The 61,769-nt window shown below is 36.8% G+C and overlaps 1 protein-coding gene, 3 long non-coding RNA genes and 1 pseudogene across 12 annotated transcripts; 4 read left to right on the top strand and 1 right to left on the bottom strand.

The window, feature by feature from the left end:
• Nucleotides 1-73: 73 nt before the first annotated feature.
• On the top strand, nucleotides 74-523 carry LOC147484656 (uncharacterized). Its single transcript, XM_086579787.1, has one exon. The coding sequence runs from the start codon at nucleotides 74-76 to the stop codon at nucleotides 521-523; it is 450 nt and encodes a 149-aa protein (XP_086435913.1).
• Nucleotides 524-18,604: 18,081 nt separating this feature from the next.
• On the top strand, nucleotides 18,605-26,807 carry LOC147484657 (uncharacterized). Of its 3 annotated transcripts, XR_015204403.1 has the most exons (9): nucleotides 18,605-19,360; nucleotides 19,509-19,597; nucleotides 21,183-21,277; nucleotides 21,919-22,015; nucleotides 23,225-23,304; nucleotides 23,403-23,682; nucleotides 24,790-24,857; nucleotides 25,761-25,840; nucleotides 26,671-26,806. It is a non-coding gene; the product is annotated as an uncharacterized LOC147484657 (long non-coding RNA). The 3 variants fall into 3 exon arrangements; XR_015204404.1 differs by lacking the exon at nucleotides 18,605-19,360 and having other exon boundaries at nucleotides 19,401-19,597; nucleotides 21,183-21,273; nucleotides 26,671-26,807; XR_015204402.1 differs by lacking the exon at nucleotides 18,605-19,360 and having other exon boundaries at nucleotides 19,403-19,597; nucleotides 26,671-26,804.
• Nucleotides 22,056-23,088, top strand: LOC147484658 (uncharacterized). The gene is made up of 2 exons (XR_015204405.1): nucleotides 22,056-22,536; nucleotides 22,889-23,088. It is a non-coding gene; the product is annotated as an uncharacterized LOC147484658 (long non-coding RNA).
• A 2,471-nt stretch (nucleotides 26,808-29,278) lies between the features above and the next one.
• Nucleotides 29,279-38,818, bottom strand: LOC147484659 (uncharacterized; annotated as a pseudogene). The gene is made up of 9 exons (XR_015203943.1): nucleotides 38,789-38,818; nucleotides 38,530-38,657; nucleotides 36,124-36,248; nucleotides 34,288-34,398; nucleotides 32,621-32,729; nucleotides 32,302-32,420; nucleotides 30,307-30,460; nucleotides 30,042-30,186; nucleotides 29,279-29,936 (listed from the first exon to the last, which is right to left on the bottom strand). The product of XR_015203943.1 is annotated as an uncharacterized LOC147484659 (transcript).
• A 12,535-nt stretch (nucleotides 38,819-51,353) lies between these two features.
• On the top strand, nucleotides 51,354-59,351 carry LOC147484660 (uncharacterized). 6 transcript variants are annotated; one of them, XR_015204397.1, is made up of 10 exons: nucleotides 51,354-51,649; nucleotides 51,798-51,886; nucleotides 53,473-53,567; nucleotides 54,208-54,304; nucleotides 54,769-54,824; nucleotides 55,176-55,596; nucleotides 55,695-55,974; nucleotides 57,092-57,159; nucleotides 58,065-58,144; nucleotides 58,976-59,351. It is a non-coding gene; the product is annotated as an uncharacterized LOC147484660 (long non-coding RNA). The 6 variants fall into 6 exon arrangements; XR_015204401.1 differs by having other exon boundaries at nucleotides 51,605-51,649; nucleotides 55,493-55,596; XR_015204400.1 differs by having other exon boundaries at nucleotides 51,605-51,649; nucleotides 55,517-55,596.
• Nucleotides 59,352-61,769: the final 2,418 nt, after the last annotated feature.

The following is a 61,769-nucleotide window of genomic DNA, read 5'->3' on the forward strand; positions in this document are numbered from 1 at the left end:
ATCCTTGAATCTCAAATCCAAAAAAATTTCCAAAACCTAAACCCTAAACCTAAATTTTTTTTTTTTTTCTGCAATGGCTGGATCTGACAACAATTCTTCAAACGTCATTTATCACCACTACACCCCACAAGACAACTCAGCGTTCCCAAAATCTATTTTATTAGATGAGTTTAACTATACCATATGGGCTCCTCTCATGCGGATGCGTATTGGAGAAAGGGGAAAGATTGGTTTTTTGACTGGCGCAAAGGTTGAACCGGATATGAATTCGACCGAATATGAAATTTGGGCAACAGATAATGAAAAGGTGAAAAGTTGGCTTATTGATTCTATGGAGATTTCTCTTATGAATCGATATATTCGTCTTCCTACTGCAAAAGACATTTGGGAGGCTCTGGAGAAGACTTTCTATGATGACTCTGATGAATCTCGAATTTTTGAATTGAATACGAAGTGCTTTGAAGTGAAGCAGAATGGGAGACCTATTCCTTCCTATTGCAATGAATTGGTGGCCATGTTCTAAGAGATTGATCAAAGGGTGACCTCCCAGAATAACAATGTTGCAGCTGTAGTCTAGGACACGTCAACAATGTCCAGATTGCGGGTTCATATGTTTTTGCGTGGACTCGATTCAGAGTATGATCAGGTGCAAGGACCCTAAATTTTCCTTGGAGCAAAACTATGCTTACATTCGCAAGGTGCAATCAGAGAAAAAGGCTATGGGGCGTGGTGTATCAACTGAATCCTCTGTCTTGGCTGTTCATAGCAAAACAATTACTCCACCCGGTTTCTCTAGTTCTTCACGCCACCCTAAAGGTAAATCCAATCCTTATGCAGATAAAAAGTGCAGTGTTTGTGGAGAAGTAGGTCATAGCAAGGAGAGATGTTATGAAGTGATTGGCTATCCTGATTGGCAGGACTTCGCAAAGAGGCCACGAAAGAATATAAGCAAGGCTGCCATTGCTAATGTTGTGCATGGACATCCAGACCATGCTTCGGCTAATGTAACTCAATTAGGTATGAATGGTAAGGTTATTTCGAATAGTACATGGATAATTGATTCGGGTGCATCTGACCATATGAAAAATGACCCTAGCCTTGTGGAAAGTCTTAGAGCTTCATCTCAAACCATTGTTTCTACTGCAGATGGCACTCCAACTCCGGTTAGCGGAGAAGGTTCTATTGTGTTATCTAAAACCCTCACTCTTGATTCTGTCTTAGTTGTTCCATCCCTTGCTTATAACCTATTGTCTGTTTGTCAAATCATTCTAGCACTTACATGTACTATGACGTTCTATCCATCCTTCTGTGTTTTTCAGGACATTCTGACTCGACAAGTCCTTGGTTATGGTGTTAGAAGGGGGAAACTGTACTATCTGAATTTGATAGAAACTGGATAGAAACAGAAGAATTCTCTGGGGCAAGCTAATCAGGTCAATAGGGTCGAGAATGCAAAAGAAGTTGTGTGGTTATGGCACCGTAGGTTAGGTCATCTTTCGTTTAGTTATCTTAAAAGGTTGCAACCTCAGTTATTTTTAGTTGTTAGTGATTCTGAGTTTTATTGTGACATTTGTGAACTAGCCAAGAGCCACCGTATTTCATATTCACCAAGTATTAATAGATGTCATGTTCCTGTTATGAAAATTCACTCTGATGTTTGAGGTCCTGCTAAAGTGTTTTCATTTTCTGGAGTTCGCTATTATGTGACGACTTTTATTGATGATTGCACTCACATGACTTGGGTGTCATTACTGAAAAACAAAAGTGACGTATATGAGATGTTTACTGGGTTTTACAAAATGGTGGCGACACAGTATCAACAATCTATCAGGGTTTTTCAGTCTGATAATGGTGGCAAATTTGTGAATGGCCTCATGTCTGAATTTTGCCAGTCAATTGGAATTCGTCATCAAACCTCCAATTCTGGTACCCCCCCAACAAAATGGTTTAGCATAACGGAAGAACAGGTAGTTGTTGGAAATTGTTTGTGCTTCCTTGTTTGGCATGAATGTACATCGATCCTATTGGGGTGAAGCAATGAAATCAGCAGCCTATGTTATAAACCGTACTCCCTTACGGGTAATTGAGTTCTAGAATCCTTATCAGAAACTCCATACACTTTTGTCCATCACATCCATGCCTAACTTGGAGCCTCAGGTGTTTGGATGTACAGTTTATGTCCATATCCCACAACCAGAATGAAGTAAACTTGATCCTTGTGCGAAGAAGTGTATTTTTGTGGGTTATGCCGAGTTTCAAAAAGGGTATAGGTGTTATGATCCAATTACTGACAAGATGCATATATCTCTTGATGTCTCATTCCATGAATCCGACCCGTATTACTTTCGGAGTTTTTCGATCTTCCGCCCGGGGAGAGTGCCGGTGAAGGGAATCCTGATGTCTTTGGGGAATTGGAACATTTGGAGGAACGATTTGAAGTTCCTGAAGCAAAAATTGATCTTGTAGCAGTAGAGACAGAAGCACATGATCCGGATGTATTTGAAACTGTAGTACAAGACATTTCCCCTTCTACATCAATAACTGAAGATCTCGATCAGAATGATCTGCCTCAGGTACCTCCTATAACCGTTAATGAATCTGTTGGGTTAGAAAGTCTTGAACCTAGACAATCACAAAGAACTAGTAAGGGAGTTCCTAAGAAAAAATATGAACCAGACATCAAAGCCAATGCCAAATATCCTATAGCTAACTCTATGTCTAACCATAGCCTTTCTGAGTCACATGCACTTGTCATAAATCAATTATCTACTGTATCTATTCCTAGTAACGTGCAGGATGCTTTGAAAGATCCAAAATGGAAGAAAGCAATGAATGAAGAATTGGAAGCCCTTCAAAAGAATGTAACATGGGAGGTAGTTGATATGCCTGTTGGAATGAAGATTGTTGGGTGTTTACTATGAAGCTTAATGCAGATGGAACTATTAATAGATATAAGGCGATATTGGTTGCCAAGGGATACACACAGCGTTATGGAATTGATTATGAGGATACTTTCGCACCTGTGGCGAAAATCAATACGATCTGAATTTTAATTTCGCTTGCAGCAAATAAAGATTGGCCCTTGCACCAGCTTGATGTGAAGAATGCATTCCTAAATGGGAATTTTGAGGAAGAAGTATACATGGATATGCCTCCAGGTGTGAAGAACCATCCCAAAGATGTTGGGAAGGTGTGTAAACTGAAGAAGACTTTGTATGGCCTGAAACAGTCTCCAAGAGCTTGGTTTGGAAGACTTACACAGTCAATGAGAGTTTTTGAGTACAAACAGAGCAATTCTGACCATACTTTGTTTATCAAACACAAGGATGGTAAGATTATAGCTCTAATTGTGTATGTTGATGACATGATCGCTACAGTGGATGATCCGAAGGAAATAAATGAATTGCATAAGTATTTGTCGGAAGAATTTGAAATGAAGGATCTAGGACAATTGAAGAATTTTCTAGGTATTGAAGTTGCAAGGTCTAAAAAGGGGATTTCACTCTCATAGAGAAAGTATGTCCTAGATTTGCTTGCTGAAACAGGAATGTTGGATTGCAAACCTATGGAGACACCCATTGAGATGAATCATGGACTCACCATTCATCCTGATCAAGTTTCTACTGATAAAAGAAGGCATCAGTGTCTTGTATGAGTGTGGTTAGTCAGTTTATGCATTGTCCTAGTGAAGAACATATGGATGCAGTCTATCGTATCTTGAAGTATTTGAAGAAGGCACCTGGCAAAGGTTTACTGTTTGGAAAGTACGATGTGTTGGATATTGTAGGATACACAGATGCAGATTGGGCTGGTGATAAAACTGATAGATGTTCTACATCAGGATATTTCACTTTTGTCGGTGGAAATCTTATAACTTGGCGTAGTAAGAAGCAGAAAGTTGTTGCCAGATCGAGTGCATAAGCTGAATTTCGAGGTCTGGCATAGAGAGTATGTGAATTGTTGTAGATCCGTACTGTCTTGATGGAATTGGGCTTCAAGCTTCAAAAGCCTATGGATTTACATTGTGATAATCAAGCTGCCATTCAAATTGCACATAACCCAGTTCAGCATGATCAAACAAAGTATGTGGAGGTTGATCGTCATTTTATTAAAGAAAATCTTGACAGGAAGGTTATTCGTTTTTCGTTCGTAACCTCAGAGGAGCAATCAGCTGATGTTCTTACTAAAGGTGTATCTCACAAGGTGTTTGACAGCTCAGTTGAAAAGTTGGGCATGATTGACATCTATGCATCAACTTGAGGGGGAGTGTAGAAAGTTGTATATTGCTTTTTATGTATAGAGTGCGACCTGCGCTCAGATAAGGCATGTATAGAGCGCGACCTGCGCCTCAGGCATGACCGAGTTCCAGTAGCTAGAGCGTGACCCGCGCTCGTCTGCAGTACAAACAGAGCACGACCCGCGCCTCATGTTCCTCAAGTCACCGACTGTTTTGTTTCTTACTTTGTAACCTCTATATAAACAATTGTAACCTCTTTAGAATTCAATCAAGTAAATATAGAATTGAATCCTCTGGTTTAACATTAGATCGAAACATTGGCTTTCCCCACACTATATTCATTACAACAATGCTATAATTTATCAACGGAGAGGTTCGTATTATGATACATGGAATGTGCACAAATTGGAGTCCCATTGAATGGTTACAAGTATCCCATATGTGCGAGCAAAAAATGAAAGGTTTTCCTCAGCTCTTAAGTACCATTTGACTCTTCACATGATTAAAATTAAATCACAATTAGAACAGTAAGGTCTGCACCTGGTGTTATCACCAGTCATGCCAGTACTTAATGCAGTATATCTTTCGGCCAGAGATGCTTCCACGCAGAGATTTCTTCCTTCTTGTGAAGTTTCCTGATTCCACCATTTTTAGCCTTCGCACAAACAATGGTTTCATATTGGTTGAGTATTCCCTTATACACACTACCAAAGCAACAGCCTCAAACAATGATGAGACTACAACGGAGACCAAGATAAAGTCCTGCACAACAGAAATGATAGACATGATAACTTTGAAACCACTTATACCAATTAATATTTCAACAGTAGAAAAAACTTGCAAGGGACCATTATTTGCATAAAGGCTCTATGAATTTATTTTGAATATATAAAGATGTGACTTTACCAATCAAATTAAACCATCATTGGAGTCAGTTACGTTCTCCGTGAACCCCAGTACCAAGAAATATGTCTCTGATAGCATGCAATTTTTTACTGACATCTCTAATATCCATTCTCTCTGACGGTGAATCAACAGAACATGCAACCACAATTCTGACAACTGCAGTCATGCACTCTAGCAGTTTTGTTCTTCTATGACTACCAATTCTCATGCAATTAGTATATCCTAAAGTGTCATCTCCTTCAGATAGAAATATTGGATCTACAATCTTTACAAGTTGATTTTGCAAACCGCTACTAGCATAGTTATGGAGGCTTAAACCGTCTTTAAACATCTCATCGGTTGGTCTCCTTCCTGTGGACATTTCCAACACCATAATTCCATAACTGTACACATCACCTTCTGTGCATGCATCAGCTCCCATACCATATTTTGCATTATATGAAGGAAGTGGTGAGAGAGGAAGTTTTATGTTTACTTGATGCGGGTATCATATACCCTATCTCTGATAGTGATTGGGTTAGTCCTATCCACGTTGTTCCCAAAAAGTCCGGCATTCAAGTTGTACAAAATGAAAATGGTGAGTGCATCTCCACTCGCATTCCTTTGAAATGGAAAATTTGCATTGACTATCGCAAACTTAATGCCGAACCCGTAAAGATCACTTCCCTCTCCCATTCATTGACCAGATGCTAGAACGTTTAACCGGTCATGCTTACTACTGTTTTCTTGATGGCTATTCCGGATACTTCTAAATTGTCATTGATCCCGCCGATCAAGAAAAGACAACTTTCACGTGTCCCTTTGGAACCTTTGCATCTGACGACGAATGCCTTTTGGTCTTTGTAATGCCCGGGCACTTTTATTTGCATGCTTCACATTTTTAGTGATATGGTGGAACGTTATATGGAAGTCTTCATGGGCGACTTTTCCATTTACGGAAATTCCTTTGGCGACTATTTATCCAACCTTTCTAAAGTATTAGCGTTCGCGAAGAAAAAATCTGCTACTCAATTGGGAGAAGTGTCATTTCATGGTTACCAAGGGACTTGTTCTAGGTCATATTATTGTTTGAAAGGCGGGATAGAGGTCGATAAAGCTAAAATTGTTAAAATAGCTTCGCTACCTTTCCCACGCACGGTTTTGTGATATCCGTGCCTTTTTAGGCCACTGGGTTGGGTTTTCGGGGAGATTCATTCAGATTTTTCTAAGGTTGCTCGACCTTAACCAATCTCCCCGCTTAAGGATGCGATTCGACTTCAATTTCAATTGCAAACAAGCTTTTGATACTCTAAAACCGCTCGACTACGCTCCTATCATTCAACCCCCCATTTGGTCTCAACCATTCGAATCGATGTGTGACCTTAGCGACTTTGCTATTGGTGCCGTGCTAGGCCAACGACGTGACGACAAACCCATTGTCATTTACTACGCTTAGTAAAACTCTTTAACGACTCAACGTAATTATACCACAACTGAGAAAGAGTTCCTAGCTATTATCTATGCTTTGGATAAGTTTAGCCCCTACCTAGTTGGAACATCGACCATCCATCGTATATCTTGACCATTTGCAATTCGGTACTTACTCGCGAAAAAGGACGAAAACAACGATTGTTCATTTGGATACTTCTCTTACAAGAATTCACCACGGAAATCAAAGACAAGAAAGGAACCGAAAATGTGTCGAGCCGACCATTTATCAAAGGCTGGTTGGTGACATCGATAGTGATTCGAAGCTATCGGTGATTCCTTCCGGGACGAATACTTGTACTCTATTTTCTCATCCCCATGGTAATGCGGATATCGTTAACTACCTAGATTCTTGAGGAAAGTCCCTCCTTTTGGTCGCCCCGATCATAAAAGTTCTTATCCATCTGTAAAATATTATTTACGGGATGAACCCTACCTCTTTAAGTATTGTTCCGACCAACTCATTCATCATTTGCATTCCCGACCGGGAACACACCGACGTATTATCCTTTTGCCATGAACAATCTTTGGAGGTCATTTCAAGAGAAAGAAAACTGCGGCCAAGGTGTTACAATGTGGTTTTACTGGCCTACCCTTTTCGCGATGATGCACGAACATTGCATAGCTTGCATTCGTTGTCAGCACCTAGGTCGAATTACCAAACGAAATATGATGCCCCTAAATCCTATCATGATTGTGGAAATTTTTGATGTTTGGGGAATTGATTTTATGGGGCCCTTCCCTATTTCTCAAGGTTTGCTATACATTTTAGTCGCTGTAGACTATGTGTCCAAATGGATTGAGGCACTCGCATGTCGCTCAAATGACCATAAGATTGTCGTGAGATTTGTAAAAGAAAACATTTTCTCTCGTTTTGGTGTTCCCAAAGCTATCATCAGTGATGGGGGTACACATTTTTGTAACAAAATTTTTGGGTTTTTAATGAAGAAATATGGAGTTACTCACAAGGTTGCTACTCCATACCACCCACAAACGAGTGGCCAAGTGGAAGTTTCCAACAGAGAGATAAAGTCTATTTTAGAGAAAATTGTCAACCCATCAAGAAAGGACTGGTCTCTCCGCTTATCGGATGCCTTGTGGGCATACCGAACAGCATTTAAGACACCTTAGGGATGTCTCCTTACCGCATTATTTTTGGAAAACCTTGTCATCTGCCAATTGAACTTGAGCATCGTGCCTTTTGGGCCATCAAAAGCCTCAATTACAATATCATATCAGCAGAAGCTTAAAAACTGCAATTAAATGAAGTGGAGGAGATTCGAGATTGATGCTTATGATCTCTCGAAATCCTACAAAGCTAACATGAAAAGAGTGTGCGACAAGCACATTTTGGCGTAAGGATTTCAAAATTGGCCAAAAAGTTTTATCTGATAACCAGTTACACATCTTTTCCTAGTAAATTGAAAACACGATGGTCCGGTCCTTTCATTGGTCACCGTGTGTAAAACATTATGGGGCAATCTCTTTGCTTAATCCAAAAGATAACAGTGAATTTCAAGTCAATGGACAACGCCTAAAACATTACCATGAATTACGCTCACCAGATGTTGAACAGACTCTTCTTCAGAATCCAGTATACACTGACTAGATGTTTCGTTTGGCGTACTCAATCTTGTTTCTATAGAGGGTACGCCATTTTGGTAGCCGGGCCATCTTCTATCTTATGATCTCCAAAGTTCTTTGAAGTGTGTGGTTGCAAGCGCCGGAACCTTAGTCCACGAAAACTCTTTTTCAGAACTGAGTATAAATGTCTTCTGCAACACGAGCAAACGTACCTTTTGGTAAACGATGGGTACCTAAAATTTCACCTCCTTCCTTCTCTTCCCTTTTCTACTCTCTACCTCGCGAACTTCAGCTAATCATTTGGTGTAAGTCTCACTCATCACGAATAGGGAATGGTCGTAGTTCTTTTGCTCGTAAACGACGTGCGCGAAGGATGGGCTGGTGTATGCATTGCCAAACACCCTTCTGTCTAGGCCCTGACTTCCTATCCGATACTAGCCAGTTTAAGGTATACTTTTGTCTGACACCAGCTGCGCAGGATAATCTTCGTTGCCACGCCGTTTCTCCCACAGGTTGGAACTCGTCTTGAGAATCTGACGTTAAAAGACTCGACTCGTCTTGAGGATCTGACGTTAAAAGACTCACCTTGTAAATACGTTTATATTGTTGCCTTTTCCCTTTGCATTAAGTTTTGCACATGGGATTCGTGTCAAACCTCAGATGTTGCATACTTGGAACACAAACGGGCAATGGATTCCACCAGACCAACCCTAGAATTGGTTACTTTGAGTCCCTTGGGGCGGTTTGAGGATAGCCGTATGTAATAAGGGCAATTTTATTAGACCGTAGCGCGCACGGTCCAGGATGGTCTGATCCACGCCCCTAACCCCATAATACATAGAGGTGAAGAAGCCACAGCCTAGTTGGATTGGGTTCGCTCCAGAGCCGACATGACAGTTGTCTATGATTTAAGATGGTGACTCCCCTGGACATCCAGTGTTTTTCACGTATATCTCCCTTGTATGTAAATAAAACCTTTACACTCTCCTTCTCTTAAAAAAAAAAAAAAAAAAAAAAAAAAAAAAAAAAATTGTGGCTTTTCAAGAATGACTCATACAATTGGATAGTATTTTTTGTACCGATCGTTTCGGTATCTCATTCGTCCAATTCGGAGTCCAAACGAGTCGTGGGTAGGCATTTAGATTTTTAGGTTTAAATCGGGCTTTAGGCTTGATTTGGGTTTCGAGAAAAATTTTGGCCCAACCAAAATATCGATTTCTCGGTCCATTTAAACCCAAAAAACCCAATAACACGCGTCACATTTACATCACTCTTCTTCCTAAAAAACCGGATCTTGCCCCCTCTCGATTTAGTCTCGCACGAGACAGGCCCACACTAAAACCAGGTCTCGCGCGAGACCCTCACAGCTCCGACCAAGTTTTCCTTCCGTCAGATCATCCCATTTTTTCCCCTCATCAGTAATCAATAGCCATCCTCTCTATTAGATCAGCAATGGCCGGAAACAGACGGATTTGTGTCGAAATTTTTTTTGGAAATTTGTTTGAAAACGGGATGTTTGCTCCATTCTTTGATCACGAAATTCACTCTAGAGGATGGGAGAGTTTATTATATGCCAATGGAGGGCTTTATTCCAAGGATTTGGTGATGAAATTCTACGACAATGGAAGCTTTAATGGCGACCATTTTTGGGTCACCGTCGAGGGTGTGCGCCACGAAGTCACACGGTGTTGCTCTCGGGATCGCGGGCATTCTAATCGGTCGACCCGCGTCTCGACTTCGGCAATAGTGCAGGTTGTACCCGGACTTCACGACCTAATGCTCGACCGCTTAATCGAGGGAGAGTACAACATCGATGGGAAATGCGCTTATCGGTATTTCGGATTTAAACGGAACCGGTGGCGTGTGACTCAATGGTGGGACTGAGCGTCATTGGCACCTCGAAGCCTTCCGACATCAACAAGACCTTCCTCCACCTTCTCACGGATCCTCCAGGGCGAAATGGTAACCGCGATCGTTACCTTCTTTTTGATATTATCACACATGCCACTCTTAGGTCACCCCCCGGCGTTCTAGTAACATAAGTCATGCTTAATCTAGGTTTTAAATGCGCCACCCCCCACTACTCCCTATACCACAATATGAGAATATGCTTGTCTTCAAGAAATGCATACAAGACCCTTGGGAACCCCGGCACCTAGGGCTGCCGAGCATGCTAAGCGTAGGATCCTCTCACCCACCATACTTTGATGAGAGGCGCCATGAGTAAGATCACCCAACCAATAGAGGCCACGCGTGCTTTGTGAGCGATTGGTCCGAGAGACATGTACACTTTCGCCGGTATCAATGAGGCGTACCTTGGGTGAGTTAAGGACAGATATGACCACTTCGCCACGAGTCGATGACGAGCGGCATGGGCGAATTCCAGCAGGAAATGAGAGCCTCCATGGCGCATTTCAAGACAACATGCTTTTTCGCCGGAACCGGTTCAATGAATGATCATGGCGAGCAAAGATCGATTTGAGCTTCGGTGATGGATACTCTTGGTGATATCCGGAGCAGTTAGCCTCCACGGAGCTCGTCTTGCCGCGCCGTCGCGGGACTCACGGTTCTTCTTCTACGCGGCCCAGGATTCTTCTACAAAGACGAGGATCATCGGTAGCTATATTTATTTTTCTGGTCTTGTATAATATTTTTATCGGATATTTTATTTACGTGTTTGCATTTTCCGGCTTAATAGTAGATGGTTCCTAAATATTTCTATCTTGATATATTAGCTATATCTAATATTTTAGTATATAGATAGGGACATATATTGGTAATAATAAATTATATATATATATATATATATATATATATATATATATATATATATATATATATATATATATATATATATATTTTATAATGTCATACTTAAACAACAAATTTTAACGTAAACTAACATTTTATAAAACGTTTAAAACCGATAATAAAAAACGCATAAAAGCGATTGAAAAAAGCGGTCATGAACCACATCTAAAAAACGGTCAGAAAATGGTCATGAACCACATCTAAAAAACTGTCAGAAAACGGTCAAAAAACGGAAATTTTCTTTCTATAAATAAGTTCAACTCTTCCTCCATATTCACTCATTTCATATTCTTCCCTCTACACTTCTTATTCTAAAAAACGTTTTTAGATCACTCCAAACTCAAGATTCATGGATGCACTAGAAAAGTTTGAGCAGCAGCAGCTTGAATATGCTACTCAAGTCTTCATGCTCGGTTGTTTTATTATAGTCATGTTGTTAATGTGGCTTATAGTTCTATCTAACATTTAGGTTTGTATTTAAGTCATCGTATCATTGTGTTGTGTTTCCATATCGTTGTACGTTCTTACATCTTATTGTAATCGTATACCTACATTTTCCTTGTCCTTCTACTTACGTTTTTCCAAAAAAAAAAAAAACAACAACAAAGGGGGCACTCCTTGTCACATGCCCCATTCTTCTCATCCACACTTCATCCACTTTTGCGCATATCTTAGAAGATACACATGGTCTAACTACCCTGTGACACCTCGAAACGTATCTTTTACATTTCGGATGGGTGCCTATTTATAACAAGGATAGACACATCAAAAATTTAACTTCCCTTTTTTCAAAACTAATTTTCCACCACTCCATCTTTAATGGCCCTCACTCGAAGTTTCGTGCCCGAGCAAAATTTTATGGAAAATTTCCAAAATGGTCTTTTTCATCCCTTTTTTGACACTGAAATATTACGTCGAGGATGGTACCCTCTTTTACACCATAAGCAAGCATTTTATTCCAGAGAATTGGTCTTGTTATTTTATAAAAGCGGTTATTTCCAAAGCGAACAATTCTTTGTCGTGCTAACGGATCACGAACATGAATTGACTATGGAAATCATCTCGAGGGTACTTCAAATTCCTATTACAAACCAAGGAGTACACCTTCAGGATTCACCTTTCGATAATATCCGGCATCGATGTTTGCAACTATCCTTCCGCTTAATACAACCGGAAAAATTAACCGTATTGTTTATCGAGATCTTTACAAAAGAACCAATTATCTGTGATCCAATGGGTAACTCATAATGTCCTAGGCACGCGTCTAAGACTTCGAAATAACCAAACCCTCCTCCATTTACTCACGGGTCTTGCAGAGTAACTGCAATGATTTTGCATTATTAAATTTCTACGGAATGCGATCGCGCGTGCGGGGAAAAAGGCAGCTCCTTTACCAACCATTGTGACACTCATCATGATACATTGGGGTTTTTCTAGTACTTCTCCTCATACACCTCTTGAGCGGCTAACATTCTTACCATTCACTTTCGGTATGTAGGAGCGGATTACGGAACCCGGCGTTGCAAAAGAACCATGTCGGTGCAGGAACCAAGCGAAGATTGTTCCACCGACAACATCTTTCTTGAAAATGCATTATGCGGCGTATTTAATCCCATGGAAGGGCTTCGCTTTAATTCAACAAGGGACTGATGACATTATTCAAACGTCAGAACATTATTATCACCAGCCTTCTTGAATTTCAGGACCTGCGGACAATAAACGAAGAGGAACAAGCACAATTCTTGCACACCCACAACCAATTCTTGGCAAATCACACTCTCATAATGGAGAACCACGCCGAGATTTACCATACAGAAAGCAAAATGTTGCAACAGGCTGTTGCACGAATTGACGGCATAGAAAATCTTATAAACGGATTCCTCCCACAAAAGGATCCTCGCCGTTATTTGGGCCAATGAAACCATTTAAATTTTGCAATTTTATATTATCATTTTCTTTTTAGTTTTTAAATTTCGTATGGTAATTTGTTTTTACTTAATTATTCTCATCATACTCTAATATTTGTTTATCCTTGTCTAAACAGGTCACATTTTTTTTTACACAATGGAAGCTCCAAAGATGATTCCAGAACAATCTTTCCATTCATTGCTGAATTCTCCGGCATATGGGCATCTTTTCAGAGACTACATAACTCAAGTTGGTTGGAACTCTCTCATTCTACACCGGGAGCGGACATACTCCCCGAGGTTTGGCAACTTATTTTTATGATAACATGGAAGATCTACCGGTATCCGGGGTTTCCCTTTGAATGGGTTTACACTACATTATTGGTAACACCCGACACGCTTTTTATGAGCCAACGGTGGCTATGGCTCTAGACCTTCCTCCTCTTCACCCGGATCTCCCCATTCAATACATGATAGAGAATGACCTTAATGATTTGTTCTAGGGAAGATTTTGCTGCCCGGTATGGCGATGGCCGATGGCCGGAATTCACTATTCCACTTGCCAGTATGACCATGAATGTTGGAACTGCCATGTTATTTATTCTTCTGAACATCATGGGGGATTGGCATTTTTCCACTGCATCAAAGTCAGCATGTAAGACATTCCATGCATTGGCCCAAAGAACATACCACCTTCGACATTCTGAGAACTAGTAATTGAGAATCTTAAGAAGCCCGGTCTTTTCGGGTAACACTATATCACCACCGCGATTCTGACAATGCGGGATAGTGAGGACGATACTTCCCTGAGTTTGTGGCCACCTTCGATTGGGTAAAGGTCGACTCTATGTGTCCAACAAACAAGATTATTCGTTCTTTGCGATTTCAGACATGGACACGCCCTGCAAAGTATCTTAAAAAAGTTCGTTCTTTCCCTAATGATGATAAAATGATAGCTCATCTGGACAATGAAAAGAAGAGGAAGTGGAGTGAAGTCTGGAAAGCTATGATAGATTGGCGGGGATCTTGAAGGAATGACATTTCTCTGAGGGGCCGAGGCAAGGAGGGACTATCCACCGGTTCAAGGTTGGGGCAATGTGAGTTGATGCATGTACATATTTGTTTTACGTTTTGATGTGAAATAAATAAATAACCTAACGGTGTGCTACTCTAACAGTGTGCTTCTACTTTTATGATGTATAATATATAGTGTGTTACAATAAATTTACGTGGAAGATGTCAACTTTATTTTTGCTCAAAGCCTACCGGGTATACTCTTTCTTCCTCTTAACACTTTGAGGACCACGTGTCCATTTGTTTGGGGAGTGGTGAAAACCTTTTACAAAAATTAGGCATGCATAGTTGTATATAGTTTACTTAATGTCTAAATAAAGCGTATTTAGTGACAAATTCTCGTTTCCTTTCTATGATGAAAAATATTTAGAAATCTCCCCCTAGCATCAGAATCGATTGTTCTTAGAAACTTAATTTAATCATTATGCAATAGTTTTACATCTTTTATGAGCATTTATGCACCGACTATCATTAAATGTACACAGCGATAAGTTTACGGGACCACGGTTAGACAACTTAGTTTCCATATCTGTAAGAATCTAACCAAAAGCCTCGAAATGTATGATATATGAGTAATGACACGAGGAGGAGTAGTTCTTCGAATAGAGAAGTTCACACGTCTACTTACTTGATCCCTACCCAAATCCTAGGCGAGAATTTAGGCCTTCTTTGGATCGATATAGCCAAAAATTTACACCTATAAAAAAATTTACCGCTAATTAAATTTAATTGAACCTTTCATTAATACTTTCTACTTCACCAAAAAAATCATTACCCATCTAGTCACCACAAATAAATAAGCCTACCTAGATAATGAGTATGAAATGGGATGAAGTCTGAGAAAAATGAAGAGAAAAACCTTGTCACAAATTAAAATCAGTTACCTGTTTCAGAATAAAAAAAAATAAAAAAAATAAATAAATAGAAATATGTTTCCAAAAATCAAAAGAAATGTCAAGGTTAGAATTCCCCCCAAAAAAATCAAATCAAAAGGGAATACAAAAGCTTGAAAAATCCAAGTATGGAAACCCAGGTTAGAAGCAGGAAAGAAAATAAGGATTCTCTAGTATAAATATCTCGAAGACCTTATTCTCTCATACTTATCATTTTTGAACTTTCCATTCCATTTTCTTCTACACTACCACCTAAGCCCCATAACACCTAATAAAGACCTCTAGCTCAATTAGGAATAGGATAGTGTGATAATAAGTAGTAGTTGTGACTTCTCGACCTCGGCTCCTCTAACTGTCATTGAGTATGTGAGGAAACGTGTGCCCACTGCACACTGGAGATAGCAAAGCTTGAGTGGAAAAATAAGAGAGAAATTCTGTTTCGACACATACCTGTGAGAACCTAATTAAGGATGCTATCCAAAGGATCCATAAACGGCCCTGCTCGTACATTTCATTATTAGATCACTGCATGCATGCTCATACGTAGATGTTTCGATTATTGTATGTATATTAACTTGAATTTCGAAAGAATAAAATCCTTGTTTCCCCCTGCTAGTGAGATGTAGATACCTGAGATTAATTAAGGAAACAAGCCTTTATTTCCGAAGTGGATTTGTAGTATAAATGAAGTTTGTGAGTATCTTCTCTGGAAAACTCTCACGAGGCTATAACTCGTCCACTAGGAAATTCCTAGTGGTTCAAGGCCTTGTTGCATACGGTCAATGCAACCGCCACAATATTCACGCTCATATGGATGGTACAAGTTATGAAGATTTGGTCAAAGTGATGTAATAAATCGCCCAAAAAAATACACCACCTCGTGGTGCATATATCTAAACACCTTTAAGAGAGCGTGCCCGACTTAGCCGTTTTAACTTCAGCCGCCAGAACATAGAAGCGTGGGCGAGCTAGCCGTGCAACTCGCTTTTCTCCTTAGCCCATTCGCCATCTGTCCTTTTTAGTCGCCTAATTCTCGCGGCGTCCGTCGGGTTTTCCCTCCAAACAAGCACTCAACACCTACCTCTCCTAGCCATCTCCTCAACTTAAGCCGCTGTTCACCTAATCTAAACACCTTTAAGAGTCAACAATCATCATCATCATCACAAGTCAAAAGAAAAGAAATCATTACTCTCAAAAGCAAATTGGTTCTTATCCAATCAAATCATTTCAATCAAGACGTTTTTCTCTTCTTATCGACTAAACCCCCCAACCATTTGCTTAACTTCTTCTTCCAATCGTACCAATTTCTCCGTTTTTCAATCGTACCCAATTTCTCCTTTTTCAATCGCTAACCCATCGGACCAATTCCTCCTTTTTCCAATGTTGAGAAGCAGCCAGCAAGAAGACTTGACTATTAATAAGATGCCTCTTTATTTACTTTTTATTATTTCATTGATTCTTCCATGTTTGTCAATTGCAAATGTCATTTTTTTCCCCTTAATTCGTTTTTTAATTGAGTTGGGTTCGAAAATTGGATCAAACCAATGTTTTTAATTTTGTTAGCTAACTTCATGGATTGGATCAATCTCGTGTAGAAAGAAGACTCCATCTACAAGTCCATCGACCTGTTAAAACCCACCATACTCAATCCAAGTTTACGCCCAACCTGTTGGGTTCCACTCTCAATAATGTTGTTGATGAGGAAGCCACCCTCGATTATTGATGTAGTCGTTTTCGTTTTTTCGCGACACATTCCCCATTGTCCATTTCCAAAGCGTTATATCCGAGGTTGATGTGAACTGGAAATTAATTGTAGTTTGGAGATGGTGCCCTCTGCTGTCGAACCCTAACCTTTCTGCTGAATTTTTTACACTCTAGGCTTAAATGTTACACACTCTAGATGCATCAAATGCACATCGTTGCCCCAATAAAGCCACTACTTTCATCCCAGTTTTTGGCCTATCTCACAAGATAAGCCTTTGGTTTGATAGGAGGGTTATATATGAGTTTAAGAGGATGAGACTGACTTTGGTGTTTTGGGGGGGTCATGGAAACGATAGGATATCGAGGACAAGGTCACAGGAGCTGCAGTCGTAGTAGAAGCCCTTGCCATGTTCCCAACATGCATCACATATAGTTAGTACTCTTTCTAGGTAGGAGGGTCGATTCGAGGTAAGGTAGTAAGCTTTGTTGGAGTCAATGGGTGGGTAATAAAGCTTGCAAGTGGGGGGTGGTAGCTTGGAGGATGAGGGCGTGGTTGGGATCTGCATTTTGGTTAATATGTTGGTGTATTTGAGAGCATTGGATATGGAGGATATAATTGTCAGCCTTGCAAGTGTTTAAAAAGGGGAAAACATATCTTATGAAGTTTCCTATGTATTTTGATATTTGAAGCGTCTCCTTCTCTGCCAAGCTTTTATTCATTTTAATTGAATTAGATTATGTACATGTCACACCTTGCTATATAGGAAACTTCAGTAGTCACCTTTGTCGCAATATGGTATAGTGCCAATTGTCCCAAAACAAACAACAAAAATGTTGATAAGTATTAAAGTAACGAGTGTCATACCATATGTGGTATAAGTGTCCAAGAAGTATTCTTGAAATAGCCATATTAAAATTGTCCATGGATACGGACACATTGGGAACATCGAAGTATATGGGTATCAAGTGTCATTTGAGAGATTATCCTCCCTTTGATCTGTCGGATTATTTTATTGAAGAAATCGGCAATTCCAAAGTGTACAAGAATATAAGTTTGGAGAAGGTCTTTGGATGTTGGGGAGCTCTAATGGATGTTCATGGCTGAAATGTTCAATGGATTGGTCATATTTTAGCTTCCCAATCCCTTTCTCGTTTCTCTTAGATAGAGATGAACACAACGGAGACCTTGATCCCTTGAATCTATATGTTCTCACAAGATGGTTGAATCTAACATGTTAGCTTCAAGTTGATTTCTTTTCTTCAAGGTCACCAAATATTTGTATTAATCAAGAAAAGCAAAATTCAGTTAAATCCTTAGCGTGCAACGTGTGCAAGTTTACCATCTTACTGTTACTAGCAATGTCGATAGACCCTAAGAGCTGACAATTTTGACCCACCCTTATATTTTTCCATATTGCATACTCCGCATTATTAATTCTGGTTGGGAATAACCTTCATCTTAACAAAGGGCGATAAATTACAGTTAATATCTGTATTGATTGACCCTCGTTGTTCTTAACGTTGTCCTAGCTTCTCAACTCCGACCCATCCTTCTCAAGCGTCCACCATCGAAAAATTTTCTGAAAGCGAAGTTTATATAGAATATTATTAAAATACTTACGCCTTTGTAGCATTCTCGTGAAATTTGTAGAAGTTACTCTTCACAAGCGAAAGTTCTTGAAGTAGAATTCGTTACTCTTAAATAATTTGATCATAAGGAGATTTAATTTCAGTTTCCATTTGCATAGTACCCACCTTAGGAGCCACTTATCTTCAGGCACATCTACGTTCTATTGTCGTCGAAGAATTTCTAATGCAATAATCTTAGATAAAGGTTGTTGTTCAGTATTTACAAGTCGATCGGGGATGCAATGCTTGATTATGAAAACATCATAAGGCTTAGGTAGGCTATAAAAAAAAAAAAGGACTAGCCCGTATTTTTATATTGACTTGCATGTTAAATGTCACTCTCTTCCTGCCGACTTGAACTTAGGTATAGTAAACTACCAAGTCGTGTTGTTTGTTGGAAGTCTTTATTTTTAAAATTGTGTAGCAGCCCCTTCCCAGTATATACCTGTTACAATATGAAGTTTGTGGGTTATGGTTGCTTTCATACCCTTTTTGTCTTAAAGGCTTAATGCTTAAGGGTAAGATGTCCCCATTAACTCACTTGATCTCTCGGGACTTTAGGACACTCTAGCCTTAACTTTGACTTCCAGTTTTCAGTTTAGAAATAATAGGTGTTAGGGGACTTATTTAGTATTTCAATAGTATTTTTATTCACCTAGCTCAAGTTAATGTCTACGTAGTTATTTACAAACGGTATTCGTTGGTGACACACGAATCCCCCTACTTCACAACTATAATTATATATAATAATAAAATTCAATAAATTCGCTTCTGTCAAAGAGTTTTATAAACAAATTAACTCCGTTGGACCCTGTGCATCAATGCTCAATTATACGTTATCTCTCTCCATTAGTTTATAGTTATGATGATTAGTAATATGGTTAGTTGCGGCTACACTTTTTACTAATTTCCAATCCCTTGAACTTACATTAGAGTAAACTACCCGTCATGTTGTTTGTTAGCAGTCTTCATTTTTTTTAAGTGTGTAGCAGCCCCTTCCCAATATATACCTATTACAATGTGACGTTTGTAGGGTTATAGTTGGCATCATACCCTTTTCACCTTAAAGTTTTAACGCTTGAGGCTACGATGTCCCCGTTAACTCGCTTGAAAAGACAAGATACAACTATTATTTCAACATTCCATAGGTACTTCAAGCATTTTCTTTCTATACTGCTTAGATATATATGTATGAAACATATTCATTTTAGTCATTTATTAACACTAATTTGAAGTCTTCCGATTACCTAATTTCTACATTGCTAATAGATTGATCACATGTTGTTTTTCTTTCAGTTCTATATCTCACTATATTAGCTAAGTTGCCGACCTTGCTTGCTTTTTGACTTTTTCTTGGATTTCCTTCAAGAATAAGAAGCAATAAGGTTAGACTTTACAACAACTTCAGTCTTTTATTTTCTGATTATCCAATTGTCCAGGACTTATAATTTAATTTACTATCAAAATATGCTATGAAATGATTGTTAAATGTTTATGAAGGTCTTGGATGTGTTGCTTTCAGATTGGCGTTGCTTTTATTATTATTATTATTTTTTAGGTGTACAAGGAATAGGATGATAGTAGACAATTTAGTCCTAACTGCTTTAGCATAATTCTCTCCATACGAAGTTCCATCAAGCAATTCCTATTTGTACTTTTCGTTAAGTGACCCCTAAAGCAACCTACTTGACATCTATAACTATATACTAAACTATTTATAATAATTAAATTAAATAAATTCACTTTTCGTCAAAATGTATTATAAACAAATCAACTTATTTGGACTTTATACATAATTTCTCAAGTATATGTTTTCTTCCTCCATTAGTTTATAATTATCATTATTAGTAATTTGGTTTGCTATGTATATATTTTTTCATAATATTCAAGCCATTGTGGGATTTCATAACTTTCAACTCTACTAAAGTTTGGGTTCCGACTACTCTTGATGGTTGTGCGATTGAGGCTTTAAGTAGTTATAACTTTTAAATTGAATTTATGTCTATGAATACAACTGTTGCCCGAGTTGTCTATATCATGTAACGAAGTTGTCTATTTCATGTGATGATATATAATCATAATTATTCAACCCAACAATGTATGTCAAGCTATGAAATTTATTGTTTTTCGCTTTTTCCAATTATATTTTTTGCTCCAACTAAATGGTTAGCTACAAGCGTGTCTATAAACTATAAAGAGGTCTTAACCTTTGTTAACCTACTTTTAACCTTCTTAAATCGTTTAGTTTCATTAATAATTGCCCATCCTCTGTGTTAAATGGTATTATTATCGCCAATATAAGTTTCAACTGATATAGTCTATTCAATATCGTTACTTGTATGAAAATATTTAAGGAATGTTTATGTTTGATAAATGAACATATTAAACTCTAACAAACAATGATATCTTCAGGGTGTACTACCAATATCTGTTATTTATTTGTTACACTCAAGAGGATTTCCCTAGAAACTGAAAATCATGAGGTCAATGCTAGCAGATTAAGCTTGACATGACCATTGTGGCCGATAATATTTTTCACTCAAGTTTTGAATGCTTAGGAATTAACGGACATTGTACACCAACAGTCACCAGTCAATATGGTTTGTGGCAAGCGTTTGGAATGTCCACGTGCGCCTATGTTGATGTATTTAGCTCCTTCTCTACATCATCCATAACTGGTTCATTATTTCATAGTCAATTTCACTCTGCTGTTGTTAGTAGTAGATAGCTATTGCTTTTCGCAGTTTTGTCTACCTTTATTAGAAACATTATTCTTTCGCTTACCTGTTTTTAAGTACAAGACTCAAGATTGTCAGTGTAACAGAAGGTAGCAAAAGAGTTCCACAAAGAAAACTTATTGACAACTTACAGTCTTCTTATACTAGCTATACTAGCTAAGTGGAACGTGTATCAAGGTGTTTAGATGTGTTCCTCAGACTGATGTCGATTTTTTTTTTATGGTTTTTGTAGGTGTAAAAGGAAGGGGATGATAGTAGAGGATTTTGTCTCACTACTCCAGCTCAAATTTCTTGATACAACTTTCATCAATAATTTCCTGTTTGTAGGTAGTCCCCAACTATCTTCGTATTTTTCTTTAAATATGATGTTATATTTCTATGCTATTATGTTATCGTATCACTTTAAACACTGTTAGGCGTTATGATTTGTTCTCCCGTACAAGCAGCTTCTATCGTTATTCATTTGTTTTTCATTGTATCTAACCCCATACACATTTCAACATCCTCCGTATTACACGGCTTACATGCATGTATATTGAATACACTGGATAGGCAGTCATACAATAATTCGTTGCTTTATTACTTAAACTGTTTGTTAGCAGGTCTAAACATGCTGTCAATGTTTGATAATGTCTACGCGCTTTTATATAACTTGCGAATTTTATCAACATTGTATTTTTTTGTTGTCTATAGTACTCACAATTAGTTACTCATCATTTAACTTTATTTTATCATCATTACAGACATGCTGGCATATGATCTTTGGCCCCTGCATTTTGGCCCATTTTGATTTATTAAGATCACTAATAGCAGCTTAATGAAAGTTCATGCGATGAATTACGCCTTTTATAAATAATGGGGTTCTATTGACTTGAATGTCTACTTCATCTACAATATATTCGTTTATAGTTGAAGTCTTCACAATAGGATTGTATCTGACTAATCTACTCATATTTAACTCTTTTTAGGTGGTTCCACATGAAGGCTACAATTGGTTGTCCACTATTATTTGGATTTTTCTAACAAAGTACCAAGGACTGATCACGCTTTGCTGGTATTCCATAGGTATTTTTTTTTTAAATGTTAATATATCTTAAATTATTTGTGCAATTAATTTTTGTTACATATTAAAATTAAATTATTGTTACATTGTTAAGGTTGACATAAGATTGGAAAAACTATTCGTGTTTTAATTCTGTATAACCTAATATTATCTATTTTGTATATAGTTTAATATAGCTACAACGTATTATTTGTCAAACTTACTTAGGTTAACCCTATTTCTTATAATGCGTCCCCCCTCTAATTTTGTTATTTTTTTTTATTTGTTTCATTAACTATTCACAAGGCTATACCTTGATCAATTTATTAATTTAAGTTATATAATGATAATATTTATCAATTTGGATTGGCATTGCAGTTAGAAATATGTTATTTTGTATTTAGCTTCAATGGGTAACCTGCCTATTAGCTTAGCACAAAATTAACTCCTTCTGACCTTAACTCCAAATCATATAAATATTTTTCAGAAAAATTTTATTGGTTGGAGTTAGACGCATTACCTGGTCCATTTCGGCATACACATGGTAATTTGTTACTTAAAATTTTGTTGTGTTATCTGTCTTGCTTCAATCTTAACTTCATAGTCTCCATGACTATTTTTTTCTAATCAGTTAACAATACGAGCTTCGTACATAGGCTGAGTATGTGATAATTGTACTGATGGCATAGTATTGACTTTAACTATATTAGAACATAGCTCATTATATCCTGTTAGGACAACAATAATTTCTTAAAGTTGATCAACATCTAAACACCTTTAAAGAGGCGCACCCGAGCTGCCAAGCTTAGTTTTAGCCGCCATCACATAGAGGCGTGGGCGAGCTAGCCGTACACCGCGCTTTTATCCTAACCCGATTCACCATCTGTCCTTTTTAGCCTCCTAAGCCTATCCGGCGTCCGTCCGGGTTTTCCTCCAATCGCAATGCAACTCCTGCTTTCTCAACTCCAAGCCAGCGTCCGCAACTTCCACCGCTTTCTTCACCCTATCAAAAACAGAGAAACGAACAACAGCTGCAGGTTTTTCTTCCAGATCCAAAAATTCCGTCTGGTTTTCTTCTCAACAGATTCAAACAAAACCCAAAGAAGCAAAAGACATTAATTCATTAAATTCGCAAGAAAAAAAGTGTATTAAAATAACCCTCTCTCTTCATCAAATTCTAACATTGTCAGTTCAAAGAATATCTTAAGCCATATTGTCCTATATTATCGAAGCCATATTGAAGAATCGAAAGCGAAGCACAACTGGTGATACTAATGGCAGCTGAACGCATACTGTCTTCTTTGTGAATCAGGTATGTTTCAAATTTTCATATTGGGTTTGATGTGAAAAAGCTTTGTTGAACTTGGAAATTGAAATGAACAAATATCTGATTTCATTGTTGGTATGCAGTTGATTTATTTTGCACTATATGGAGGAGATGGGTCCTGAAAATGTTGATTGAAGGATTAGTACAGTTCAACCTGTTCCTACTAATGCACTTTTCACACCCATCTCATCATCTATCTACCAACAAAGTCATCACTTTCAAACCATTCAACCCAAACTTACATTTCTCATCGTTTCTAAATACCAATCAAAGGCCCAATAGAAGAGAAGTAACACTCTCTGCTTCACCTACTACAGTTGAAGCTATTGAAGATGTAGAACAGATAGTACGCTTCGAAAAGAGGTATTCACTCTATCCCTCTTTGTTTGTCATTTTTTTCCCACTTATTTGTTTAATATTTACTTATTTAGGCATTTTGTTTAATAAAAGAAAAGATGTATTTTGATGGATTATTGCATACAAGGAAAACCACTATCTTCGTTTATGATATGGAAAACCCCAAATAAGCAAACTCCTTAGTTCTCGCCTCTATTCAGAATCTAATAATATATTTGTTTGTTTGTTTGTTTGTTTGAAGGACTTGCTGTTTGAGATTAGCTATATTTTCATTACCATCATGTTTGTAGTATTTAGGGATTGAGTGCTTGATTTGGATTCAAGAACCTGAGAATGTAATTTTTTTATTACATAAAGTTAAGGTATAAAGAAATTGTTTTGTTTTCTTTTTAGTGCTTCAACTATTAAGTTTTCGGCAAAAACATTTGATTGCTGTCATGATTGTTTATATATCTTAATCGGTTTTGTCTCGACAATCCAAAAGCGCCATCCATATTGGCATCCTTAACCATGTACAAGCCTCCACACAAGTTACCCTTCACTTAATCTGCACTCAATCCGATACATACAATATATATCGACTTCCATTTAATTGGATTCGATTGGTTTATTTGTTGCTCATATGTCTAATTTTTTATTGTATATTGGTAACTTTAAAGCATTAAAGCTTTGGAACAATTCATTATTAAGCATCGACAGCATTATGTAGTTTTCAATAACACAACTGAGCAAGAAAGGGACAACATTGTCGAAGTCACTTCTTAAATTGCTCCATGAATTAAGAAAAGGTATTTGTTCTTTATAATCCTAAAATTATTAGTTAATGAACAATATAGTACGATACACGATGGATATTTCTGTTTCAATTTTATTAGTTAATCCCAATACTTTTTCTCATTTTTAAGTCAGCCTCATTTCAATATCGATATTCCCAGTAACCTTGAAGATTCAAATTTACATATTGAACAGCATCTGTTGTATGCACACCCCCAAATCAGTCTCATAAGGAGTTTTCGTTCTTGGGTGTTTATCCTAATTACCATTGAAGCTAAATTGTGTAGTTGAAATGTTTATGAAATCTATTTTATATTTTGTCAATTCCCAACATTGCAGGGTGGTAGCAATAGGACAATAAATTCAACTATATATTAATTGAACCAGCGATGCTGTTTTGCACTAAGGTAGGTGAAACATACTTGCTTCTTGATTCATTAATTAGTACTCTGAATTCTTACCAATTACATTAGGATTTATGTTTGCCAACGTATTTTTTTATAAGGGATTATAGTTTATATTTGCAACTTGATAATCTCTAACCAACTCTGTCTCAACTGGTTTGTCCAGTTGAATATATGTAAGGTTTCCAAAAGGGTTTGCACCGGCTAATCTACACATGACTCATACATATGCTATATACCCAACCCATGATGCCGGATGAGTTGTTTATCTACACAATGAAGTTTCTGGTCACAATATACAATTATATATATGGGTTGTCCCATATAACCCTGCTGTTGATAAAGTATGACTCTGACACCAACCTAGAGGTGTTTGCTACACTGAAATGAGTAAAATATTTCTAATGTGTACAAGAGATTTAATCATGTTTATTTAGAAGCCAACTCTTATGAATGACATAATCAGGCTGAAATCTTCAAGTTTCAACCTACATAGTGGCTCTATCTACAAGAATCTTGAATTTCCCTCTTAATAGATTGTACCCCGGTGTATCTGCTCTACAAATCTAGGTTGAGAATATGCACCATTTGCTCTTCGCTGAACATCAAGAGCTTCTAGAACTTCTAGCTGATGAAAAACATTCCTGCCCCATATTAACTCAGTTTCTCCCAATTAATTGTATTTGACGCGGATCGAACCAGTATCTCTATATAGAATTTACTCAACATTATACATGGAACAAGTCCTTAAGCCAATCGCCGATAAGAAGCCACCTAAAAGTCATTATCGCGGCAATTGCAAATTGTCTTTTAATTTTGGTATGATCCTATATGCTTTATTTTTCATCAAATTTAAAAAGCTATCATTGCAAATACTAACAGTTGTCTTTTTTAATCATGACCAAGCAATGTCAAAAAGCAGGGGAAGAACTCACGATTCTAAGGACATTGTATGTCCCGGGGCTATTTCACTAGGGTACCTTGAGGTTAGTAAAAACATTTGAAGACATTGTATTTGTCCCGGGGCTATGTCACAATTCTAAGGACATTGTATGTGTTGGGCTGTTTAAATTTTTTTTGCCAAGTGCTTATATTGTAATACTGGTTTGGAGACACTGGTTGTTAATTATCAGGTTTAAACAATATTTATGTTGTAACCTCTGGTCTATCTCTTTTGCACTTAGACATGAAGTGATGCTGAGTTGTTGACTATTTGAAACACATGTAACCTTCAGGATATCCCCATGTCACTTGGTCGTGTTTAGCATGAAATTTTTCTTGATATGCTCTTGGTTCAGTTCTGCTTTTTGACCTTCAGAATGTAGAGACCTTCACTATGACAGTAAACAGTCTCTTTATACACTGTGTGGAATGTCTCAATCTCTGTGGTGGGTCTGGCGACTGGTAGATGTTGTTAAGGCACCATGATAATAGGATATCATTATGGCATCATTTCATTGTAGTTAAGTTTATGATTGATGGGTTGATTGAATCGTAAAATTCCAGACTGCATAGCACTCCCAGGGTATGACAAACTCCAGTACAAGTTTGAAAGATAGTTATGTAGTTTGTCCATAAGTTATTGCTGTATTTGAGTAATCAATTTGCTTTGCATTATTGGTGGTCAACTTTCATTTTAATCAATATGAATTATGAATTACAAATTAGCAACTCATATGCTAAACTGATCTCATTTAAAACAGGCTTGCATTGCCAATAAAAAAAAAAAATGAAATTAGCAGTAATTAGTTCATTTGTGTACTATTTTCATATGTAAATTTGGTTCAATGTTTGTAGTTGCCTCCATTTTTCGCAGGTTGTTGTGGCAGCACTCATGACATGGTTGGACTGGCTCATTTTGGGAAGGCGGTGTTTACTCTAAAGCTATTGATGGATTTGAACTGCCACTGCAGTTTGGTATTTCAGTGCTGGTAGTTGCCTACCCATGTGCATTGGGTTCAGCTACCCCAACAGCTGTCATGATTTCCACATGAATAGGTGCTTCCCAAGGCGTTCTCATCAAGGGTAGAAATGCTCTTGAAAAAAGCACACAAAGCAAAAAACCGTATCTAATATCTGTTAATAAACATTCATAACTGTTATATGTAACTTTTTATATCTTCAATTTTGTCTTTGATTCTAAACACATTCTATTGACTAAATGCATAGAAAGATGATTCATTGGATTTCAACACTCTGGCTCCAGGTGAAATGTGTTGTGTTTGAGAAGACTGGAACTTTTCATAGTAGAGAAGTCTTTGGTAGTTAGTACGATGCTGTTTTCAGACATGGCTATTCAAGAATTTTGGGACATGGCTGCTAATGCAGAGATAGTCTCTGTTTCTAGCTACTCTTATCATTACTTGCTTTCTAAGGGAAAGGGGAATAGTTGTTTTGGATTACCATTTATTTGTTTTTATTTTTCTTTAATTTTCAAAGCAAACGGAAGCATCCTGTCGCAAAAGTTATAGTGGCACACGCTAAGAAGCTGCATCAGCAGTATAGGCACGTAAATGTAGTTAAAGACTTTGAGGTGTACCCAGTGTTTGGGGTGGGCGGCATGGTTGGTGAGAAAACGGTATTGGTTGGGAACAAGAGACTCATGAAGGCTCACAACATCCCAGTGAAACCCTGAGGTTCAGGAGTACATGTCCACGTAAATGTAGTTAAAGACTTTTGAGGTGTACCCAGTGTTTGGGGTGGGCGGCATGGTTGGTGAGAAAACGGTATTGGTTGGGAACAAGAGACTCACGAAGGCTCACAACATCCCAGTGAAACCCTGAGGTTCAGGAGTACATGTCAGATAGTGAGCACCTTGCTCGCATTTGCGTGTTGGTTGCTGTGGATGGCATGGTTTCAGTCATTGATCAGTTAATACGAATTTTATCGTTCTAATTCGTTGATTTTTCTTCCATCACAACTTAACATTCAGTATGTAAGTTAACAAAAAATTCTTAATAAATAATATTCCGACCAAGGACATTATTATGGCCCAAAGATTAGACTTTTGTAAAATACATACATAATTAGAATATTTTGGGGTTTTCACGTTGTTCGTACATTTTTTTTTGAAGATACGTTGTTCGTTTTCACTATCAACTCCACATACGTTCATAAATAGTATTAGATAAATAATAGTTCGGTAAATACGAATTTTATCATTCCAATAAACATTTTCATTAAAAAATTTGACTCAACCACAATTAAATGGGTTAACCAACTTTATTATGGGCTATGTCTAAGATGTACTATATGACCCACATTTGTATATGACCCACGTTAAAAAAAGGCAAATAAAATAAAATAAAAATAATCTGATATAAATATATTGAACAAATAAAAAAAAATAACATAGTTCAAGTATAGTTTTGCATTGAAAATAGTCGCAATATCATCTTCGCTTCATTTAACATTTTCACATAATTTCAATCAACATTCTGTTATTAAACAACAAGCATACATTCAACAAATCTCAACTATGGGCAAAAGTTTGAACTTTTGTAAAAGACATACATAATTAAAAAACTTTAAGCGCAAGTTTATACATACATACATCATTATAACTTAACACTTTAGTATGTAAATGCAAATTTATATATGAACAAAAAAATCTTAATAAATAATACTCTGACCAAGCACACACGACTATCTAACAAAAAAAAAAAAGCACAAAAAAACGACTATGGCCCAAAGATTGAACTTTAGTAAAATACATACATAATTAGAAGACTTTGGGATTTTACCGTTGTTCGTACATTTTTTACCTAGATACTGCCATTGCGTTTTCACTATAAACTCTATTTACGTTCATAAATAGTATAAGATAAATAATAATTCGGTTAATACGAATTTTATCATTCCAATAAACATTTTCATAAAAAAGAATTGACTCAACCACAATTAAATGGATTAAACGACTTTATTATGGCCTATGTCTAAAATGAACTATAGCCCTAATATTAAATAAATCTATCTACTAGGCTTTACTTAGACTATTTATTATTTATTCAAGTAGATATCGGATTAGGATGTGAGTGACAAATTTTAGATTTCCTAATTAGGATTAGATTCGATTCGGATGCAACTAGGTATGCATCCTTTTCTTCATTTATTCAAGCGGATATCGGATTTGGATACTATTTCATACATTTGCCAAAATACTGAATCGGATTCAGATGTGAGTGACAAATTTTAGATTTCCTTATTAGGATTAGGGTTCCTATTAGGATGCAACTAGGTATGCATCCTCTTCTTCAAACCAAATAGTACAACATATTTCCTGAAATTAATTGCGACGTATTTTAAAAATGGGAGTGTGCTTTGAACATAGAGCCCTGTGTTTGCTCAACAAATGAGGAAGAGACTTACAGAGATAACTCTATCAAACTTAAATGGTTATATCAGGTAGAAAATTTGTATGTTACTGAAAAGTAAAAACAGATATCATGCTTAGTCTGCTAATGGACATGAGTCGGATTACATTGCTCAGTCATCCGTGTGTTCCTAGGAGAAGAACAAACATACTACTTATTTCACTCTATTGCCAATGACTGAAGGCATTTATATCATCAAGAATTTTTAATTCTATATCTACAGTCGGTTTTTTCAACTCAAAACAACCTTCCTTCTGGTCACAACATGTTAAGCCCTTTGTCTAAACTTTAAGACAAACCCCAGTTTGTTCAGAGTATTTGAGACCGATTGACCTGATAACAATGTGAAATCGGAAGCTCTGTGTTGCTTGGGAGTATTTGTTCCTGAAAGGGACGAAACGTTGACTGAAAGAGTCCAAGAGGTCAATCCCTACACCAAGCAGTCAAACTTAACAACATTGAACACCTGATTCAATGAACAACACCTGTTGATAATACTCTTACCTCTTTTTTTTACCCTCCACGTGCGGAGCACGTGCACTTATACTAGTACAATGATAAAGAATGAAGTTTGCCTCTTCGCATTGCAGCAGACGGACAAACCCAGCATAATAAAATAAAATACTTGTAATTCATATATTATATCAATCTCAACCAAATATTCTTCTTACGAAACCACGCTTATGTACCATTCCCTTGAGGTCTTTACCTGAAAAAGTATCACAAAACGACAATCACACACGCAGCACATGAAGGATCAGGTTGCTGAACCACATCTCATTAACATTAGCTAAAATTCGACAAAGATGTGAACCTTCGTTTCTCCCAGCGTCATACAACGCTTCTTCCGCAATGGATCTCCATTGCTCTGCACACGATATATTGATGCCCATACCAACACTAAGTCCTCTCAATAAATGCACCGTGCGAAGAACACAAAACAACTCCTCTGGAAAACTCTACCATAATTACGAAAGTTAGTATAACAGGGTATCTGCCTCGGACTCCATTCTTCTTAAGATTAAGAGAACTAACAAGCAAACAAAGTCATTGTATCTGTGCAAGTATATATTCCATACCCGAACAGCAATCTTTTTCAACGAGGAGTCTTCTGAAAATGGTTGCAACATCTTGGAGCCAGCAGGCAATTTTGTATCGAACATAGACTGTGCCAACTTAAGCATTTCTTTCTGTTCATCCTTGCATTTGCTCAAGGTTTCTATACCAAGCTGCCTGGACAAATTGGAAGAAAAAGAAGAAATAAAATCAATTGTCAATTTAAAATAGGATTCTGGCTTAATTTTAAATCATGGCAGAAAAGAAATGAAGGATCATGTCGCTGAACCACATCTCATTAACATTAGCTCCTTGTAGAATCAACATCCATAGAAGGAAAAAATGCCGCATTATCTAGACATCTCTACAGAGATTCTGAGGAAGGGCACAATATTCTCTAGTGCTGGTATGTCAATATGCCAGTCCAATGCAATGTCTATATGCTGACAAATGCAAAATTCCAACAATAATAATTTCGACATAACCAGCAGTCTCATATATATATATTTTTTCCAACAGATGCAAAGACAAAAGCGTTGGATGGGCCCCACCAAGAACAACTTTGACTGAAAACAAGATAAAGTCACATGCATCCAACAGTCAAATAATCCTAGTTAATAATCACATTCCTAAATTATGTGCAATGTTATTGTTAGAGTTCTGCGCAAGTCATTAGATAGGTGGGACACTTCGCCCACCCGAAGAGTGAGGAAGTGTTCCCCTAAACGCAAGGCCCCTTAACCCCCACGACCCGGATTTTTTTTGAGGTTTTACATATTGTAAACAAACTGCTTTCCTATATAAGAAGCGTGAGAGAAGGCCGAAACTAATTAAGCCGTACTCTCTTTTCTCTCTCCTTTCCCTCTAAACTTTTTTTTTTAGGTGGGTTAGGTAGAGCCTAAACCTGTATAAAACCTCAAAACAATATGTCCTGCTTTATCCTCCTCAACAAAAGAGTTCAGTCGACTGCCTAGAGGAGGTATAAAGAACTGACAAGACTCATTACAAGAGGATAAAGATGCTAAGTAATCAGCACACCTATTGGCTTCTTTATATACATGTTTGAAGCTCATTCTCTCAAATCTAGAACCCATTTGCCTAATGCTTGTTACTAAGTTAATACAATACCATGGTGGTTTCTCTAAACTTTCTTCTTCATTAGCAATAATATAATTTTACTGTTACAAGTAATTTGGCCATGGTAGATGAATCATAAAAGACCATAAAAGGTCGTCAAGAGCCATTGAGTGTTGACCTACATGACTATCACCAAAATACTTACAATCTTCCTCACTACCATCAGTCCCAGACCCCTACTGTCCTTGAGTCATAAGATAATCAATTATATAATAATGTAGTATTACGACACTTCTACTGTGATGGGACTAATGGCTATACTACCTCTTGTGATCCACCTACTGCAGTGCATCAAGTGGCACCATGCTCAAGTGACCCACCACTTTGATGACTTTCATACTTGACAATCCTGACTGCCCTTTGTATTCTAACCACCATGAGCCTTTAATCCTAGGTTTATTTTTGTTTAGAGTAATTGTACTCTGCTTTCTGCAAAATTTTGGCATTTGATCCAAACATTGCAGAAATTCAACAATTGGTAATAAAATTATATATATAATAGGGTTAGATAGGGTATATAATAACACTGAAATATAACAAAAAAAGTTGTTTGCAAATTTGCAACATGCTGTGTTATGTGTAAGAGTTTATTGATTCTTTCATGATAAGTTTTCATATTAATATGCTTCAAATTTTCAAAGTATATAATGAAAGTTTGTAAGATGATGTATTATTGATTAAATGACTCCACAATATGCTCTATCATATTACTCCAGGGTATAAAGGCATATAAAACATATGATACGACAAGCAGATCAATCCCCTCGGTAGAGCCCAACAAGTAACACATGAATAAAACTTTCCTTCTGCTCCCATTTGAAGGCCATATCTTCTTTTTACTTTTCCATAACCAAGATGAGCACAAAAAAAGAAAACAGTACCTATAACTTTGAGATGCCCTAGTAGGGTCATCGTCAGCAATAGCAAGGATCATATTCGCAAAACCAAGCCTGAGGTTGTCTGGGAGATCCTTCACTTGGCCATAGTCTAGCAAAGCAACCTGAAAAGTGAAGCTTAAATATTTGAGCATTCTGGTTGATAACTAGAAACAAGTTGGGTGATTCGGAGGGTAGGACTATCTATTGGTTCTCAGCTGAAACTGAAGATGAGCCCTATTGTGAATTTTACATATACTGTAAAACACCCAGAAATAGAATGTGATAAAACTTTGAATACTTAAGCATTAGTAGATCAATTTACCTGTGACCCCTTGCATATCAGGATATTTCCAGGATGGGGATCTGCATGAAAGAAACCACTCTTCAAGATCATCTGGCCATATACTAGCATCAAACTCTTAAGAATGTTCCTATATTTAAGCGAAAAAGAGAGAAAATATTAAGGAAAAAAAAAAATCAATTTTGAGTTTTCATATATAAAAAAAAGATACAGAAAAGTCACTGATAGATACGTCTCGAGGAATGCAGAATAACAAAAGATTCACCCGAAAGAACCAAAGAAGATAAAATTTAAGAGCATATACACCTTAGGGTGGCAGTGGGAAAAGAATGTTCCAAAGAAGAGTATAAAGAGGTAACTAGGTAAGAATGACATGAAATAATATGAAGGAAGTAGGCATAATGGCTTAATAAGGTTTTGGACATAAATATGTTGTTAAGGTAAATGCAAAGGATAATCATTCAACTCAAAATCAAAAAATAACCTGAATCAGTCAGAGTGAATGTTCCTGGTCTTACGGAAACACACTTTCAAGTAGATCCCATCTGCAACTGTCCAAACAAAAAATACAGTGGAACTGCATGGGTTTGCTGTCTTATATATGATCCTTTCCATTCCAGCTACAATTGAACCATTGATCTGATGAAAGTTTTATATATTGTAGGAACGCTGACACATGGGAAATAAGCCTTTGAGTCCGTTATGGAAGATATGATCACGTTTGTTTACTTCTTGATCAAGTAATGATAGGTCTTCAAAAACAACAATCCAAAGGAGATCCTCTTTCGACATTAATTCTTGTTCACTTGTTCAAGTCACGATGGGTCCCCAAGTACATAGGAAAGAAGGTCTTTGCAAATGAAATCCACTTTCTCCTTTCCTTTCATCATTGTCATGTTACGCTTGATTAGACTTGTTCACAGGGCAATATCTTTTGGGTTCATTAGGTGGACACAAGCTGGCGGATGGTGGTCCAGAGGCCAGAGAGTTACTACAAATTGTTGATTTTGGTTCCTCACACAAGCATTGGTGACTGATGAATCAAGATATTAGTTATTTTTAGGGCGGTACCCAGTTTGGAAACTAGCTTGACAAAAATCTTCAATCCTTTGGGATGTTCTGTGTTGGCGTGTTCCAAATTTGGAGCATTCAACTAGTATTAGAATATGGAGTACAAAAGCTCCCTTGTCGATATGCGGGACATCCTATAGGGACCAACTTTGAGCGAAGACGTGTCTGGCATCCGGTTATTGAACTATTCCAAAGAAGGCTTCACAGTTTATGTAGGATTTGCTTAAGAGCTGGGATGTAGGTCCATTCTCTTCGCTGGTAACCCAAGTATTGGAGCTTATTGCCCTTTGCGATCTTACAGGGTATTTTGATAGAGTGAAATTGACGTCATTTTGTGATCATCTCAGCTACTTTTACGGAAACCCCACACTGAGGCTAGAGGAAGACACTAATTTTATGAAAGGCTACTCATAAATAAAGGAGAGATAAACTACTGGAAGCAAGCAGAGTGAAGGTGTACTAATAAGAACAAGGAAAAACTATATGTCAGCGCATATACAGATAACATATTGATCCATGTCTGTTGATTCAAATAAATGTAAGTGGAAATTTATTCAGACAAAATAAATAATGTCAAAAAGAGATATGATACTGTAGGATAAGTAGAAGGAGCTTACTGCTTTGCTGCAGCCGCAACCTTACCACCAGGATTTATGCCTCTTTTAGCTATTTCATCACCAAGGTTAAGGATTGGGATTCCATCAACAAAGTCCATTACTAAAACCTTCCTAACAAAATCAAGAAAAAAAGTAATATTAATGCTTTCAACATTGGATTTAAAGATCTAAACCAGCTTAAAACACATACTACTAAAATTCGGTTAACCGAAAGCAATGCATTCCTAGATCTAATGTTTAGTAGATTAAAGTGACAAAGAAGAGGAACTGATGTCAAGGAAGTATCTGAAGATGTGATGAACAAAAGTGAAGGCACAAACAAATGTGAGTTTACACACCCTAAACAATTTGAGAGTTATAAATGAGAAAATGAAATGCCAAAGCAACTTCGTATTGACTCTGTTGAAATGTTTAGTGTAGTCCCACATGGAATGTTTAATGCTTTGCACACGGTATAAAAGTTCCTAGGCCTCCAATTGACATCAATTGGTTTTCATTTGGATGCTCCAATGGTTTGAGATGGCATTAGAGCAGGCTAATGTATTTGGCCAAAAGGCATGTTTACTCCATGTCACCCTAATATTTTGTTCACGTGTTAGGCTCAAGTAACGCCACACGTTAGGGGGTACATTGAGATGTTTAGAATAGCCCGTATGTGGTGTTTAAAGCCTTGCAATACGGTATAAAAGTGGGTCTCTCCACTCATCACCAATTGGTTTTGAGATGGATGCTCCAAAGTTTGAGACATAGAAGAGGGCTCTAATAACATTGTGACAAAGTTCTCTCTCACCAAAAGACTATCGAATAGAGCTAAAACTATGTCCTAGACAGTGCATACCATGTAAACCTCTCATTTTCTTCTTTTCTTTCTTTCTTTCATTTTTATTATTTTTCTTGGGTACGTCATTAATGTAATTTAAGTCGTCTTTGGTAGTAGTGTCTTCACCAAAGAGTTCACTTGAAAACTAGTTAATTTTATTCATCCCTAAGGATGTAATTCCACTAACAACAACCCCTTAACAAATCATTTCCCAATAACAAAAACTTCCCCTTGTGACAAAGCATTCCCTTCCGAGAACACATAGGCTTACGACAAACACAAGCTAGGTAGGAACGTGTGTTATCTATGATTCTAGAGCAGGCAGACACCCACATGCACACCTCAATAGAGATATCTGTTGGATAGACTTCTTAGATACTATGGAACAAATTTGAACCTGCGACCTGCTAGGAAGAACCTCGACACCATGTTGGGGACCAGTTTCTAAGAGCTCGAACTTGTCGACAAAGGAACAAATGATTTATATCAACATGATCATAGATTGCATTAAGGTCACATCTGAAAAAAGGCTTGAAGCTCATTGACTAGGAAAATAAAAAAGATACAGATGGACAGAATCAGAACCTTGCTTTTTCGGTTTTTCCTTTTATTTCTTATTTTTTATTATTTAAATAAGAGGAAAAAGGAAAGAGCCAAAGGAGAGAGACAAACCGATGTTATTCCATATTTGCTTGAGAAAAGAATAAGCTAAGAAGAAAACTTTAGTTTTTTTTATTGATTGAACCTTGAACACCATAATAGAGCTAAAAGACATAAAAGGACTACACCTTTGACAAATTAATATCTCTAACAAAATGCTTGTGACATCCCTAAAAAAGTATAGCATATCGAATCAACGTCTTATAAATCATGTAGAATGAAAGAATCAATCATCTTAAAATAATTAATCTTACGAGAAAGAATCCTAAGAAAGGAGGGACCTAAAAAGAGTCTGTTTGATTCAAATTCTGCATGTTCAACCATATTAACCATGTGATCCTTTAGTGTGAAAGTACCTGGTCACCATATTCCGAACTACACTTGGCACCAATACAGGAGGCTTTTTGTTGTGTACGCACAGAAAGCGTTGAATTCTCTCCATAGCTTCAGCCTCCCTCAAAAAGTCAAATTCATATCCAATCTAACAAAATGCACACAAAAACAAAGAAGACAGTCACATTATTTGCATTCTTGAATTATCATGTCATATCTGGGGAGGAGGTGGGATGAAGAACAAAGATATACATAAACCTAGGTTACATGGACACGCCTTATTTTGAATAAAATGCGTGGTCGGATCGTATCCATTAAAGTAAGGGTCCGGGTGTCCATGTCGGACACATATTGTATTTAATTTACCTCGAATTTCTGATTTACCATCTAATTTAATAAATTTATAATTATTAAAAAATTAATTAATTATTCCTATCCGTGTCCCAGGTCGTCGATCTTCATTTGCCCCAGATCCGGACACCAGATCCGTGTCGGACACCGACATCGCGTGCCCATGTCAATGTAACCTAGACATAAACCAGTGCATCTATTATTTCTAAAGACTCAATATAATTGTCCCATAATAAGCAATCACAAAATTCAAGATTACATACTTACATGGTAGATGAAGAAAGGAACTTTTGGGTAGTCCACAATGGTGGTAGTTAAATCGGTGTGTGCAAGCATGGTGGGAAGATGGGATGCCTACCTAGGGAAGCACGGATACGGACATGCGACACGGATACGATACTTACGACCTACTACACGGATCACGGCATTTTTCAAAAAATATAGACATGGATACATGGACACGTTTAAATATATATATATATATATATATATATATATATATATATATATATATATATATATATAATTGAGCATTTTTCACCAAATTCAAATTAAAATGACAATTCTACTTCATAAAATGACCAATTCAAACACATTAAGCAAAGAACTTACATGTATAATTGTATAACACTGCAAGCAAATGCCAACAAAAAGTTCAAAACAATACAAAGGATTTGTCAATCAAGTTGTCCAACTTCAATCTCTACTATCTCTCTCTCCGCTGATATCCGTCTCTCTCTCTCCAATTGATTTAATGGGGTTTTAAAAGGAAGGTTTGAAAATTTATCCATGGAGGTTTTAAAAGGAAGTTCTATTTTTGGCTTGATTAAAATTAGTTAGTCAGGTACCACTTAATCACTTCATCTTTCTTCTCTTGCATCTCTTCTTATCTTGGATTTTATTTCACTTTTTTTTTTTTTGTTGAAGTTCCAAAAAAATTTTGTGAGATTACTATTCTGGCGTGTCCCCCGCGTGTCGGAAATTAAAAAAATTAATTATAGAATCGGATATTCCAATCGCCAGATCCGACGCGGATCGGGCATATCCGGTCGACGGACCGATACTTCACCCTTACTGAGATGTATCGGTGCTGCATAGATGCCTACCATCCCTTTCAACGAAATGTATCTTCGAAGAAATAAAACTCTATTGATTGAAGTTAATAGTCACACAAACTTCTTGAGAATGGCTACAAAGACTCAACCTTGCATGAACTACAGAGACTGAACCCACATACTCTAAACATAAACTACTCTCTCTTATATACCTTCTCATACTCAATTCCTCGAGATGAAATATATACTCTGTGTATTTCTTGTCAGTAGATCTGCATTCTATTAATGCAACCACAAATTATAGCGGATAAGTAAAGGCGACCAGATTTTTCCCATTAGCAAGACGCTAAAGGGAGGCCAATTCCAAATTCCAAGGAAAATATAAAGCAAGCCTACATGACTATATTCTCTGAACTAAACACAAATTCTGAGATTTCCATCCTATAATAGTAGATACCCCGGAAGCCCAATTGAAGAGAAGCTCCTTGATGTCTATAATGATTCGATGAATATCCCACTCTTCTAGATCGTAAATCCTTCTATTCTATTCATTCCATAATGTGCAAATAATCTTGGGTAAATGTTCCAGCGACCATTTCGCCTTCGGAGGGGGTGAGTGGATAATGATTTTGTTGCCCACAGCTTCCATGATGTTGAGTGGCAGAGCACATGGTTTGAGAATGCAAGAGAGAAATTTTCACTAATACTAACTGCCACCAAACAAAGAGACTAAGATCTGATACACATCCTCCTCAAAAGAGTTCCACAAGGAACAGGTGTTAGGAATGTTCGACCCTTTTCTGTTCATGTTAAAATGTGGTGGGCCAATTGGAAAACATGTAATATTGTATCACTGATGCAGTCTGAATGGGAGGGACCTCATCTCAATATACTATTTTTTGTTACAGGATTGTTGCATAGAGCAAATTTAGGTGGAAGGATCTATTAAGAAACCAACATACAAGATACTACAAAAGTATGCTAAATGTAGATCATGAAGACAATCAAAGATGCAATATGCACCTGTTTCTCCAATTCTTGAGTCACAGAAAAAAGGTCAAATTTGATATCTGACTTTTGCAAATATAATCTAAAGCTTGCAAGTTATGGATATCTGTCATCATCAGATCCTGACCTCCAGGATGTTGCACCTATAAAGAGCACATAGAAATCAACTACTCAAGAGTGCTTTGATCCTTTTAAGATAACATGTATCCTGTTTATCTTACCTTCACAGCAACATACGCCCTTTGCACCTTTCAGTCTAGCTCGATGGACCTACGATCAAGGATGATGCAAATGTGAGGACCATATAGAAATATAAAATAGGCCCTTGTTGGTGAATTGCAGAAACAAAGAATATTGGAAGGATTTGTTTGGAACAGGGTTATGAGAGTACTGTTTCTTGGCAGAAGTTCCTCTACAAAATCATGGCATGGAGAGGAGGGAAAATTCCATAAGAATTAAGCAGCTAGCTAGTTTTACAGAGATTCTAAGCTCTAGCATGGACACGCAAAAAATTTCACTGTGTCAGTGTCAGATGCGGCTTGGGACAGCGTGTCGGCCTTTGCACATCGTGTTCCGCGTGACAGCAGTTTGGGCGTGGATTGGACACATCATGGGCGTGGATTAGGACTGGAATGGAATAAAAGAAATGAAAAATCCCAAAAGAAAAGGTCAAAAGTCTGAAATGGAATAAAAAGAAAAGGAAAACCCAAAAGAACAATTCTAATTTGGACAACTAATAATAGTCTAGTCTAAACAACTAAACAGACTTCATAAATAAGCCTCCAAAAGTTTGTAAAAGTCTCTGCCCCCAGCAACCACTCTTTTTATTGTTCTTGTGGTTTGAATCTTGATATATTATGATATATGACCCTAAACCCAATGTTACATAAATACAAATAAAATTTTAAATTGTATTTAATATCCGTGTCCGTGTTATTGTTCTTAGAAACTTAATTTAATAATGATGCAATAGTTTTTACATCTTTATGAAAAAGTTTATGCAATCACTATCATTAAATGTACACAAGAGTAAGTAAGGACCCACGGTTAGACAACTTAGTTTCCATATCCTCGTAGAATCTAACCAAAAGCCTCAAATGTATGATATACGAGTAATGACACAGAGGAGTAGTTCTTCCGAATAGAGAAGTTCACACGTCTACTTACTTGATCCCTACCCAAATCCTAGGCAAGAATTTAGGCCTTCTTTGGATCGATATAGCCAAAAATTTACACCTATAAAAAAATTTACCGCTAGTCGCCCCACTGAACCTTTCATTAATACTTTCTACTTCACCAAAAAAAATCATTACCCATCTAGTCACCACAAATAAATAAGCCTACCTAGATAATGAGTATGAGAAATAGGATGAAGTACAGAAAAATGAAGAGAAAAACCTTGTCACAAATCAAAATCGATTACTGTTTGAGAATAAAACAAAAAATATATATATATATATATATATATAAATATGTTTCCAAAAATCAAAAAGAAATGTCAAGGTTAGAATTCCCCCAAAAAAATCAAATCAAAAAAGGGAATACAAAAGCTTGAAAAATCCAAGTATGGAAACCCGTGTTAGAAGCCGAAAGAAAATAAGGATTCTCTAGTATAAATATCTCAAGACCTTATTCTCTCATACTTATCATTTTTTTGAACTTTCCATTCCATTTTCTTCTACACTACCACCTAAGCCCCCATAACACCTAATAAAGACCTCTAGCTACCAATTAGGAATAGGATAGTGTGATAATAAGTAGTAGTTGTGACTTCTAATTCCTCTAACTGTCATTGAACCGTGTGAGGAAACGTGTGCCCACTGCAGACACCGGAGATAGCAAAGCTTGAGTGGAAAAATAAGAGAAATTCTGTTTTACACATACCGCGGAGAACCTAATTAAGGATGCTATCCAAAGGATCCATAAACGGCCCCGCCAGTACATTTCATTATTAGATCACCGCATGCATGCTCATACGTAGATGTTTTGATTATTGTATGTATATTAACTTGAATTTCGAAAAGAATAAAATCCTTGTTTCCTCTTAAGTGAGATGTCTAGATACCTGAGATTAATTAAGGAAACAAGCCTTTATTACTGAGTCGTTGTAGTATAAATGAAGTTTGTGAGTATCTTCTCTGGAAAACTCTCACGAGGCTATAACTCGTCCACTAGGAAATTCCTAGTGGTTCAAGGCCTTGTTGCATACGGTCAATGCAACCGCCACAATATTCACGCTCATATGGATGGTACAAGTTATGAAGATTTGGTCAAAGTGATGTAATAAATCGCCCAAAAAAATACACCACCTCGTGGTGCATATATCTAAACACCTTTAGAGCATTTGCAATGCAGGTGATAGAGGGGGGGAAGTGATAACTATCACCTTGTTTCCTCCAAAAGTGTTGTGCAATGCTGGGTGATAAACTCGGTGATAGTTTTCCCGAGTTCAAAACAAGGTGAAACCAACCACCGAGTTTATCACTGACTTGTTAACTTCGGACGGGATGTTGGATTCCGTCTGGATTACAAAACTCACCAGACGGAATCCAACATCCCGTCCGGAGTCCTAACGGCTACCAACGGTCAAAAAGTCAGAACGGTCAAAAAACGGTCAAAATAAAAAACTTTGGTATATATACAACATTTGTTTCATTTCAACTCACACTTCCAACAATCATATATCATATTTCTTCTTCTTTAAAAATCAGTTCTTAAAAACCAAATATCAAATGGCATCAACTCAAGCATCTCAAGCAAGTGGTAGCACTCAAGCAAAAGCGAGCTCACTTTAGCATGTCCGATGATCAAGCTCTATGTCTTGCTTGGATAAAAATTAGTGAAGACTCTATTGTTGGTGCTTTCCAAAATGCAAAAGGATTTTGGAATCGTAACAAACGAAGTTCAATCAAGCACGGGGTGTGATAGGTCTCCCCATTCAATTAGCGGAAGGTGGAAATATATTTCAAAAATGATGAACAAATTTGTTGCAATTGTGAATGCGGTGGAGGCTCGACATGCAAGTGGTACAACAATACAAAGCCGGTAATTACAACGCTGTCAATTTGGAATTTATTGATTATCTTAGTCTTAGTCTAATTATTTCCGCCTTCGCCTAATTATCTTAGTGTATTTATTATTTCCATTTTAGTCTTAGTCTAATTATTATCTTAGTCTAATTATTATTGCAGTTTAATTATCTTAGTCCTAGTGATTATTTTAGTCTAATTACCACCATTTTTTTTAGTTGTCCGAGGCAAGGATGACGCACCAACTACAAGAAAAATCGGCTTTTTCACTTGATCATTGTTACGTTATACTCAAGGATAATCCAAAGTGGAGTAACGTTTTTGAGGCAAGGTCAAGCCGCCCCACAAAGGGAAAAGGTCGCAAAAATGATGGTGAAGATTCAACTTCTAATTCACCAAGTGTTGGTGGAGTTGAATTGGAGGGTTCTCAAGAAATAGAGCGTCCAAAAGAAATGGAGCGCCCTCTTGGATCGAAGAAAGCCAAGTCCAAAAGGAACCAAGAAAAATCATTTGGTATGTTGGAGGGTTACTTTACACGTTTAGAGGATACATTTGCACAGGATGCAAATGAAACACAAAAATGCTTAGAACTTAGGGAAAGGGAACTTGCATATGGTCAAAGAACTGTGATGGCAAGAGAAGAAAAAAAATCGATTCAAGCAGAAAAAAATCAGGTTCAATTGGAAAAAAAATCGGCTTCAAAAGATGCAATATGAAGCTAAGATTTTAGCGACCGATACAAGTGTCCTCCATCCCGATACCGCTTTTATAATCGAAAGCAACAACAAGCTGAAATACGTCTTTGAATGGGGAAGGGCTAGAGGTGGTTCTAGCTCTAACTAAGCTTATGTATTTTAATTATCTAGTATTTTATTTTAATTAAAGCACTATGTATTTTAATTAATGCACTATGTATTTTAATTTCACTGTCTTTTTAATTAATGCACTATGTATTTTAATTTCATTGTATTTTTAATTAATGAACTATGTATTTTTATCTAACTGCTTTTTTTAATTAATGCACTATGTATGTTCTCATTCAATATAATTATTTTCATAGAAATACAATTACCAATCAAATTAAAATACATTGTAATATAGTTCATTAAAATACAACTGATTAAATACGTTGGAACTACATAGGAAATACATTAGGAAATACATTAGGAAATACATAGGAAATAATGCTGGAACTTAATAGTTCACGTTAAGAAATACATAGGAAATACATAGGAAATACGTTGGAACTTAATAGTTCACGTTAGGAAATACATAGGAAATACATAGGAAATACGTTGGAACTTAATAGTTCACGTTAGGAAATACATAGGAAATACATTTTCATTTCCATTTTAATTTTCGCCTCCTTCTCCCTCATCCGATCCCACCAATTTGGATCATAAATTGGTACCGGATCCGGCCGCTTCTTCAATGCCACCAATTAAAAACATGTTCAACTAAGTCCTTTTGAAGATTAGTATGTGTAACTTCATTTCGATCTTATTTCTTGCTTCAATCATCCGATAGACAAAATGAAAACCATCATCTTCCCCGAAAGAGCGCAGTATTGTTTCTTTCCTCCTCGACCTTTCCAATTCCAAACTCCACTTTCACGCTCATTCTCAACAATCATATTATGCATTATAATGCATGCCTTCATTATATCTCCAAGAACAACAACACTATGACAACGCCAAGCAGCCCTTAACAATATGCCATCGCGCTCGCGAAAACTCAAACGCCCTTTCAACATCCTTTCTTGCGGCTTCTTGACGCTGAGTAAAGATCTTTTCATGCTTATTTCTTGGATAACGAAATGGCTTGAACAAATGTGCCCCATTTTGGGTAAATACCATCACAAGATAATATCCCATATCATAGTCATTACCATTCACATTAAATGCAACAGCAGGAGCCTCACCTTGCTCTAATGATTCAAAACATGAGAACGATGAAGCACGTTAATGTCATTATCGCGAACCCTGGTAGGCGAAAGAAGCAATGCCGGATCCAACAATGTTTGTCTCGAACGGCTTCAAGTATCAAAGTTGGTTCCTTCTTGTACCCTACATGTGTTCCAGCCCCCCATCCACTTGGGCAATTCTTCCACACCCAAATGCATACAAATGATTGATCCAAGCATTCCTGAAAAACCCTTTGCGCATTTTCAGCTAATATCCTAGCGATTCCGCGCCTTCACTTGGTCGTCTCCCAAGTACTCTTCCTCAAACGCCGTGATAATTGCCTTGCACCAACGCTTCATAGATACATTTGCTTTGTGGAATCTCCAATTTGTAAATACTCATCCGTTGAATCGGAAGAACAACCACCCTAATTGTGCAACCGCAGCTAGTCCCTTTGTAACCCGTAAATTGCTTTCACAATCCGATCCATCCACCTTGTCTTTAAAGTAATCGTCGAATGATGCAACAAAGATGCAACATATACATAAAAAGCTCTCTTGTCATCCTGTACCTTCGCCTAAACTTATGAGGGAGGCCACCTACAAGGTGTTGTGGAAGTAATCCCTCATTATCTTTTGTTTCTTCGAAATCACCACCATCTCTAAACGTGTACTCTCGCATGCATCCACCCACCGCGTTTGTCTCAGATCCACATCTTCAATTTCAATGGCTGCTTGAGTCATTAATGCCCCAAAGAAATGGATAATAACTGCAACCTCCTCCTCCTCCTTCGCCCATCATATCATTATGCTCATCTCTTTACTCTTTCCATGTAGTCATCTTCAGCCAGAAGTACTTAAGATCTAATTCGTGAAACCGTAAGGCGAACTATTACTACTAGATCCTCCCCATAACCTTTGGTTATATGTAATTCTTTCTTCTCTAGACATTTTTCCTATTTTTAGCTTGGTTGTGGGGAAGAAGATGGCTATGTTGTTTGTTTGATATAAAAGATAGAAGAGTAAAACGAAATATGAAAGGTAAGGTCACATATGATAAGGTCACATGTGATACTTTGATTTTGGTCCACTTACCAATTGACAACACATTTTATTAGATTTTTGTTCACTCTCCAAGTGACAACACATTGTATCCAAATGTCTATCCATGTACCCTCAATAATTCCAAATGGGCCACCATCCCCATCCATAATTGCATTGTTTGGAATAGTAAAATGTGCAGTGAGGAGGGCTTAAACACCAGACGGGATGTTACATTCCGCCCTCGGTCTAAAACCCGGACGGGATGTTACATTCGCCTCCGGTATCCCCATACACTATTCTGTCGAACCTCCGGAACCAAACCACCTGCAAAATGAGTGATATTCCAAACTAAAAATTTGCTGTTTCAACAATGACAGGAAATGAGTGAAACAAATGTGAAACGAGCGAAACGAATGTTCCATTTTGGAAACATACTAACTTATAAGTTTTAATTTTTTTTTGGCCATAACCTCATTTGTTTTATTGACATATTCATATAAAACCTGCTAATATACTTTGAAAATAATAAAGAAGACAAACAACAATCATGAACAACACCCAAGTCTAACACGTAAACTTCGTAAAAAAACTAACTTATAATTTCTTAAAAAATTGGACATAACCTCCTTTGTTTAATGACATATTCATATCCAAAACTCATCAAAGAAAAACCGCTAATCAAAAATTCATTACAAACAACAATCCCAAACGCCATAAGACAAGTAATGGCGCACGCTTATTACAAACTACAAAAAATATCTATCGAGACCTCCTCCCCTACGAAAGGCCCGGTCGAAGAGCTCTCCCCCCACGCCGTTGTCGCCTTCCTCTCGGTTGAGCTTGAGCTTGAGGTACTCCACTTCCAAAGATTCTCCAACTCTTGCACACGCCTCTCAAGCCGCAAAGTTCGATTACGCTTCTTCTTGTAAGTACTTTCAAAACTCGCGACGGTAGGGACTCCATGAAGGACTCACGATGGCATAAGTGATAGAGAGTCAGTTAAGGAGCTCGACCTTACTTCATCCCGTTTAACAAAACAAATGCAAGTTAGGGGGTTATAGTGAATACTAATAATAACAAATCATAAATAAATTCAAATCATACTAACCTCTCGCTAACCGCTTTCGAATCAGATCGACAAATCCGCTACCATCGCATCTACCGGTGGAATAGGTATTCTCATATCTTGCCCCCGAAAGTAATCATGCTCCAATGCCAAAGGTCATCATCATCAAATATCTGTGGAGTTCTTTTATGCATCCGAATATCATGAAACACCCCCACGGTCGGATCGCGGGGCAACTCCACTCCTCCTCGGAAATGAATGTCGGGCCTCAATGCTCCGAAGTAACCCTTCAAAATTGGTGCCCCGCATAACGCACCTAGCAAGAGACCTCGACCAACCCTCTTCCAATATAAGTCATAGTCGCCCGTAAAACCGAAAAGCGATCGCCCGGCCACTCATTTGGGTTTGTTCTATAGTGTGAAAGAACAAAGAAGAAGAATATCGAGGGTCGTCATATCTGTAGGTGGTGGGTAAGGTATAACAATCTCTCCGTGATACTTGCCGCCAACATCCGTCCCCAAAGGTACCATGCGTTGATCGACCCTATAAGTATCATCCGCCCGAGAAAGAAACCTTGCTCTATGACACATATATGATAGTCTACGGTTTTCGGTGTTCTCTCGAACATCCGAATATCCGCGATAAGGGGTCCGAAAGATGAAGGACTCGCCCGTGGTTGCCACTCAATTCGACTAGCTCCTAAAAGCTCAATCACCGACGAAAGTGTTATGAATATTATGCGATAGGTCCCCATACCCCCTCACTTTCTGATGAAGCCCCCATGCTTGAATACGTGAATCGGTCATGAGTCTCATCCTCTTCCAACCTCTTCAACACGGGATGCATCACACGAAAATGCTCGTATTACCAATATCATCATCAATAGATAAAATACAATATCAATATATATATAAACATGTCAACATTAATAATTAGATAAATAAATGAAATGAAACAATAACTTAATAAATAAGACTTACCGGTATAATCCAAACAAAGCCGCACAAATTGCCTTTAGCGGCTTTCGTCTCAACTGCGAGGTCTAGCCAGCGGTAAAGGTATGCCAAGATGGATTGACCCCTCCATAATCCCACATCCTCTCTATACGCCCGAGACAAATGCCATCCACCCGATCACGTAAATAACTATCAAAGATATCCAAATAATACCGCACCAACAAAGTAGAAGAGGAAGGCACGACATACTGCGGATCGACTCTCACCAATATGATAGTCTTTCGGCTTCTCCTTGAGTCTATTCAAATATCTCAAGTAAACCAACTCATATTTATAGCTCCTCCCTTTAAACCGCTTCACCGATAATCTCAAAAACTCGTCTTGCTCATCATCTTCAACCAAATCAAAACCTTCAAAGAAACTCTCATCACAGAGTAAAACCTCTAAAGTTTCATCAAAAGGAACGACATCTCCATAACCAATTGGGATACCCGTGAGCATTGGAAATCAAGAGGGGTAATCCCAAGCTCACCCCATGGGAAATGGAATGTGGGTAGTTTGCCACCACCGCCAACTATCCCAAACAACAACGCCGATCATTTTGTCCTAAATTAGAATTCAAAAACTCCCAAATGGTGTGGCGGATATAATATCGGAAACCGTGACAAAATTAGGATCCGCTTTTGATTTCATACAACGCGCCACCACGACATTAACATTTGAAAGTGCACAACGACTTTCCATAAGTGTACTTCCTACATTCAACAAACACGCATTGTCACGATATAATTACAACTATTTTTTAAAAAAATAATAATGACAAATTCAAACTAAAATAAACTAATATAAACTAATACAAATTCAAACTAAAATAATAATGACAAATTCAAACAACAACAAACTTGATATAAACTAACATAAATAATAATAATTAACATAAAAAAAAATCAAAAACTTACTTGAGATTCCGCCACTCGATTTGCTACGCGGTCGGACCGATGTTGACGCTTAATGGTGGGTGGTCCTCGATTTCACAACGCGGTGGAAAAATTAAACCCAAGTTCAATTTCGTCCTCCTCGCCCACATTACGCGTTCTCGACGGACGATCCTTTTGCCCTTTTTTGAAATTTTAACATTTCCAAACCATCTTAATGTTCTTCATGTGGTGAGGTTGGTGGGGATGGGTTGGGGGATGGAGAAGTCATTATGAATGGAAATTTGTGTTAAAAGGTTGTTAATGGAGGCAACAAAATCGAATTTTGGCTGGAAATGAAGTGAAAATGGAGCCCTGCTCGCGTCTCATTGATATTAGTACATCGACGGGATGTTACATCCCGCCTCGTTATAAAATATCGGGACGATGTTACATTCCGCCTCCATTATCAAAAACTCCGCGACGGAATCCAACATCCCGTCCGAATAATATTTTATCACCTCTGCATTGCACAACTTCACCTTGTTTTTCACCGGGTTGGTGAAAAGGGGGGTGAAAAGTGATGAGGTGGCGGTGATAGAGGGGGGGATAATTATCACTTGCATTGCAAATGCTCTTAAGAGAGCGTGCCCGACTTAGCCGTTTGCCCGACTTAGCCGTTTTAACTTCAGCCGCCAGAACATAGAAGCGTGGGCGAGCTAGCCGTGCAACTCGCTTTTCTCCTTAGTCCATTCGCCATCTGTACTTTTTAGCTGCCTAATTCTATGCGGCGTCCGTCCGGGTTTTCCCTCCAAACAGCACTCAACACCTACCTCTCCTAGCCATCTCCTCAACTTAAGCCGCCTGTTCACCTAATCTAAACACCTTTAAGAGTCAACAATCATCATCATCATCACAAGTCAAAAGAAAAGAAATCATTACTCTGTAAAGCAAATTGGTTCTTATCCAATCAAATCATTTCAATCAGTACGTTTTTCTCTTCTTATCGACTAAACCCCCCAACCATTTGCTTAACTTCTTCTTCCAATCGTACCAATTTCTCCGTTTTTCAATCGTACCCAATTTCTCCTTTTTCAATCGCTAACCCATCGGACCAATTCCTCCTTTTTCCAATCGCTGAGAAGCAGCAGCAGAAGAAAAGCGACAGATGCCTCTTTATTTACTTTTTATTATTTCATTGATTCTTCCATGTTTGTCAATTGCAAATGTCATTTTTTTCCCCTTAATTCGTTTTTTAATTGAGTTTTTAATTTTGTTAGCTAACTTCATGGATTGGATCAATCTCGTGTAGAAGAGAAGACTCCATCTACAAGTCCACTGACCTGTTAAAACCCACCATACTCCAATCCAAGTTCTGCCCAACCTGTTGGGTTCCACTCTCAATAATGTTGTTGATCGGTGGAGGCTGATTTGTATGCGAGGAAGCCACCCTCTGATTATTGATGTAGTCGTTTCGTTTTTGCGACACATTCCCCCGCTGTCCATTTCCAAAACGTTATATCTGAGGTTGATGTGAACCTGGAAATTAATTGTAGTTTTGAGATGGTGCCCTCTGCCTGTCGAACCCTAACCTGCTGCTGAATTTTTTACACTCTAGGCTTAAATGTTACACACTCTAGATGCGCATCAAATGCACATGCGTTGCCCCAATAAAGCCACTACTTTCATCCCAGTTTTTGGCCTATCTCACAAGATAAGCCTTTGGTTTGATAGGGAGGGTTATATATGAGTTTAAGAGGATGAGAGTGACTTTGGTGTTTGACGGAGGGGGTCATGGAAACGCATAGGATATCGAGGACAAGGTCACAGGAGCTGCAGTCGTAGTAGAAGCCCTTGCCATGTTCCCAACATGCATCACATATAGTTAGTACTCTTTCTAGGTAGGAGGGTCGTTCGAGGTAAGGTAGTAAGCTTTGTTGGAGTCAATGGGTGGGTAATAAAGCTTGCAAGTGGGCTGGTAGCGCTTGGAGGATGAGGGCGTGGTTGGGATCTGCATTTTGGTTAATATGTTGGTGTATTTGAGAGCATTGGATATGGAGGATATAATTGTCAGCCTTGCAAGTGTTTAAAAAAAGGGGAAAACATATCTTATGAAGTTTCCTATGTATTTTGATATTTGAAACGTCTCCTTCTCTGCCAAGCTTTTATTCATTTTAATTGAATTAGATTATGTACATGTCACACCTTGCTATATAGGAAACTTCTGTAGTCACCTTTGTCGCAATATGGTATAGTGCCAATTGTCCCAAACAAACAACAAAAATGTTGATAAGTATTAAAGTAACGCCAGTGTCATACCATATGTGGTATAAGTGTCCAAGAAGTATTACTGAAATAGCCATATTAAAATTGTCCATGGATACGGACACATTGGGAACATCGAAGTATATGGGTATCAAGTGTCGCTGAGAGATTATCCTCCCTTTGATCTGTCCGGATTATTTTATTGAAGAAATCTGGCAATTCCAAAGTGTACAAGAATATAAGTTTGGAGAAGGCTGCTGGATGTTGGGGAGCTCTAATGGATGTTCATGGCTGAAATGTTCAATGGATTGGTCATATTTTAGCTTCCCAATCCCTTTCTGTTTCTCTTAGATAGAGATGAACACAACGGAGACCTTGATCCCTTGAATCTATATGTTCTCACAAGATGGTTGAATCTAACATGTTAGCTTCAAGTTGATTTCTTTTCTTCAAGGTCACCAAATATTTGTATTAATCAAGAAAAGCAAAATTCAGTTAAATCCTTAGGGCGTGCAACTCAACAGTTTTACCATAATCAAGTTACTAGCAATGTCGATAGACCCTAAGAGTCGACAATTTTGACCCACCCTTATATTTTTCCATATTGCATACTCGCGATTATTAATTCTGGTTGGGAATAACCTTCATCTTAACAAGGGGCTTATAAATTACGTTAATATCCGTATTGATTGACCCTCTGTTCTTCTACGTTGTCCTAGCTTCTCAACTCCGACCCATCCTTCTCAACGTCCACCATCGAAAATTTTCTCAAAGCGAGTTTATATAGAATATTATTAAATTACTTACGACCGTGTAGCATTCTCGTGAAATTTGTAGAAGTTACTCTTCACAAACGAAAGTTACTGAAGTAGAATTAGATTACTCTTAAATAATTTGATCATAAGGAGATTTAATTTCAGTTTCCATTTGCATAGTACCCACCTTAGAGCCACTTATCTTCAGGCACATCTACGTTCTATTGTCGTCAAGAATTTCTAATGCAATAATCTTAGATAAAGGTTGTTGTTCAGTATTTACAAGTCGATCGGGGGATGCAATGCTTGATTATGAAAACATCATAAGGCTTAGGTAGGCTATAAAAAATAAAAAGGACTAGCCCGTATTTTTATATTGACTTGCATGTTAAATGTCACTCTCTTCCTGCCGACTTGAACTTAGGTATAGTAAACTACCAAATGTGTTGTTTGTTGGAAGTCTTTATTTTTAAAATTGTGTAGCCCCTTCCCATTATATACCTGTTACAATATGAAGTTTGTGGGTTATGGTTGCTTTCATACCCTTTTTGTCTTAAAGGCTTAATGCTTAAGGGTAAGATGTCCCCATTAACTCACTTGATCTCTGGGACTTTAGGACACTCTAGCCTTAACTTTGACTTCCAGTTTTCAGTTTAGAAATAATAGGTGTTAGGGGACTTATTTAGTATTTCAATAGTATTTTTATTCACCTAGCTCAAGTTAATGTCTACGTAGTTATTTACAAACGGTATTCGTTGGTGACACACGAATCCCCCTACTTCACAACTATAATTATATATAATAATAAAATTCAATAAATTAAACTACATCAAAGAGTTTTATAAACAAATTAACTCCGTTGGACCCTTGCATCAATGCTCAATTATCGTTATCTCTCCCATTAGTTTATAGTTATGATGATTAGTAATATGGTTAGTTCTGGCTACACTTTTTACTAATTTCCAATCCCTTGAACTTACATTAGAGTAAACTACCCGTCATGTTGTTTGTTAGCAGTCTTCATTTTTTTTAAGTGTGTAGCAGCCCCTTCCCAATATATACCTATTACAATGTGACGTTTGTAGGGTTATAGTTGGCATCATACCCTTTTCACCTTAAAGTTTTAACGGCTTGAGGCTCACGATGTCCCCGTTAACTTCGCTTGAAAAGACAAGATACAACTATTATTTCAACATTCCATAGGTACTTCAAGCATTTTCTTTCTATACTGCTTAGATATATATGTATGAAACATATTCATTTAGTCATTTATTAACACTAATTTGAAGTCTTCCGATTACCTAATTTCTACATTGCTAATAGATTGATCACATGTTGTTTTTTCTTTCAGTTCTATATCTCACTATATTAGCTAAGTTGCCGACCTTGCTTGCTTTTTGACTTTTTCTTGGATTTCCTTCAAGAATAAGAAGCAATAAGGTTAGACTTTACAACAACTTCAGTCTTTTATTTTCTGATTATCCAATTGTCCAGGACTTATAATTTAATTTACTATCAAAATATGCTATGAAATGATTGTTAAATGTTTATGAAGGTCTTCAGATGTGTTGCTCAGATTGACGTTGCTTTATTATTATTATTATTTTTTAGGTGTACAAGGAATAGGATGATAGTAGACAATTTCGTCTAACTGCTTTAGCATAATTCTCTCCATACGAGTTCCATCAAGCAATTCCTATTTGTACTTTTCGTTCGTGACCCCCTAAAGCAACCTACTTGACATCTATAACTATATACTAAACTATTTATAATAATTAAATTAAATAAATTCACTTTCGTCAAAATGTATTATAAACAAATCAACTTATTTGGACTTTATACATAATTTCTCAAGTATATGTTTTCTTCCTCCATTAGTTTATAATTATCATTATTAGTAATTTGGTTTGCTATGTATATATTTTTTTTTCATAATATTCAAGCCATTGTGGGATTTCATAACTTTCAACTCTACTAAAGTTTGGGTTCCCGACTACTCTTGACGGTTTGTCGCGATTGAGGCTTTAAGTAGTTATAACTTTTAAATTGAATTTATGTCTATGAATACAACAAGGTTGCCGAGTTGTCTATATCATGTAACGAGTTGTCTATTTCATGTGATGATATATAATCATAATTATTCAACCCAACAATGTATGTCAAGCTATGAAATTTATTGTTTTTCGTTTTCCAATTATATTTTTTTTGCTCCAACTAAATGGTTAGCTACAACGTGTCTATAAACTATAAAGAGGTCTTAACCTTTGTTAACCTACTTTTAACCTTCTTAAATCGTTTAGTTTCATTAATAATTGCCCATCCTCTGTGTTAAATGGTATTATTATCGCCAATATAAGTTTCCAACTGATATAGTCTATTCAATATCGTTACTTCGTATGAAAATATTTAAGGAATGTTTATGTTTGATAAATGAACATATTAAACTCTAACAAACAATGATATCTTCCAGGGTGTACTACCAATATCTGTTATTTATTTGTTTCACTCAAGAGGATTTCCCTAGAAACTGAAAATCATGAGGTCAATGCTAGCAGATTAAGCTTGACATGACCATTGTGGCCAGTAATATTTTTCACTCAAGTTTTGAATGCTTAGGAATTAACACAGACATTGTACACCAACAGTCACCAGTCAATATGGTTTGTGGCAAACGTTTGGAATGTCCACGTGCGCCTATGTTGATGTATTTAGCTCCTTCTCTACATCATCCATAACTGGTTCATTATTTCATAGTCAATTTCACTCTGCTGTTAGTAGTAGATAGCTATTGCTTTCGCAGTTTTGTCTACCTTTATTAGAAACATTATTCTTTCGCTTACCTGTTTTTAAGTACAAGACTCAAGATTGTCAGTGTAACAGAAGGTAGCAAAAGAGTTCCACAAAGAAAACTTATTGACAACTTACAGTCTTCTTATACTAGCTATACTAGCTAAGTGGAACGTGTATCAAGGTGTTTAGATGTGTTCCTCAGACTGATGTCGATTTTTTTTTTATGGTTTTTGTAGGTGTAAAAGGAAGGGGATGATAGTAGAGGATTTTGTCTCACTACTCCAGCTCAAATTTCTTGATACAACTTTCATCAATAATTTCCTGTTTGTAGGTAGTCCCCAACTATCTTCGTATTTTTCTTTAAATATGATGTTATATTTCTATGCTATTATGTTATCGTATCACTTTAAACACTATTAGGCGTTATGATTTGTTCTCCCGTACAAGAAGCTTCTATCGTTATTCATTTTTTTTTCATTGTATCTAACCCCATACACATTTCAACATCCTCCATATTACACGGCTTACATGCATGTATATTGAATACACTGGATAGGCAGTCATACAATAATTCGTTGCTTTATTACTTAAACTGTTTGTTAGCAGGTCTAAACATGCTGTCAATGTTTGATAATGTCTACGCGCTTTTATATAACTTGCGAATTTTATCAACATTGTATTTTTTTGTTGTCTATAGTACTCACAATTAGTTACTCATCATTTAACTTTATTTTATCATCATTACAGACATGCTGGCATATGATCTTTGGCCCCTGCATTTTGGCCCATTTTGATTTATTAAGATCACTAATAGCAGCTTAATGAAAGTTCATGCGATGAATTACGCCTTTTATAAATAATGGGGTTCTATTGACTTGAATGTCTACTTCATCTACAATATATTCGTTTATAGTTGAAGTCTTCACAATAGGATTGTATCTGACTAATCTACTCATATTTAACTCTTTTAGGTGGTTCCACATGAAGGCTACAATTGGTTGTCCACTATTATTTGGATTTTTCTAACAAAGTACCAAGGACTGATCACGCTTTGCTGGTATTCCATAGGTATTTTTTTTTTAAATGTTAATATATCTTAAATTATTTGTGCAATTAATTTTTGTTACATATTAAAATTAAATTATTGTTACATCGTTAAGGTTGACATAAGATTGGAAAAACTATTCGTGTTTTAATTCTGTATAACCTAATATTATCTATTTTGTATATAGTTTAATATAGCTACAACGTATTATTTGTCAAACTTACTTAGGTTAACCCTATTTCTTATAATGCGTTCCCCTCTAATTTTGTTATTTTTTTTTTTGTTTCATCATCAACTATTCACAAGGCTATACCTTGATCAATTTATTAATTTAAGTTATATAATGATAATATTTATCAATTTGGATTGGCATTGCAGTTAGAAATATGTTATTTTGTATTTAGCTTCAATGGGTAACCTGCCTATTAGCTTAGCACAAAATTAACTCCTTCTGACCTTAACTCCAAATCATATAAATATTTTTCAGAAAATTTTATTGGTTGGAGTTAGACGCATTACCTGGTCCATTTCGGCATACACATGGTAATTTGTTACTTAAAATTTTGTTGTGTTATCTGTCTTGCTTCAATCTTAACTTCATAGTCTCCATGACTATTTTTTCTAATCAGTTAACAATACGAGCTTCGTACATAGGCTGAGTATGTGATAATTGTACTGATGGCATAGTATTGACTTTAACTATATTAGAACATAGCTCATTATATCCTGTTAGGACAACAATAATTTCTTAAAGTTGATCAACATCTAAACACCTTTAAAGAGGCGCACCCGAGCTGCCAAGCTTAGTTTTAGCCGCCATCACATAGAGGCGTGGGCGAGCTAGCCGTACACCGCGCTTTTATCCTAACCCGATTCACCATCTGTCCTTTTTAGCCTCCTAAGCCTATCCGGCGTCCGTCCGGGTTTTCCTCCAATCGCAATGCAACTCCTGCTTTCTCAACTCCAAGCCAGCGTCCGCAACTTCCACCGCTTTCTTCACCCTATCAAAAACAGAGAAACGAACAACAGCTGCAGGTTTTTCTTCCAGATCCAAAAATTCCGTCTGGTTTTTCTTCTCAACAGATTCAAACAAAAAAACCCAAAGAAGCAAAAAGACATTAATTCATTAAATTCGCAAGAAAAAAAGTGTATTAAAATAACCCTCTCTCTTCATCAAATTCTAACATTGTCAGTTCAAAGAATATCTTAAGCCATATTGTCCTATATTATCGAAGCCATATTGAAGAATCGAAAGCGAAGCACAACTGGTGATACTAATGGCAGCTGAACGCATACTGTCTTCTTTGTGAATCAGGTATGTTTCAAATTTTCATATTGGGTTTGATGTGAAAAAGCTTTGTTGAACTTGGAAATTGAAATGAACAAATATCTGATTTCATTGTTGGTATGCAGTTGATTTATTTTGCACTATATGGAGGAGATGGGTCCTGAAAATGTTGATTGAAGGATTAGTACAGTTCAACCTGTTCCTACTAATGCACTTTTCACACCCATCTCATCATCTATCTACCAACAAAGTCATCACTTTCAAACCATTCAACCCAAACTTACATTTCTCATTGTTTCTAAATACCAATCAAAGGCCCAATAGAAGAGAAGTAACACTCTCTGCTTCACCTACTACAGTTGAAGCTATTGAAGATGTAGAACAGATAGTACGCTTCGAAAAGAGGTATTCACTCTATCCCTCTTTGTTTGTCATTTTTTTCCCACTTATTTGTTTAATATTTACTTATTTAGGCATTTTGTTTAATAAAAAAAAGATGTATTTTGATGGATTATTGCATACAAGGAAAACCACTATCTTCGTTTATGATATGGAAAACCCCAAATAAGCAAACTCCTTAGTTCTCACCTCTATTCTTACTTAGCGAATATATTTGTTTGTTTGTTTGTTTGTTTGAAGGACTTGCTGTTTGAGATTAGCTATATTTTCATTACCATCATGTTTGTAGTATTTAGGGATTGAGTGCTTGATTTGGATTCAAGAACCTGAGAATGTAATTTTTTTATTACATAAAGTTAAGGTATAAAGAAATTGTTTTGTTTTCTTTTTAGTGCTTCAACTATTAAGTTTCTCGGCAAAAAACATTTGATTGCTGTCATGATTGTTTATATATCTTAATCGGTTTTGTCTCGACAATCCAAAACGCGCCATCCATATTGGCATCCTTAACCATGTACAAGCCTCCACACAAGTTACCCTTCACTTAATCTGCACTCAATCCGATACATACAATATATATCGACTTCCATTTAATTGGATTCGATTGGTTTATTTGTTGCTCATATGTCTAATTTTTATTGTATATTGGTAACTTTAAAGCATTAAAGCTTTGGAACAATTCATTATTAAGCATCGACAGCATTATGTAGTTTTCAATAACACAACTGAGCAAGAAAGGGACAACATTAGTCCTAAGTCACTTCTTCTTAAATTGCTCCATGAATTAAGAAAAGGTATTTGTTCTTTATAATCCTAAAATTATTAGTTAATGAAAACAATATAGTACGATACACGATGGATATTTCTGTTTCAATTTTATTCGTTAATCCCAATACTTTTTTCTCATTTTTTAAGTCAGCCTCATTTCAATATCGATATTCCCAGTAACCTTGAAGATTCAAATTTACATATTGAACAGCATCTGTTGTATGCACACCCCCCAAATCAGTCTCATAAGGAGTTTCGTTCTTGGGTGTTTATCCTAATTACCATTGAAGCTAAATTGTGTAGTTGAAATGTTTATGAAATCTATTTTATATTTTGTCAATTCCCAACATTGCAGGGTGGTAGCAATAGGACAATAAATTCAACTATATATTAATTGAACCAGCGATGCTGTTTTGCACTAAGGTAGGTGAAACATACTTGCTTCTTGATTCATTAATTAGTACTCTGAATTCTTACCAATTACATTAGGATTTATGTTTGCCAACGTATTTTTATAAGGGATTATAGTTTATATTTGCAACTTGATAATCTCTAACCAACTCTGTCTCAACTGGTTTGTCCAGTTGAATATATGTAAGGTTTCCAAAAGGGTTTGCACCGGCTAATCTACACATGACTCATACATATGCTATATACCCAACCCATGATGCCGGATGAGTTGTTTATCTACACAATGAAGTTTCTGGTCACAATATACAATTATATATATGGGTTGTCCCATATAACCCCTGCTGTTGATAAAGTATGACTCTGACACCAACCTAGAGGTGTTTGCTACACTGAAATGAGTAAAATATTTCTAATGTGTACAAGAGATTTAATCATGTTTATTTAGAAGCCAACTCTTATGAATGACATAATCAGGCTGAAATCTTCAAGTTTCAACCTACATAGTGGCTCTATCTACAAGAATCTTGAATTTCCCTCTTAATAGATTGTACCCCGGTGTATCTGCTCTACAAATCTAGGTTGAGAATATGCACCATTTGCTCTTCGCTGAACATCAAGAGCTTCTAGAACTTCTAGCTGATGAAAAACATTCCTGCCCCATATTAACTCAGTTTCTCCCAATTAATTGTATTGACGCGGATGCGAACCAGTATCTCTATATAGAATTTACTCAACATTATACATGGAACAAGTCCTTAAGCCAATCGCACCCGATAAGAAGCCACCTAAAAGTCATTATCGCGGCAATTGCAAATTGTCTTTTAATTTTGGTATGATCCTATATGCTTTATTTTTCATCAAATTTAAAAAGCTATCATTGCAAATACTAACAGTTGTCTTTTTTAATCATGACCAAGCAATGTCAAAAAGCAGGGGAAGAACTCACGATTCTAAGGACATTGTATGTCCCGGGGCTATTTCACTAGGGTACCTTGAGGTTAGTAAAACATTTGAAGACATTGTATTTGTCCCGGGGCTATGTCACGATTCTAAGGACATTGTATGTGTTGGGCTGTTTAAATTTTTTTTGCCAAGTGCTTATATTGTAATACTGGTTTGGAGACACTGGTTGTTAATTATCAGGTTTAAACAATATTTATGTTGTAACCTCTGGTCTATCTCTTTTGCACTTAGACATGAAGTGATGCTGAGTTGTTGACTATTTGAAACACATGTAACCTTCAGGATATCCCCATGTCACTTGGTCGTGTTTAGCATGAAATTTTTCTTGATATGCTCTTGGTTCAGTTCTGCTTTTGACCTTCAGAATGTAGAGACCTTCACTATGACAGTAAACAGTCTCTTTATACACTGTGTGGAATGTCTCAATCTCTGTGGTGGGTCTGGCGACTGGTAGATGTTGTTAAGGCACCATGATAATAGGATATCATTATGGCATCATTTCATTGTAGTTAAGTTTATGATTGATGGGTTGATTGAATCGTAAAATTCCAGACTGCATAGCACTCCCAGGGTATGACAAACTCCAGTACAAGTTTGAAAGATAGTTATGTAGTTTGTCCATAAGTTATTGCTGTATTTGAGTAATCAATTTGCTTTGCATTATTGGTGGTCAACTTTCATTTTAATCAATATGAATTATGAATTACAAATTAGCAACTCATATGCTAAACTGATCTCATTTAAAACAGGCTTGCATTGCCAATAAAAAAAAAAAAAAATGAAATTAGCAGTAATTAGTTCATTTGTGTACTATTTTCATATGTAAATTTGGTTCAATGTTTGTAGTTGCCTCCATTTTTCGCAGGTTGTTGTGGCAGCACTCATGACATGGTTGGACTGGCTCATTTTTGGGAAGGCGGTGTTTACTCTAAAGCTATTGATGGATTTGAACTGCCACTGCAGTTTGGTATTTCAGTACTGGTAGTTGCCTACCCATGTGCACTGGGTTCAGCTACCCCAACAGCTGTCATGATTTCCACATGAATAGGTGCTTCCCAAGGCGTTCTCATCAAGGGTAGAAATGCTCTTGAAAAAGCACACAAAGCAAGAAACTGTATCTAATATCTGTTAATAAACATTCAAAACTGTTATATGTAACTTTTTATATCTTCAATTTTGTCTTTGATTCTAAACACATTCTATTGACTAAATGCATAGAAAGATGATTCATTGGATTTCAACACTCTGGCTCCAGGTGAAATGTGTTGTGTTTGAGAAGACTGGAACTTTTCATAGTAGAGAAGTCTTTGGTAGTTAGTACGATGCTGTTTTCAGACATGGCTATTCAAGAATTTTGGGACATGGCTGCTAATGCAGAGATAGTCTCTGTTTCTAGCTACTCTTATCATTACTTGCTTTCTAAGGGAAAGGGGAATAGTTGTTTTGGATTACCATTTATTTGTTTTATTTTTCTTTAATTTTCAAAGCAAACGGAAGCATCCTGTCGCAAAAGTTATAGTGGCACACGCTAAGAAGCTGCATCAGCAGTATAGGCACGTAAATGTAGTTAAAGACTTTGAGGTGTACCCAGTGTTTGGGGTGGGCGGCATGGTTGGTGAGAAAACGGTATTGGTTGGGAACAAGAGACTCATGAAGGCTCACAACATCCCAGTGAAACCCTGAGGTTCAGGAGTACATGTCCACGTAAATGTAGTTAAAGACTTTTGAGGTGTACCCAGTGTTTGGGGTGGGCGGCATGGTTGGTGAGAAAACGGTATTGGTTGGGAACAAGAGACTCACGAAGGCTCACAACATCCCAGTGAAACCCTGAGGTTCAGGAGTACATGTCAGATAGTGAGCAGCTTGCTCGCATTTGCGTGTTGGTTGCTGTGGATGGCATGGTTTCAGTCATTGATCAGTTAATACGAATTTTATCGTTCTAATTCGTTGATTTTTCTTCCATCACAACTTAACATTCAGTATGTAAGTTAACAAAAAATTCTTAATAAATAATATTCCGACCAAGGACATTATTATGGCCCAAAGATTAGACTTTTGTAAAATACATACATAATTAGAATATTTTGGGGTTTTCACGTTGTTCGTATATTTTTTTTTGAAGATACGTTGTTCGTTTTCACTATCAACTCCACATAATGTTCATAAATAGTATTAGATAAATAATAGTTCGTAAATACTGAATTTTATCATTCCAATAAACATTTTCATTAAAAATTTGACTCAACCACAATTAAATGGGTTAACCAACTTTATTATGGGCTATGTCTAAGATGTACTATATGACCCACATTTGTATATGACCCACGTTAAAAAAAGGCAAATAAAATAAAATAAAAATAATCTGATATAAATATATTGAACAAATAAAAAAAAAAATAACATAGTTCAAGTATAGTTTTGCATTGAAAATAGTCGCAATATCATCTTCGCTTCATTTAACATTTTCACATAATTTCAATCAAAATTCTGTTATTAAACAACAAGCATACATTCAACAAATCTCAACTATGGGCAAAAGTTTGAACTTTTGTAAAAGACATACATAATTAAAAAACTTTAAGCGCAAGTTTATACATACATACATCATTATAACTTAACACTTTAGTATGTAAATGCAAATTTATATATGAACAAAAAAATCTTAATAAATAATACTCTGGCCAAGCACACGACTATCTAACAAAAAAAAAAAAAAAAACAAGCACACGACTATGGCCCAAAGATTGAACTTTCGTAAAATACATACATAATTAGAAGACTTTGGGATTTTACCGTTGTTCGTACATTTTTTTACCTAGATACGCTGTTCGTTTTCACTATAAACTCTATTTACGTTCATAAATAGTATAAGATAAATAATAATTCGGTTAATACGAATTTTATCATTCCAATAAACATTTTCATAAAAAAGAATTGACTCAACCACAATTAAATGGATTAAACGACTTTATTATGGCCTATGTCTAAAATGAACTATAGCCCTAATATTAAATAAATCTATCTACTAGGCTTTACTTAGACTATTTATTATTTATTCAAGTAGATATCGGATTCGGATGTGAGTGACAAATTTTAGATTTCCTAATTCGGATTAGGATTCCGATTCGGATGCAACTAGGTATGCATCCTTTTCTTCATTTATTCAAGCGGATATCGGATTTGGATACTATTTCATACATTTGCCAAATACGAATTCGGATTCAGATGTGAGTGACAAATTTTAGATTTCCTTATTCGGATTAGGGTTCCTATTCGGATGCAACTAGGTATGCATCCTCTTCTTCAAACCAAATAGTACAACATATTTCCTGAAATTAATTGCGACGTATTTTAAAAATGGGAGTGTGCTTTGAACATAGAGCCCTGTGTTTGCTCAACAAATGAGGAAGAGACTTACAGAGATAACTCTATCAAACTTAAATGGTTATATCAGGTAGAAAATTTGTATGTTACTGAAAAGTAAAAACAGATATCATGCTTAGTCTGCTAATGGACATGAGTCGGATTACATTGCTCAGTCATCCGTGTGTTCCTAGGAGAAGAACAAACATACTACTTATTTCACTCTATTGCCAATGACTGAAGGCATTTATATCATCAAGAATTTTTAATTCTATATCTACAGTCGGTTTTTTCAA

This window comes from Coptis chinensis, chromosome 8 (genome assembly GCF_015680905.1).
Source record: "Coptis chinensis isolate HL-2020 chromosome 8, ASM1568090v1, whole genome shotgun sequence".
Lineage (NCBI taxonomy): Eukaryota > Viridiplantae > Streptophyta > Magnoliopsida > Ranunculales > Ranunculaceae > Coptis > Coptis chinensis.

Excerpts from the sequence above, each read along its gene's own strand:
- LOC147484656 (XM_086579787.1), top strand. The coding sequence starts at position 74 with ATGGCTGGATCTGACAACAATTCTTCAAACGTCATTTATCACCACTAC.